The sequence below is a fragment of the Eretmochelys imbricata genome, chromosome 21, assembly GCF_965152235.1.
Source record: "Eretmochelys imbricata isolate rEreImb1 chromosome 21, rEreImb1.hap1, whole genome shotgun sequence".
NCBI classification, from domain to species: Eukaryota; Metazoa; Chordata; order Testudines; family Cheloniidae; genus Eretmochelys; species Eretmochelys imbricata.
This window is the reverse complement of record NC_135592.1, coordinates 1,205,398-1,267,457: the sequence shown is the minus strand read 5'-3', so window position 1 is coordinate 1,267,457 and position 62,060 is coordinate 1,205,398. Positions and strand designations below refer to the sequence as shown.

General features: G+C 48.8%; 2 protein-coding genes across 5 annotated transcripts; both read left to right on the top strand.

Moving 5' to 3' along the window:
- Positions 1-2,238: 2,238 nt before the first annotated feature.
- HIPK1 (homeodomain interacting protein kinase 1) lies at positions 2,239-40,447 on the top strand. 4 transcript variants are annotated; one of them, XM_077839015.1, is made up of 17 exons: positions 5,246-5,407; positions 8,583-8,718; positions 9,402-10,479; positions 17,615-17,738; positions 21,099-21,218; positions 22,285-22,371; positions 23,232-23,416; positions 23,880-24,042; positions 24,776-24,998; positions 27,306-27,427; positions 29,278-29,412; positions 32,299-32,441; positions 32,793-32,975; positions 33,506-33,718; positions 34,053-34,291; positions 34,701-34,837; positions 35,776-40,447. In XM_077839015.1, the coding sequence occupies exons 3-17, from the start codon at positions 9,404-9,406 to the stop codon at positions 36,259-36,261; spliced, it is 3,636 nt and encodes a 1,211-aa protein (XP_077695141.1). In that variant the 5' UTR covers positions 5,246-5,407; positions 8,583-8,718; positions 9,402-9,403; the 3' UTR covers positions 36,262-40,447. The 4 variants fall into 4 exon arrangements, with proteins under 4 accessions (XP_077695140.1, XP_077695141.1, XP_077695139.1 ...); XM_077839014.1 differs by lacking the exons at positions 5,246-5,407; positions 8,583-8,718 and adding an exon at positions 2,239-2,256; XM_077839013.1 differs by lacking the exon at positions 8,583-8,718 and having other exon boundaries at positions 32,302-32,441.
- Positions 40,448-46,155: 5,708 nt separating this feature from the next.
- OLFML3 (olfactomedin like 3) lies at positions 46,156-49,671 on the top strand. The gene is made up of 3 exons (XM_077839489.1): positions 46,156-46,263; positions 46,854-47,139; positions 48,887-49,671. Exons 1-3 carry the CDS (start codon positions 46,156-46,158, stop codon positions 49,669-49,671), a joined length of 1,179 nt encoding a protein of 392 aa, XP_077695615.1.
- Positions 49,672-62,060: the final 12,389 nt, after the last annotated feature.

The following is a 62,060-nucleotide window of genomic DNA, read 5'->3' as shown; positions in this document are numbered from 1 at the left end:
ATGTTGCTCATGCAAAGCAAGCAGGATGCTAATGTGGAGCTTGGACTCAGGTTGCACTGATGTGCCCAAAATATTGCTCTGTTCTTGGGGCAGATGAATTTGATTTCAAAACTGATGTTGGCCAAAAGAAGAGATGCATTCCCACTCCTCACATGGCTACGGAGCTGGGAATGGCCATTGGGCTGTATGCTGCCAGTGGATGTGACTCCATTTCATCTTTCAGTGGCATGGGGAAAAGATGGCTGAACACAGCAGCTGAGCACCCAGAGAAGTGATCAAAGAAGGAGTTTAGAGCTCTTCTCTCCACCCACCCACACACACACCCTGCAGGTGTACAGAGGAAAGGGAGATCCACAGTACCTCTCTCACACCCACAGACACCCCAACACCATACAAAACCAGCTGGGGGAAGGCGGCTGAATCCTGCTGTCTGCCCCCTATCCCAGTGATTAGGGTCCTGATGTGGGAGACCCTGGGTCACTTGCCCCATCTGCTTGATGAGCAGAAAGTATGTAACAGAGGGTCTGGCATCTCTCAAGTGAGTGCCTTAATTGCTGACCTAAAGGGTAGTCTGGTGTGGGCTGCTCCTATTGAAGCTGTTCCCCTTTAATTGTACGAATTGTGTGAAGCAACAGCAAAGCAAAAGAAGCCTGCTATGGAATGGTAGTTAGGATAGCACTGCTGGGCAGTTGGCCACCCTGGTTCAAATGCCACCTCTTCTTGCTGAGGAGAAGGGCTTTCAGCAGGGAGTGTCCAGCTTCTTGAAGCTGTTCCACTTTAATGAACTATGAATTGGGCCAGTAAAAGGCTCAGAATTGCTTGATAGGTTGCTGGTTTGGCTGCTGACCTCAAAAGTGCAAGAACCTACTCCAACACCTCTCTCAGCCTGTTAAGAATGTGTTTGAAGAGGGAGCTTCTCTTCTCTTGAAGCTGTTCCACTTTAATTAACACTTACTTAGGTCAAAGCAGTATTGCTCTGTAAGAAGCCTTCTTAGAGCCCCATGATTAGTGTACTCACATGTTAATTCCCCTCTTGCCTGCTGAGGAGAAGGGATTTGAGCTCTGAGCTCTTTCCCAGTATTCAAACCCCTGTACCATACAGAGCTTCTCAGGCTAAGCTTGGCCCAGTTAATAGTTAATTAAAACAATTTCAAGAGAAAAAGATCACTCAATTCCCTGCCCCAGACCAGGAGGAATTGACTCACACCCTCCAACAGCTCAGGTCAATACCCAAATCCCCCTATCATTGAGGGCTTCTTATACATGACTTCTGGTTCAGCTGTTACTAGTTAATTAAAGTGGAACGGCTTCCAGAGGCAAGACCAAGGCAACCCCCCATCAGAATAACTCATAGCCCTGTAGTTCGGACATCCTCTTGAGAGGTAGGCGATCACTGCTCAAATCCCTTCTCATCAAACAGAACGGGGACTGAACCAGACTGGCCCACAACCTAGCTGAGTACCCCAACCACTGCACTGTAGAATGATGCTCCTTGTCCCCCAATGGCCCATTCGGTTTTGGTAGCCTTCTTGATGATCAGGAGGTGGTCCCTCCTGACAGGTTCACAGTTTCAGAGCAAACTTTTATTACAGTTATAAAGCAAAAACTTAAATATTACCTTACAGCATGTGATAAAGATATTTAAGGGAGATTAATGCATACAGACACTTACAAGCATTTCATAAAGTCTACACACATTGTTATAAGTCCAATACCACACCTTACCTGTGCTAATCCACAGGTGAAACACACTGTCCAGCACGCAATTTGTCAGTGCTTGGCTGAGGCCTAAAGCCTTGGCAAGAGCTGACCCTTGGTTTGCCAGTGTCACATAGAGAATAAGCTACACTGGCAAAAGCATTCTTTTGTCAGTACAAGATGGGTGTACACTACGAGGAGAGAGAGCAGGAGATGGGGATAGTTATACTGTGATATTTAGACCAGCAAACTCTTTCTAGCATATTCAAGGCTTAAGGACCAGATTCATATGAAATCACACTGAAATCACAGTAAGAGTGAGAAGTTACCCCTTTTAACTTTAAGGCATGAGCATGATCCTGGCCAGGCTTTTAAGTGAATTTCTCCTCAAGAGATGCCCATCCGGAGACCCTGACAATCAGAACCCTTTTCTCTCTCCCTTCACTGTATTCTAGACAAAGACACAGAGAGTTCACACGGCAGCCCGGCACCCACAACTCACTGGAGAATTTCTCCCCAAATGACGCGTCTTTTGTCTTATGCGGACTCTGCACTGAGGTGACAGTTGGAAGAACCAAAGGGCCCGGGGGTGTGGTGGGTCTGTACTGACTGGGGGGGACGGACAAAGGGCTCAGGGGGGCTTCTGTACTGCCCAGGGGGGACAAAGGGCCTGGGGGGGGACAAAGGGCCCGGGGGGGTCTGTACTGCCTGGGGAGGGGGAAGGACCTGGGGGGAGGTCTGTACTGCCTGGGGGAGGGGGCAAAGGGCCCGGGAGGAGCACAAAGGATCCGGGGGGGGTCTGCACTGCCCGGTGCAGGGAAGGACCCGGGGGGATCTCTATTGCCTGGGGTGGGGAAGGACCCCGGGGGGGCAAAGGACCCGGGGGGGGGGGTCTGTACTGCGCAGGGGGGACAAAGGCCCTGGGGGAGGGCAAAGGATCCGGGGGGATCTGTACTGCCTGGGGGGGTCTGTACTGCCCAGGGGGGGGAAGGACCAGGGGGGTCTGTACTGCCTGGGGGGGAAGGACCCGGGGGGGATCTGTGCAGCCCAGGGGAGGAAGGACCCGGGGGGAGAAGGACCCAGGGGGGGTCTGTACCGCCTAGGGTGGGGCAAAGGACCGGAGGGGGATCTGTACTGCCCGGGGGGAGAGAAAGGACCCGGGGGGATTTGTACTGCCTGGGGGGGGGAAGGACCCGGGGGGATTTGTACTGCCTGGGGGGGGGAAGGACCCGGGGGGATTTGTACTGCCTGGGGGGGGGAAGGACCCAGGGGGATTTGTGCAGCCTGGGGGGGGGGAAGGGCCCAGGGGGGGTCTGTACTGCCTGGGGGGGGAAAGGACCCGGGGGGAGTCTGTACTGCCTGGGGGGGGGAAAGGACCCGGGGAGGATCTGTGCAGCCCGGGGGGGGGGGACAAAGGGCCCGGGGGGGGGATCTGTACTGCCCAGAGGGGGGAAAGTACCCAGGGGGAATCTGTGTGGCCCGGGGAGGGACAAAGGGCTTGGGGGGGGTCTGTTCTGCCCAGAGGGGGGAAAGGACCTGGGGGGGATCTGTGCAGCCCGGGGGGGGTACAAAGGGCCACGGGGGGGTCTGTACTGCCCAGAGGGGGGAAAGGACCCGGGGGGGGGGATCTGTGCGGCCTGGGGAGGAAAGGACCCGGGGGGGTCTGTACTGCCCGGGGGGGGGCTGTACGGCCCGGGGAGGGAAAGGACCCGGGGGGGTCTGTACTGCCCGGGGTGGGGGTCTGTACTGCCGGGGAGGGGGTCTGTACTGCCCGGGGGGGGGGAAGGACCCGGGGGGATCTGTGCGGCCCGGGGGGGGGGGAAGGGCCCGGGGGGTGGAAAGGACCCGGGGGGGGTTCTGTGCGGCCCGGGGGGGGGGTCTGTGCGGACCGGGGAGGGAAAGGACCGGGGGGGGGGGTCTGTGCGGCCCGGGGAGGGAAAGGACCGGGCGGGGGGGTCTGTGCGGCCCGGGGGAGGGAAAGGACCGGGCGGGGGGGGTCTGTGCGGCCCGGGGAGGGAAAGGACCGGGGGGGGGGGTCTGTGCGGCCCGGGGAGGGAAAGGACCGGGGGGGGGGGTCTGTGCGGCCCGGGGAGGGAAAGGACCGGGGGGGGGGTCCGTACGGCCCGGGGAGGGAAAGGACCGGGGGGGGGGGTCCGTATGGCCCGGGGGGGGGAAGGACCGGGGGGGGGGGTCCGTACGGCCCGGGGGGGGGAAGGACCGGGGGGGGGGTCCGTACGGCCCGGGGGGGGGAAGGGCCCGGGGGGGGGGGTCCGTACGGCCCGGGGGGGGGAAGGGCCCGGGGGGGGTCCGTACGGCCCGGGGGGGGGGAAGGGCCCGGGGGGGGGGTCCGTACGGCCCGGGGGGGGGGAAGGGCCCGGGGGGGGGAAGGGCCCGGGGGGGGGTCCGTACGGCCCGGGGGGGGGAAGGGCCCGGGGGGGGGTCCGTACGGCCCGGGGGGGGGAAGGGCCCGGGGGGGGTCCGTACGGCCCGGGGGGGGGAAGGGCCCGGGGGGGGGGTCTGTACGGCCCGGGGGGGAGGAAGGGCCCGGGGGGGGTCTGTACTGCCCGGGGGGAAGGAAGGGCCCGGGGGGGGGTCTGTACTGCCCGGGGGGAAGGAAGGGCCCGGGGGGGGTCCGTACGGCCCGGGGGGGGGGAAGGGCCCGGGGGGGGGAAGGGCCTGGGGAGGGTCTGTACTGCCCGGGGGGGGGAAGGGCCCGGGGGGGGTCTGTACTGCCCGGGGGGGGAAGGGCCCGGGGGGATCTGTGCGGCCCGGGGGGGACAAAGGGCCCGGGGGGTGGAAAGGACCCGGGGGGGGTTCTGTGCGGCCCGCGGGGGCAAAGGGCTGATCGCATGATCAGGGCAGGCCGGGCCGGGCGAAGGTCGGGGCTCTGGAAGGAGCCGGGGCGGTGGCTGCTGAGGCCCGGGAGGCCCCTGGAGACGGGCTGACCCGTGGCTGCGCCTCTCGCGGGCCCGGAGCGATCTGAGGTGCGGAAACACCAAGAACCCGCTGAGCTGAGGGAGCAGCGCAGCCCGGGGCCGGGCTCCGGCCGGGGTTACCTGGCCTTGCTCCGGGGCCCGCGGGAGCCGGAGAGCCGCGCAGGGGCCACGTTCCCATGGCAACACGGCCAGGCCGGGGGGCGGGGCTCCGGCCTCAGCCCCATGCTGTCAGGCCCAGCGCGGCTGGAGGAAGGGACGGAAGCCCGCAAGGGTCCGTCCTAGCGCCCTCGGCCAAAGCCGCTTGCGTCTCGGAGCGGGGACGTTTCCGCCCGCCCACTTCCCAGTAGCCAATCGGACCGCGACGGCGCCTCGCTTCCGCCTCGGTAACCGTGGTGGCGATGGGCCGAGCCGTCACGTGACCCTGGTTCAATGCCTCGGCGCTCGGCAGTTGCGGGGCTGGGCCGAGTTCGGGGCTCGGCTGGCTCAGTCTGGCGCAGGCAGCCGAGGGCCCGGAGCGCAGCAGCAGCCGGAGCGGGCCGACGGGAAGCGGGGTCCGGCGCGCGGCGGGGCCGCGGAGCGGGGGGAGCCGGGCCAGGCCGGGCCGTGGGGCGGGGCGGGGCCTGGCGGCGGCGGAGCGGCCTGGAGGCTCCCCCCGGGCGGGGCGGGCCTGGACTGGCGGCCGCTCCGGGGCTATGATGCGCCCGCTCCGGGGCCCCGCATCCCCTCGTGTCCCCCCGGCAGCTCCAGCCCGCGGCTGAGACCTCCCACCAGCGGTGAGTGCGGCCGGGCCTGCCCCGACGGGAGCCCTCCTCGCCCGGGCCGGGCCGCGGGCCGTCCCCGCCCTGGCGGGGGGAGGGGGGTGTCCCCGGCCCGGCGCTGGCGGGGGGAGGGGGGTGTCCCCGGCCCGGCCCGGCCCGGCGCTGGCGGGGGGAGGGGGGTGTCGCCGGCCCGGCCCGGCCCGGCGCTGGCGGGGGGAGGGGGGTGTCCCCGGCCCGGCCCGGCCCGGCGCTGGCGGGGGGAGGGGGGTGTCCCCGGCCCGGCCCGGCCCGGCGCTGGCGGGGGGAGGGGGGTGTCCCCGGCCCGGCCCGGCCCGGCGCTGGCGGGGGGAGGGGGGTGTCCCCGGCCCGGCCCGGCGCACCACCCAGGGCCTGAGACCGCCCCAAGCGATCGCTCCTTTGGAGAGACGCAAATCTGACCCTATTCCAGGGGCCCCATTCAGGTATTCCCCTGAATCAGTTACAAACCCCCCCCCCCCCCCGCCCCGGTAAGTCTGCCCCTGCGGAGTTGGCGATCTCTCCTTTGCCGTGTCAGGCCAAGAGCCGCCCGCGGCCGTGGCGTATCCGACCTATGCAGAAGGGTCGGTTTGCAGTTAATATTTTGCACCCGATGCTTCATTAACTTATAAATTCATGGCTTTGGTTTGTTGAGAAATTGACCCAGTGAGATTTTTTCTGGAGCAAAAGCACTTGGCTTCACCGTTTCCCAGACAGTAGGCCAAGAAGATACTTTTAGTGCCGTCAGAGGCACTTGGGGTAGGCAGCCAATCCGCTTGCTGGACTAAATATCTCAAAGCCTGTAATTTTGCCATTAAAGGCTGCCTCTGATTGGGAATAACTGGTCTTGGCTCATTCCATTTTAAGGTTAATAAGATGGGAGAAGTATCTGTAACTCTAAATCAAAGAAGCTGTTTTGTAGGATACATTTGACATTTTAAAATGGGGCTGGGGAGTTCCTAATTTAGAATTTGCTGGGATTAGAAATGCTTCAGAATAGGAGAATAAGGAAACTATGATAGTATTGCTCTGTAAACCCACTTTTCTTAAAATGAAATTTTGCACCAAAGCTCACAGCGCTCCCTGAAATAGGCCACTATAAATGTCTGCTGGCACAGCTGTGGGGTTCAGGCTGGTGAAGGAGTGACCCCTGACTGGCATAGCAGTGCCAGCAGAAGCCCCTAGAGTAGATGTGGTTTTACTGCTTTTGACCGGACTGGCTTATTTTGCTCTTGGAGATTGGTCCTATTCTATTGGTACAAAAGTCAGCTTTGCTGCTCTAGCTTCGTCTGTGCTCTGAGTGCTTTGCTGGTATAGTAGGCGGGGGTAAAGCACTCCCAGTGAGGATGTGGCCATGATTTCAGATTGTGAAAGCCCCACTCCATTTAAACTGTACACTCTGAATGTGTAAGCAACTGTTCTTTGCCAAGTGGCCCCTCACACAGTAATGCAGCAATCCGTATGCATAGTGCAGTTTCTTTGATGTGGGAGATTCTGGTTTGGTTCCCCCCTTTGCATTGTCTGTCCTAGGGCTACACTGATGGGGGTGGAGGGAAGGCTGCTGAAGCTGTTTCACTTCAATTAAATATTTCTATGGGCCAGCTACAGGATTAGACTCCCTCTATAGCCTAGTAAGGCCATCCCTGTTCAAACCCTTTCTTAGCCGGCAGGCACAGGACTTGAACCAGCATCTCCCACTTTCTAGGTGAGTACCCTGATCACTGCACTGGAGAGGAGTTCTCACGCTTGATTATGCATTGGCCCAATTAGTATTTGATTAAAATGGAACAGCATCGAGTGCCCGACAGCAGCCCAGCATTTAGGTATTTCACTTGGAGAGGCAGGAGATTACTGTTCAAGTCCCTTCCTACCAGGGGAATTGAACCAGAAGTGCCTATGAGATGAGCATCCAAACCACTAGGCTAGAGAGGGTGCCTTGTTTTTGCCAAATTAATATTTAATGAAAGTGGTACAGAGTTCTAGACTAGCACCTAAGTGAAATTCAGGAAAGGAAACTGGTTTTTGAAAAGACTGTGCCCATCATTCAAAGAAAATGACAATTTAGAGTAAGTCTTCCAGCTGCATCTTAGGGTCGCTGGTCTGGTCTGGGTCAGTAATGATTGGAAGGCATTACCATCTGGAATGAGTTGGTGATCCTGGTCCTGATCCTAGAAGACAGGGACTGGTCATAAGACACCTCTCATAGATATGTCATTCATAGAATCATAGAATATCAGGGTTGGAAGGGACCTCAGGAGATCATCTAGTCCAACCCCCTGCTCAAAGCAGGACCAATCCCCAATTTTTGCCCCAGATCCCAAATGGCCCCCTCAAGGATTGAACTCACAACCCTGGGTTTAGCAGGCCAGTGCTCAAACCACTGAGTTATCCCTCCGCCCCCCCCTTCATTCTATGTCAAGTAGGATTTTATTTTCTTTAAGTAGTAAGGTGGATTTACTCATCTCTTGCTACTGGTAATTGTTCCATGGTAGCAGGCAAACCTAGCTAATAGTTTGCACGCCTACTTGATTGTTTCTGTTAAATAGATTGCACCAGCACCTGAAATGCAAGTATAGACAAAATACCTTCCCCAGAACGGTTACATTATTGTCTGTCTAGGTCATTATACTGACAGTATTACCTTTCAGATTTCTGGGGAATCTTCTATAGAATATTGTATTGTGTCACCCCAAGCGACTCAGATTCAGTTATGAATTGCAGACTTTGTATCTATTTCCCCCCATTCTAATGTAGACCAATACTGAGAATTTGTGGTTAGGTTCTGACAGTAGAGAGACTGGTGGATGATGTTCTGACTTGTCAGGCAATAAAATGAGTGGCTTATTAAGCAGCTCTGAAGACCCAAACTTAGTATTTTCCTTGGAATGCAAAGAAAGGAGATTTGGCTTGTGTCTCTGCACAAAGCCTAACAACAGAGGATTTGAGAAAGGAGTGTTTTAGCTTTTTTCAGTTGTCAACTCTCCAGTAATGTAGAACAGAGGGAATCTGCATTTTGAGCGTAATGTGACATACAGGGTTTCCCATTTGCTAAGCACTGACTTTCCAGTTTGTAAACTGGATAGTCTCCCCATTCCCTGTCTATGGGTGAGTGGATGCACTCTTCTCAGGAATTGGTAAACAGCTGCTGTATTGTTGCCCTTCCTTATTTCCCCAGTCATCCTGCGCTGTGATTCTCTTTGGAGCTGATCCTGGACAGTGCTGAGTGCCCCGTTTCCAACTGAAGTTAGTGGGGATTGATGGTGCGGTGCTCTTGAAGGATGGCATCCTTTGACTAGCCCTAGGGCTCTTATGTATGTTTAATTAAATGCTCTTTAAACCTTCTGAGGCAAATAAACCAAGCTGATAGTTTGAGGGCCTTCATTTCTACTGGTGTTTTGTTACATTGTGGCACCTCAGGGTGTGGAGATACAGATAAGTCTGTATTACAAACATGTCAAGTTCCTGGCCAGCTTCATACACCAGACCTGCAAGAGTGCTCTCATTTGCAATCTTCTTTCCTTGTTGGTTTTAGATTTCCCCCCCATCCTATCTTAATGCTGTTCTGAAACCTGTGGGGAAAGTGTGGTTAAATACACAAGAGTAAGCTGAATTAGCTCTGCAGTTTCCCCTCCTCCCAGCCCGTAATCCTCTCTTTCAATAGGATCCCCTTAACCTCGGGCAAGGCAAGAGAGAAGCTGGTGCTTTTCTGCATTGCCCACAGCAAGGTAGTGTCGGTGCTTGGCAGGTGAGGCTGGTAAATGTTCACTCCTGTCCCCAGGAAGGCCTGGGTGGCAGCTGTGGGAGCAACTATTAGAAAAGAAACCTTGTTGCCTTCCATGCTGACATGGGTCATGTGGTGAAGGGTCTCTAGCTCAATAGGGTGCGTAGAAAAACTAATATGATCTTGGTTTGCTGTGCAAGCTGAGGATTTCCTTAATCCTTGGCCTGGTATTATGGGGCCATTGCTAATCAGATGTTTCTCTTCTCATTTCAGGTATGGCCTCACAGCTGCAGGTGTTCTCCCCTCCGTCAGTATCGTCGAGTGCCTTCTGCAGTGCCAAGAAACTGAAAGTGGAGCCCTCTGGCTGGGATGTTTCAGGACAGAGCAGTAGTGACAAGTATTATACCCGGAGCAAAACCCTCCCAGCTGCTCAAGGGCAAGCAAGCTCCTCTCGCCAGGTAGCGAATTTCAGCATCCCTGCTTACGATCAGAACCTCCTACTCCCTGCTCCTTCGGTTGAGCATATTGTGGTTACAGCTGCAGACAGTACAGGCAGCGGTGCAACAGCGTCCTTCCAGAACAGCCAGACCTTCACACACAGGAGTAACGTTTCTTTACTGGAACCATACCAGAAATGTGGATTGAAAAGGAAAAGTGAGGAGGTCGACAGCAACGGTAGCGTGCAGATAATTGAGGAACATCCACCTCTCATGCTGCAAAACAGACCTGCGGTGGGTGCTGCGGCCACTACCACCACTGTAACCACTAAAAGCAGCAGCGCCAGTGGTGAAGGGGATTACCAGCTGGTCCAGCATGAGATCCTGTGCTCCATGACAAATAGCTATGAGGTCTTGGAGTTCCTGGGCCGAGGGACGTTTGGGCAGGTGGCAAAGTGCTGGAAACGCAGCACAAAGGAGATTGTAGCTATCAAAATCCTAAAGAACCATCCCTCCTATGCTAGACAAGGCCAGATAGAAGTGAGCATCCTCTCTCGCCTGAGCAGCGAGAACGCTGACGAGTATAACTTTGTTCGCTCTTATGAGTGCTTTCAGCACAAGAACCACACATGCCTTGTGTTTGAGATGCTAGAACAGAACTTATACGACTTCTTAAAACAAAACAAGTTCAGCCCACTGCCCCTAAAATACATCCGGCCAATTCTGCAGCAGGTGGCCACTGCCTTGATGAAGCTAAAGAGCCTGGGTCTGATACATGCTGATTTGAAACCAGAAAACATCATGTTGGTGGATCCCATCCGCCAGCCCTACAGAGTGAAGGTCATAGACTTTGGCTCAGCCAGCCATGTATCTAAAGCGGTGTGCTCCACTTACTTGCAGTCGCGCTATTACAGGTAAGGATTTATACCTGAGGCGATCTCTGTACCCTTGCATCCGTAAAGTAGACTGGCACTGGAGGGGTGTCACTTAATGGGAGCAGATGAGCCCCACATCCTCAATCAATATGCAAGAACCAGATCAGGGAGGACAAACCTCATCTCTTGGAAGGATTGAATTATTGTCCAGAGGGCAAGGTGCAAATTTAGGAGTCACTCAGGCCAGAGCAGTGCATCCGCTGATAGCAGTGGGAAACTTACACAAAGATAAGGGTCAGAACGACCTTCATGCAGTACATAAACTTGGAGCCGTTACCATTTATGGCCAGTACTTTAGTCACTCAGTAGGAAAACAAGCTCCATTTTATATGTGTTTTTACATCTTCCCTTTATTTTCTTTCCTTCCCTGTCTGTCACCCTCCGTATCTCCTTCCTGGCAGGAATTCCCACTGCCCCCTGCACACCCTGTGTGCTGTGCTCCCATCTCTTTCCTGTCTCATCTATTAAAATGATTCCTGAAATGGTAATGCTGACATGTAGTGTGGTCAGGGTTAGTGCTAACACAGAAATAAATGGAGCTCAGCTGTTGTTTCAGCGTGTCTGCAGACCCAGGAAGACTATGTTGCATCAGTTAATCTCCCAAAAGGGAACTAAGCTTTTCTTTGCAACTATGAAGTCTAGAAACTTTTCAACTGAAAGTGAAGGGTTCACTGATCTGCTCAGGTTAGGTAGGAACCTCTGTAGCAGAATGTTCAGACTCTGACTAAACAGTTATTTTGGAACTGCCATTTTGGAGAGCTACCCCTTTAATAAAATGACCATAAGAGGCTATTGCAGGAGGCTGTATGCCTCTTCCAGCATTAATACAGAGATGCTGACTTGACCTGTGAGGTGGATGTTTAATCGAAGGCTGTATGGGCACCAGGGTTTGAAAAATATACCTGGCACCTCTGCTAGCCTGAGGGCTAAGTCTACTAGTCGTAATGAAAATGACTTTCCCACCTGCCAAGCCACACATTTCATCAAGAGAGTAGTTAGGAGAGGAAATTCATATGCAGGTGACCAGAGTTGCTACTTTGGCAGTGTGACCTCTCCTTTCCTCCTCACTCCACATGCCTGCAGCAAATTGCAACTAGCACATTCTGTGCATGTGAAATGGAGAATTAGCTGCTGCAGGGCACTACCGGTAGATGCAGCGGAAGACTTGAATTGTCTCCCCTTTCTGTAAAATGTCTCTTGACCAATTTAAAATGAATCCATCAACTTTAATTAGCCATAACAATTTAAATATGTCAGAAGTTCACAACTTGTCTAAGGCTTGTCAGTTACCTGTTGTCCAGTCACTCCCTGTATCTAGCATTATAAGTGAACTCCATTGCACTGAAATAAGCCCTGCCGTGCTTAACCATCCTTTGAAGGAAAGTGGGTTTGCAGACAGATAAGGAGATCTAATAGCGCTTTTTACAAAGGATTTCAGTGAGCCAGCTCTCTGCTCCCCCGCTTTATCCCCCTTGGGGAAGGTAGAAGCAGCTGTAGCCGATACCCCAGGTCCCTACTCACCAGTCCAGAATTACCATTACTCATTAAGCCCCGGTAGGCATCTTTGCCTGTATAGATAGAGATGCTGTACCTTTCCCTTCCAGTTCTTCCTGAAGGAAAGTCTCGTGTTCAGCTCTGTCTTCCTTCCTAGTTCATGGTGACTTTTCAATGTAAGTTACAGTACATTTTAAAGTGACCTCTTTTGCCAGGAACCTTTTATTTGCCTGTTTATTAAAGTAACTTTCACAAAGGTCCTTCTGTTCCTACATGTCTAGAGTTATGCTCAATGGAGCACTATTTTTTCTCATGGTCCTACAGCTACCCACTCAGTGGCTTGAAACAAAACAGTGTAACTACTCTGTGATCCTTCTCATCTGAGAGAACTACCAAATAAATATCAAGACATCGTCCCCTGGCGTGGAGGGAGCATGGGGCAAGAAGTGTCTCAAGGGGCCTCTGGAAAGGAAGCTGTTTGCCCTACTATGCATATCATACTAAACTAAAAGCCACTTCCATCTCCCCCCGAAGGTGGGGTGACTGACCTTGCTGGAGAGAGGAGTATTCAAATGCTGTCTAAGACTAGGCCTGTTTCACTGGAGTTGGGAAGAATCAGGCAATGTGGAAATCTATTTAATGTGGTGTGAAATTTACATCAATTTGAGGCTAAATAAAATCCGCCTTCTAGGTGTAGAAACTAGTTTCTCTTGGGGAGAGTTGTGTTTGAGGCTCCAGCATTGTTTGTTTTAAAACAGCCACTGAAGTAAAACACAAATTAGTCTCAGTCCTATCACAAACTAATTGGTTTCCTGTCCTGTCTTCACTTTGTATTGGTCTTATGTCAGTGTCTTGGCCACTCACTCAGCTAAAACTTTCAAATTTGGATACCTGAAGTGAGGCTGCTATAGGGACTTAAAGCAGTGGCTTTTTCCAGAAGTGCTGAGCACTCAGACATCCCCTGACTTTAATGGGATGTATGGGGACTTGGCTCTTCTGGGGAAAAAAGCAGTTTTGAAAGTCTGTCTGAATTTAGGAGCCAACACTTTGACTCCTAGCCAGCTGCTGTAGTGAGTGTAGCGTGGGCTTTAATTGTACAGTAACAGAATGGAAGATTTCAGAGTAGCAGCCGTGTTAGTCTGTATTCGCAAAAAGAACAGGAGGACTTGTGGCACCTTAGAGACTAACCAATTTATTTGAGCATAAGCTTTCATGAGCTACAGCTCACTTCATCGGATGCATTCAGTGGAAAATACAGGGGGGAGATTTTATATACACAGAGAACATGAAACAATGGGTGTTACAATACACACTGTGAGGAGACCGATCACTTAAGGTGAGCTGTTACCAGCGGGGAGGGACCTTTTGTAGTGATAATCAAGGTGGGCCATTTCCAGATGCTGTACTGTTCTGTGTCTAATTCTGTCACCCACTTGGATCTAAATTGTGGTGAGGGGGGTGAGCTGAATTGTCCCTCCAGTACTCATGGCTCTGAACTGCATGAATTTTTTCACAACAAGAGAAGCGTAGTTTCATAATAATGTGCTTCTTGTCATTGAATCTGGACTGGTTAAATCCACCCAGTGGGGTTTTGTGGGGGAGAGGGAGTCCACAATAGGTGCACTGTGGTGATTTTTGCACCATTCACTGTGGTATCAAGCGCTGGCAGCAGTTGGAGAGAGGCTAGCACCCTTGGGTTGCTGTTCCAGAACAGGATATGGCCATGGGAGGTGAAATGTGAGCAAGGGAAACAACCTCTGGATTCTGTTCTGCCTCATTGCATTCCTGGCTCATGGACAGCTTGCCTAGTTGGATGACGCTGCTGGAGCCATATTTCCAGCAGAGATTTGACGTGGACTTTGTCAGGCCAGGATTTAAAATGCACAGAATGTGCAATTGCTTTCCCTATACTGGTTGTGAGGTACCTGCTCCTAGGCAGAGGTGTGCTTGGGCTGGCTCATGCTCCGCTTTGGTATTACTGTCAGCTCTGCAGTGCTGGTCAGACTGAGGCAAATCCTGACGGAAGGGGGCATACGAATGTCGGGCCACACACAATGTTTTCAGATGTCATTGATGCCTAGTAGGGGAGTCACATTATCAGCAGATGAGTCAGACAATTTAAGCTGCTCGGATAAGACATGTTCACAGTGATCAACTCCAGGAGAAGGGACAGCTCTTTCCAGTTCTATGCATCTTATTGCCTATAACAGCTAGTGTGGTGAGTATGGGCCATTGCTACCTCGAGAGAGCGGGGGAGGGTATTTATACCACTATCCTCATTGTCAAGAGAAGACTCTTCTTACAGAGGCAGTCGTTTGGTGGAAATACAGGGCAACCGCAGTAGTGAGGAAGATTCAGTAGTCTTATCCCACCTGTTCAGCGATGCAGATGTGCTTAGGCCTGTCTTGTAACCTACCACTACTGTATTGTATGTTGATCAGAGGAGCCTCCGTTGTGCAGTACCATCTGTTCCTTAGCTCTACACTGGGCCCTGCCCTGCCACCAGAAGTCTGACTTTCTCCACCTCTTAAACTAACTCGGCTCCTGCGTGACTTTGTGGTATCGCTATTGCAATGGCATGAGCCGGAGATTAATGCTTGCTCTCTGCAAGTAAGAGGGACGTGATCAAGGGGAGGTGCCCTCTCCACAAAGACCACTCCTTTTGAAACGTGCTGGTGGTAGTGGAAGAATCTGAGTTTTGTGGTAACCTTCCCTAAGGCTGGCTGGGGGTACTTGCTGGCCCTGGAAATCAGAATGTAACAATCTGCTACTCAGAGGAGGAATTCTGTCAGTTGTCATTTTCTACCTCATAAAGAGTTTCCAAGAGTGCAGATTAATAATTTAATCCTAGAGAGATCAGGTGGGTGGTGCCTTTGGATCAATTTCTGTTAGTGAAAGAGACAAGCTTTTGAGCTACATGGACTCTTCTGGTCTGAAGAAGTTAGTCCAGTAAAATATATTACCTCACCCACCTTGTCTCTAATATCCTGGAACCGGTGTGGCTACAACACTGCAAATTTAATCCTAGACAGTCCAGCTGTAAAGGAGACATCTGGCTGCTGTTCTGTTTCAACACCACTTTCAGTGGTCACTAATAATAGTACTGCTAACTGCTGTCATTAGCAACCCCATTCTAAAAGCTGATGTGAAGGAGGCTGATGGCTGTTGCATACCAGCTGTGTCTTGAGCCAATGTGAAAACTGAGGCCTCATGAGAAGGTAATCTGTTTAGAGTATAAACTGCTCAGGGCTAGGAGCGTCTTTGACACTGCAAGACTGTCCCTGGATGTGCACACAGGACAAAGGAATAATTCCACTTCCACTATCCATAGCCATTTACAGTCCGTTCCATCTGAGTCAGGCCATACATGTTCATGCAGGTTTGAACAAGATTGCGCTGTGGTCTCTTCTACCCCAGGCCACTTCCATTGTGTCCTGTGAGCGGTTAGATCTGTTAAACTCCCATGGACTTGGCTGGGCGTTCCACACAGGAAGAGGCAGCAGACTTAGGTCCTGCCTGCTAACTGGCAACACCTGCTGAGCAAGGATGCCTTGACATGTTGGAATAATGGCACCTGGAGTTGGGAATCCTGATTAAATGACTAAGCAGGGCTCATTAACAGGTGTATCCAACTCTTCAGCAGTATCCTTTTGGGCTGCTAAACAAACCGACTTGTCTCAGTACAGTTCTTTCATATTCGTGTGCTGATTTTCTGGCTAAACATTTTCATTCCATTTTGGACATGTTTGCATAATGTTACATATGTTTGTAGGTAATAAATCCCTCCCAGACCTAGCTGAGAAAGTGAACTCTCACTCACATACTCTCTCAAGGATAGTGCGGGGGACTAAAATGAAGCAGCATAGTAACACTGAATGGGAGCAATTCCTGACAGATATCCCTGGCTCACTGTATTACTCTGATAGTCGGAATAAAAGCCTAATTGCCACCGTTTGATTTCTAGGGGGCTGGGCTAATTAAAAGGGTTCACCCGCGTAAGAGAACTGCTTGTATTAAAGCAGCAGCTACTGAATCAGTGCGACTGCCCTGCCACTGGAGTGCAGCGGGGAGGTTGGGGGGAACAGTTAGCTGAGGTAACATGTCAGGTGGCACTTGCCTCATTCCCTGATGACTTGCATGTCAGCTGTGAGAAGTCCATTGACTTTGGTAGATGTACGGCATCCGTGTTACAGTTACCTGGGAATCATTCCTTACCATGCACAGCCAGGTGAATGGTCAGATGGAAAAGGGGATTACGATGGGCTTTTCGGTGTCCTGCTGCCGAATGCCATGTGATGGAGAGATCTTATTCCTCATACCAGTACAGAGTCCAAAACTGTAAAGCAAGATAACCAGTTTCAGAGCTGCTTTAACTGGGATGATTATGCAATATATTTCTTTCTTGATGTGTGTTTGCCACATGAGAAATTACACACAAGTGTTAGGATCTACTGCCCAAGACCTGCCCAGAAAGCAGCATAGACCAGTGTTTGGGATGTTTCTCTCCTCCCCCCACATTGGGGTCACAATGGAATTGGTTATTCCTCGGAAAACGGAAGTTCCAGTGTTTCCTGTACTTTCTGGAGTGAATTCCTGTACCTGCTCCCATGAGCCCTTGTATTTACACCATATGTAAATACAAGGGTAGAATTCAATCTATGAGCAGGCAGAACTGCAGGTGTTTGTTTCACAGCTGTGTGTGTGAGGCAAAGGGATAGCTGTGCTAAAAGATCATCTCCTGCAACATTTCTGTCCAGATGGGTTATGCAGAAAAAATCCTCTCCGGGGTTTGAGATTTAAAAGCAGCACATTGTTTTGTTCATAATCTCTCTGAGAGAGGCTGGGCAGGGGTTTTTATGCTTGGTGAGGTTCTGTTGCCCCAAATCCCATAAAATAATGTGGCAAAACACTGACCATCACAGTGTCTGGCTATGTTCTCTTCATCCACCTTAAGCCTGAGATGTCCCAAATAAACCCTATATAAACACTAAGCAGTGTAAACAAAGTGGCACTCTTCTCTCTGCAAAGTGCCTTGGCTTGGGTCTGCAGACCACTCTCTTTTTCCAGGTGAACGCAGACAAAGCCCTTGTGAACCTTCTGAACCTATCTAGACTCCTTTGCTGCTGATTAGCTGAGCTGAGGGAGCATCACCCGATAGGATTTACCCACACAATGCCAGGCTGCTGTCTGACATGCCTGTGGGGACATGCTAGGGGTGGGTTGTGTGATGGCTACGGGTCACCCCAAGCTCTGTATGCCCTGTCATGTGACTAAATCAGCTAGCAACATACTTGCCATTTACAGGGGGGCTGTAGTATAGGGTATTTTGCATTGGTATGAAATGTCTCTGGACTGTTGAGTCCTTTCCTCTTGGGCTAGAAGACTGCACTGTTGATTTACTGTGGCTGAAAAGGAAAAATAATCAGTGCTCCTAAATGAGGATGACACAGACACTATTAGGCTAGCGAGAAATGCTGCACCTTTACGGGCAGCCACTTTTAACGTTACAGGGAAGCATCTCTGGGGAGCTCTGCTGTGCTGTACAAGGTGCTTGAATAATATGTAAATAGGCACCATTTGCTTTCTGTGCCAGGCTGAACGTTTTAATCTTGTTTTGCAGAGCTCCTGAAATCATCCTGGGTTTACCATTCTGTGAAGCTATTGACATGTGGTCCCTAGGCTGTGTGATAGCTGAGCTGTTCCTGGGTTGGCCTCTGTACCCAGGAGCTTCAGAATACGATCAGGTAAGAGCATATCGTGCGTACGGGGTGGTGCTTGTACAGTCAGAAGGAGCTTTTTTTTTTTTTTTTATAAACCCTGTGAAACTGAAGTACTCATTCAAATTCTGCTCTGATTTGGTCTTCAACTCCTTTCCTGCTTTGATCCAATTCTCTTTCTATCTGTGATAACTGAGGCTGCTTCCCATTTGTGCCCTGCCTCCCACTTTGCCTTTGAATAGAGAACGCAGAGGTCCTGTGTGTGTCTCACTACTGTTTAATATACAACTTGCAGTTCCCATTCTGGCACAACTGAAATGCAGTGTCTCAGTCCTGGCTGTGCACAGCACCCTGCGGTTCAAGAGGGACAAATTAGCTACAGGAGTAGTGGTCCCAGGGTGGCCTGCCATGCATTTCCTGTCATGTTAATTCCTACAGAAGCTCTGGTCTCCAACACCGAGCATGTCCCAAATGCAGTCTCTGCAGGCTGTGAAGTACAGTGCGCATATGTGGAGGGTAGCAGTATTACCTGGCTGTTAGCCTGTCCATAGAAGAGCAACAAACCTAAATAGAACAATGCTTTTCCAAGTACAGCTTTTCCATCACATGGTTTGTTTTGTGGTATTACCATTTAACAGTGTCTGGTATATTTTTCTCTGTGAAAAGACCCTCTCAAATTAGCTTGTAGTGTCTCTTTGTCACCGTAAATTTCCAGAGGAAATGCAGTGGTACATTAGTGAGCAGGCTGAGTTAGAAATAACTAAAGTATGGCATGGTGGTTTCCTTCTACGGTAAGGTTCATGTACTTCTGCGAATCTTATCTCAGTGTGTAGGTGGGTGGGGACGAAGGTCGGGTTCTCATTGCTTAGTATAGAGTTCTGTAATCCTCCAGAAACTTGGGGTAGCCCGTACTCTGACTTCATGTGGTTGAGTTTGATGTCTGTAGTGAAGATGTTTGTTTTTACCTGAACTGCAGCAGTAAATGCAGGCCCAGTCAAGATTTGGAGGAGGCATCTCTGGAAATGAGCACCTGGCTTGGCCTTGTTAAGCAACCTTGGCCTTGCAGGAGGCAATCTGCTGTACAATAATGAGGCCATTGTAACTAATTTGGACTCCAGTTTTTATTGCTCAGCATCTAGTGGATGATGTTTGTTGGAAGTTATTTCTTAATTGTACTACTGAAAATTTTGTTGCTTAAGTATGAAGAATATAAACACTGGTCAGTTTGAACCCAGATTGCTAGAAATGAAAAGCTAGGCCACAAATTCATCTTGGTTCACAAGCAACACCAATTTAGTAACCTATCTAGTGCCCTGTGAATGTTCATGTCAAGGTTCCTCCCTCACTCTGAACTCTAGGGTACAGATGTGGGGACCTGCATGAAAAACCTCCCAAGCTTATCTTTACCAGCTTAGGTCAAAACTTCCAAGGTACAAAATATTCCACCCGTTGTCCTTGGATTGGCTGCTACCACCACCAAACTAATACTGGTTACTGGGGAAGAGCTGTTTGGACGCGTCTTTCCCCCCAAAATACTTCCCAAAATCTTGCACCCCACTTCCTGGACAAGGTTTGGTAAAAAGCCTCACCAATTTGCCTAGGTGACTACGGACCCAGACCCTTGGATCTTAAGAACAATGAACAATCCTCCCAACACTTGCACCCCCCGTTTCCTGGGAAATGTTGGATAAAAAGCCTCACCAATTTGCATAGGTGACCACAGACCCAAACCCTTGGATCTGAGAACAATGAAAAAGCATTCAGTTTTCTTACAAGAAGACTTTTAATAAAAATAGAAGTAAATAGAAATAAAGAAATCCCCCCTGTAAAATCAGGATGGTAGATATCTTACAGGGTAATTAGATTCAAAAACATAGAGAACCCCTCTAGGCAAAACCTTAAGTTACAAAAAAGATACACAGACAGAAATAGTTATTCTATTCAGCACAATTCTTTTCTCAGCCATTTAAAGAAATCATAATCTAACACATACCTAGCTAGATTACTTACTAAAAGTTCTAAGACTCCATTCCTGGTCTATCCCCGGCAGAAACCAGCATATAGACAGACACACAGACCCTTTGTTTCTCTCCCTCCTCCCAGCTTTTGAAAGTATCTTGTCTCCTCATTGGTCATTTTGGTCAGGTGCCAGCGAGGTTACCTTTAGCTTCTTAACCCTTTACAGGTGAGAGGAGCTTTCCCCTGGCCAGGAGGGATTTCAAAGGGGTTTACCCTTCCCTTTATATTTATGACAGTTCAGCTGCTCAGGAAGCGCCTAATACTGGAATAGCCAGTGTGCTGGCAGAACTACATACAGTAATTTGGGCTACAGACTATGGTATCAGTATCTACAGTGCCTAACTGCCTTCAGCCCGTGTTTCCAGTCCTGCACTTCCACAAGTGGGTTACATGTTCACTGGTTTCTTTCTTTTTTTTTTTTTTTAAAGATACTTTCAAGAAACTGATCTTTTTTCTTGTCCTAACAAATTGTATCGTTTCTCACACTGAAACTTGCGGAGCAGATAGTATTAGCAATTTAGACCACAAAACTTGGGGGAAGATTTGAGAAAATGTGTTGATATGTAAAATTATTCCTCTGCTTTATAAGGGCGTGTCTTTTTTCTTTTAAGGACAGTTTTGTACTTTGTAGTGTAGCATATTGCTGTGTTACTGATACTGTAGTCAGTGTTTTTTAAACATGTTCTATACATTTTTCTGGGGGGAGGGTTATTTATTTGGTTTTTTTACTCCAAATATTGATGCCTTAAAGGATACAGGGGATCTACATGCTTTATGAATCTAAACTCGCACTTTTGAAGTCAGTGGTGCTTTGCCACTGGACCCTTCGTGAGCAACACATTCAAGGATGGATATGCCCACACCCAACTGCATCACTCAGATACCTATATCTTTTCTGATAATTATATATTTAAATAATACATATTTGGTAACATTTTTAAAACCCTTCACTCCTCTTTAAAAATGTTTAGTGATTACATTGGGGAGTGCTGCATTTCCCCCATACTTTCCCTTCTTATAAATAGCTTATTCTCAGTCTGCTAAAACAGCTTTGGGCCAAGAAAATTTCAGTAAAAAAGGCAGAGAGGCACATTAGCATTTACCAATACCTAAAATCTCTGCAGAAAATTAGATAGAACCAGTTAAATGTGTTTGTAAATACTTGAGAATTGCATCTTTTGTTTTGTATTATGACGTTTCAGTTATTCAGACAGCCTATATTTTAAAAAAATGGAACTTTTAGAATTGTATTTAGAGCCTATTTCCTATTCATTATTAACAAAGTTGGTAGAACCTCAGTATTTTGCTGTACTAGATTTAGTTATCAGTCCAGTTTGTTGGCGTCTTTAATTTTTTTTTTCTTTACAGATTCGTTATATTTCACAAACCCAAGGCCTTCCAGCAGAGTATCTTCTGAGTGCAGGAACGAAAACAAGCAGGTTTTTTAACAGAGATCCAAACTTGGGATACCCACTATGGAGGCTAAAGGTTTGTCTCTCTCTTTAACTTCAAAATCTGTTTTGTCCGTCACGGACCTGATCCAGATCTCATTGTTACGTGATTTTAATATGCCGTGAAGTACCCTGGGTAAAGATTAGGTTGTAAATATCATTCAGATGTAGTTGATTTGTACATTTCCTTTTAGAAACTGGACAAAACCCTAGCGGGTGTCTACCAATAGCAAGCGAGAGTGATATTGACCGCAAAACGTGTGTGATAATGGCCATTTATTATGACTGCTCAGTCTGCTTATCAGAGATGACCTACTTCAGCTGCTGAGCAGTGTTAGGAGTGAACTGAAGTGTATTTCATGGTAGTTTGTTTTTGTTAAAAGCCTTCAGTAGCCTAACTTAAGAAACTCCTGGCGAGCTCTTGGGAGAAACAGGCTTTCTTTGTGAAAGATTCAGAACAGACACGCACTTGGTGAGAGTTTGGAAAATCTACTCTAGTTCTAGAGTCCTCCCCAGAGTTCCCCCAACAGAACTGAAGGAGAATACGTGATATTATTGATGTTTCTAAATAAACAAGCAAAACACAAAAGGGCAAAAACCCACACCCTGGTTCTGGGGAATAAACTCCCAGGCCTCCTTTAGATCATAGAAGCAAAGGAGGTGAGAGGGCCATCTCTTCCCCCTTAGAGTTCACTTTAAAATGTCTCAGTTTGGCTTTTGCCTATATCCTAAATACTCCTGCTTCCACTGCTCTCAAATACCGTCTCAGAATCTGGCGTTCGCTTTGGTAGAACTCTTCATGGTGGAACATGAGGCAGCGTTGGAGTCTGTCCTTGACCAATAGTCGGCTCAGGTTTGGCCCCATTCTCCTCCAAGCCAGTATTTCAGTTTTGCAGTGAGTTGCTCCCAAAGGGTCACGGAGCAGGGAGCTGGTGACTGTTTACTCCTGACCTACTTGCAAATGGTTTATTGTGTTTGCCCTCTAAAATAGGCAGAATGATTATACGGCCCGAAGTTTTGGTCATTGGCTTTCCTTTGTTTTTATTTCAATCAAATATGAACACCAGGCTCCAGCTGCTCTGAACAAATGTTTTATTTTATAGACCCCAGAAGAACATGAGTTGGAGACAGGAATAAAATCAAAAGAAGCTCGGAAATATATATTCAACTGTTTGGATGACATGGCGCAGGTGAGCAGAGGAGGCTGTTGGAAAATGAATGATGACTAGAGGCTGTGCTAGGCCATTGGGGGCACTAAGCAGGGATATTCTCTCTTCCCCCACCCCCCGACACATACTAATAAAACTTCAGCTGCTTGGGGCCCTACACGATTGTTTACTCTGCTTACGCCCAGTGCCAGCTCTGACGATGATGCCATTTGAGAAACTCACATGTACAATATAAAGGGGATTATCGGGAAGAGACTGCTGTGGCTCACAAGTCCCGACTCTGCTTGTCGTCTCCCGCCCATTGTGAGGGCTGGTCCCACTCTGCCAGTGGCAGCGATGGTGAGAGTACGGTGCTGGCAAAGCACCGATGGTGCTTCTCCCGGCTCGAGAAGGGGCTTAGAAGGTTAAAATGCTGATGCCTTGTCCACACAAGTGGAACCGCCCTGTTCGAGATGGTAGTAAAGCCTTCAGGAGAAGGCTAGTGGAGACGCACAGAGGTGTAACAGCTCACAATTTTCTGCCAAAAAAGTCCCTGAGTGCACATTCAAAGCTGTCTGAATCTTAATTAGGGAAACTGTTAAAGGCTACCTTTAGCATTCCCTTTGCATAGGATGACACATCTGCAAGGCAGTGGAGAATCAAGCCCAGTTGATTTTCACCTCAGCACACCAACTAAATATTGACAAAAAATTCTGTGCATAAGTTAGATTCAGATTTCTCTGGATTAGTGAATGTAGACTGGGGAAGGAGAGACCCTAAAGTGAAGGCTTTTAAGGACCAGCATTGGTTATTGGCACTTTCATAGGCTATGGAATTACTGATTTGTATAGCCGTGATTAATTTTCCATTGGCACTAACTGTTCTCATTTCTTTTTTCCAAGGTGAATATGTCTACGGACTTGGAAGGGACAGACATGTTGGCAGAGAAGGCTGACCGAAGGGAGTACATTGATTTGTTAAAGAAAATGTTGACGATTGATGCAGATAAGAGAATTACTCCGCTGAAGACTTTAAACCATTCATTTGTTACAATGACCCATCTACTGGATTTCCCACATAGCAACCAGTGAGTTGGTGCCACTTTGGTTTTTGCATTGTTCTAGATTGATTTCTCAGCATGACATAGAACAGCATACCTCTGTTGTCCTGGCATGTCTGTCTAATCTGCTAATTAAAAAGGAATATTTTCGGGGGCTTCTTTTTTTTTTCCAATTTAGTTACTTAGACTGAATTTGTGTTCTCCCAATTCATGAGACACAGCAGGAAGCTTATCCAGGTGACTTTTTTTTTTTTTTTTTTGGTTCACATAAATATTTTTCTCTACTGGTTAGAGGCTGTATTATTTAGTTTTGCCAGATCTTTGACGTTTTGTTGCTGTAAAGTTAAAGGCATATACATGCACATGTAAAACAGTATTCTAAGAGCTATGTAAATCCCTTCCTTCTCTTGAATCCACTGCTTACAATGGAGCATATACTGTATATACTGGTATTGTATGTCTAATGCTTCCCCCACTCATTCTATTTCAGTGTGAAGTCCTGTTTTCAGAATATGGAGATCTGCAAGCGAAGAGTTAATATGTATGATACAATTAACCAAATAAAGAGCCCATTCACAACACATGTAGCTCCTAACACAAGCACAAACCTAACAATGAGCTTCAACAACCAGCTCAATACAGTGCACAATCAGGTATGTGAGTCTTTAGGTTTGGGAAATGTTTTTGATGCTGTGGGCCAAATCCTGCTCTGCAAAGTAACTCCACTGAAATCAGATATTTTTCATTTCCACGTAATGTAGCTAAGCAGAACTTGCCCCTAAATGAATAGAACGGTGTTGCTGTCATATGAGAACAAGTTCTGAGTTTTAGTGTTCAAGTGTTGTTGCTACGTATGAATTTAGACACGTTCTACACAAATGGTATTTTCAGTGATGTGTTAAAATTCCTTAGATAACATCTCAATTCAGAATTTTTTCCTCCGCTCATAAGGCTATAGAAATTAGAGATGGGGCAGACCTATTAAGACATACACCCAAGCTAGGGGGTAGTGCAGACTAGTTCAACAACAGCTGACTCATCGCCTCCCCACCTAGCAGAGTTGCTTATTTTTGAAGATACTTTTCAGAATGTGTAGGCTGCCTTTGCAATTTCATTTTCCATATAGTTGGCATGGCCAAACTGACACAAAGTTTCTCTGCTCTGTTACTTTGATTTTATTGGCCTGTCAGTCCAGAGGCATGAAATGCAAAAAATAGAAAGCAGGTTCGAATACAACTTTTCTCAGGTCTATTTTCTCCATTACCTTTATTTTAATTCTTTAGCTGATGTCACTTCATGCCAGGGCTCTGCTACCTGCAGTAGTTTGTTCCTGGGATATAGGGTACATAACACAAATATGCCCATTTGTAATGTTTTGTTTTCTAGGCCAGTGTCTTGGCTTCTAACTCTACTGCCGCTGCTACTCTTTCCCTGGCAAACTCGGATGTCTCGCTGCTAAACTATCAGTCTGCCCTGTACCCATCATCTGCAGCCCCAGTTGCGGGCGTAGCACAACAGAGTGTTTCCTTACAGCCTGGAACCACCCAGATCTGCACGCAGACTGATCCATTCCAGCAAACATTCATTGTTTGTCCCCCTGCTTTTCAAAGTAAGTGGAAAAACCTGTTGCATTCTACTGGAGTTTCAGCCAAATTAAAATAAAACCTTGTGATTTGGGCCAAGTAGAGAAACTCCAGGAGATCACTCTGTGCTCTCACATGTGACTCTGAAACCATTGAAATCAGCCCAGGTGTATATGTATGTCCGGTTCTCCTCTCCCAGGACACGCTTGGACAGGCGAGGAGAACATACCTGCCTACGAGGCAATCTTCGCTCACTTTATTGCTCAGCCATTTTTTTCCCCCGAATGTAACACAACAACATTCCTCAGGACTATAGGAGAAGTTTGACCCATGTGAGACTTAAGAAAGCCTCTGAAATGTTTCTCATTCCCTGAACAGCACCTCAACGCTCATAATGTTCTGCTTGACCTTTGAGTGGTCAGGCTTGCACATGAGCACAGTGTACTTCCCATTAAGAACCAGAATGAGAGAGTTTTGATGAAAAGGGGATTTTTCTAGAGGTTTAAGTGTCTGAAAGTCAGGCCTAGAATAGAAATCCCTCCTGAATCTTGTCTGTGAATCTGTTATTGCGGGGGCTATAACCAGGTTAATTTTCATAGTGGAGCAAAAATTTACTTCTAGGCTTTGGTTTCTTGGCACCAAGAGCATTTGGAGAGACACTCAAGGATTAGAAAAAGCTTGGAATATACACAGGTGCTATCGCAACTAAAATTTTCATCCTGACCAGTGATTCCCTTAAATTTCTAGACTGAATATGGACTCTTGGAATCTCAGTTCACAAGTGTTAATACAAAGTTGTGCAGCTTGGTGGCAAGAAGTAAAAGAATGCTAATTGCAAATAGATAAAGCTACACAGAGTAAGAAATGCAGCTGCTGACTGTGAAAGCTTCTCCATTTGTATCTGGCTTGTGCTAATATGGTAGGTTATGAATGAAGCAAAAAATCTTGATAGAACAAGTGCAGGGCGCAATGGCTGCAGTATGCGGGTTGTACTTGTTTTTAGGTAGCATGGTAATGTTAGAAGTGTTTGACTGTGTTCCCCTCCAGATGTGATTTGAGGGGAGTGCATTTGGCTGGCTTGTATGCAAATGACAAGCTTGAATGGACCTAAGCTTTAACAAATTCTCCAGTGCTATCTTGAGAATTTTAGGGGCTTGCAGAGACCGTAATTGTTCATTAGCCAGGGCTTTATTGGTGGGTTCTGTCTGATAACTCCAGCTACACGCCTGCCATCTCTGAAAGGCCCATCTAGTGCCAAATGCTTCCGAAGGCTAGGAAGTCCACAGACAGTGAAGCCAAACCAAGGTCTTTTGAGGGAGAATGTAGGTGCCAAACTGATCTGAAACATTCCATTTAAGTACTACTTGTAAAGTTAAGCTTTGTTTAGACTGTCGAAAATGAGAGTTGTAATGGTGGAGGAGTACCAGTGGGGCTGAATTATAGGTCCCACTTTTGCAGGAGTAGATGAACCTTTCAAAGAGCAGACAGGGAACAAAACTCAGTGTGGACAAGGTATTTTCATTCACACAAGGATTTCAGTTACTGTAAAAAGGAAATAGAAGGGCAGGGCATCATGACCCAGTGACACTGGATCATTTCCCCATGTGCCCCAGAAAAGAATTTCTCTTCTCCTGGAGGGGGCAGCACCTTGCAGACACTAGTAGATGTATGGTTTGGCTTAGTTGTGACTGTAATTGTTCAGAAAGTGTTTCCGGTAGTGTTTCCTGTATGTTGGGAGTGATTGATAATTTTTTAATGGGTGGCTGGAGGGGGTGTGTTCCCAAGTACAGTACATAAAGACTTCAGAACTCCAGAAACTATTCTTGTTTGTCTGTTTCCATTTAAATATGGCCTTAAACTGGGTGGTGGTTGGATTCAAGTTCTGCCCTCGCCAGCAGAGTCTGAAAGTGTTCCTATCTCATGGCTTTTCAGTGACCTAAATTAAATAGGTAGCAATAGTCTCAGACCAGTTCTCACTGAACAGGTGTCCGTGTTGCAAAAATCAAGACAGAAAGTACAACACTGTTACCAGCACTAATTTCCAGCAATGCCTTACAGGAGGCGCAAGTGGCCATGTGTGGGTACGAATACCCTGATCTTGTCTTTCGCAGTGGGGAGCAGGTTGCTGCTGGACAAAGGGAACCCCACTCTCTAGCGTAAGGTGCACCATTTCTGTGCCCCTGTGGGAAGGGCTCCCCTTTCCCTGATGGCTGAGGCTGTAACCGTGACGGTGTCTTCTGTTCATCTTGATTTGGTTGGCAGGAATTAGTCTGAAAAAACATTTGAATAATAAAGAAATGGGCTTAATGATGGCTTCTTCCTTTTCCGAACAGCCGGACTTCAGGCTACTGCAAAGCATTCTGGGTTCCCAGTACGGATGGAGAATGCCGTTCCGATTGTACCACAAGCACCAACAGCACAGCCGCTGCAGATCCAGTCGGGAGTTCTCACACAGGTAAGAACAGGGGTAACTGGAATTCCACCTAGTGCAAAGGACAGTCCAGCTTTGTTCTCGCGTTGCAATGGGAGCCATGTCTTGTTGAGGGAGGGGGGGATCGTCTTTGTTATTAACAGAAATCTCAGAATGAAACAGGAGTCGGGGACCTGGATCCCAGTGATATATAGGTTCATATCAAGCTCAAGTCTACCTGGTTCTACTGAGATATTGTAAGTCTGAACCTTATTTTTTACTTTGACACTTCACAATTCTCCTCTGCCAAGTGCCAGCCAGGACGAACTGTTATGGACTCCACTAAGTCCCTTTAGAATCTGATATTTGCATAAAAATATTGACGTGCCCTACGAATCTGCAGGCAGAGGACAATTACAAAACCAGGAGAGTAGTTTTGTATTTCTTTATGATCACTGACTGTGGGGTTTGGCCTTCCATAATGGGGTAAATATTTAGTGTCCTGAGACTTCCGTCTTTCTCTGGATGGAACTGCTGTTCAAAACATTCAGTTCTTGTCTGGACAGAGGTACCTTCCTACATAAGGCAGGTATCTGCTTAAAAGCCAGACAGCAAATTCCATAGGAAATTAATTGGTTTCTATGCATTATTTACCATGTGAAAAATGAGATCCCAGAAAACAAAAGTAAAGATTTGAATTATTGATGTTGTAGATTCCCATCTTTAATTCAATGAAATTACTTTTTTTTTTTTTTTTTTAATAATTGCATCCTTGACATGCGTGGATGTGTTTCACTATTGTATTTATTTCCAAATGTGTTATCAGAATTTGATTAACTTTGAAATGTATAGTCTGTCATTTTACAAAAACTTTAAACTCTTATTTGTCTTCTGCCATAAAAATAAAACTATTTCTGTTTCCAACAAAGCAGTGTTTTATTTAAATAGACAATGGATACACAGTAGAAAGCACCTTTATCGTACAACATTTTTGAACACTGAAGAATCCGTCATCTTTATGGATAATACTATAATTTTAGTTTGCATAGTTTCACAGTTTCTGCTGACAGTTACATAGGGAAATAATGTGCATACTCTTAACTGTAACCTCCCAAGAAATCTGGGGGAAGTATATCACAGTGACTGGTCTAGTCTTACAGAAGCGGTTTTAGGAGATAAGTTGCAATTTATTTGTTCAATTCAAACAATTGAGGTAGCATTTGATGATGCATGCATTTGGCTTAGTATAATTGCACAGGTCACAGTATTCAATGAACAGAATAATCTTAAAGGAAGTCATCATGAAGCAGACCATTCCTGCTTCTCTTCATGATAAAGTACCAAACTCCAGTTAAAAAAACACTTCAGATAAAACGATTTTATGGATTAGGTTTGTTTCTTGGCAATCTCGCCATGATTGATGTTAATTTTTAATAATCTAAAGACCCTGGTGACTTTAAGATTATTAAAGTTCCTTAGTTCATCCTTTCCCAAGAATACTGAACATGAAATAGCCTGTGTATGATTATACATGATGTATTACATCAGTGGTGCAGCATATATCATTATGGCCCAATACAGTATATACAAGAGATGGCTTGGAATACACACATCTAGGATCCACCCAGAATAAGGTACTATAAAGTTTGAACCAGTTTTGTGAAGCTGGTTCCTGTGTCCCTCGCGTTCCCCTCAGGAACGTTTGCCAGTTGTTCACACTAGCCCACCTGGAGGATCAGAGAGAGTAGTGGTTTGAATACATACATTTGATTGCTGTGAGACATTGAAGAGCGTTGTTAGTACCAATAGGTTGAGAGCCTTTCTGGCCCCATTGCTGAACCCAGTTAACCTGTCTCAGGACGTGTGTTTCACTCACTGCCTAATCTGCGTTTCAGGGAAGCTGTACACCACTAATGGTAGCAACTCTTCATCCTCAAGTAGCCACCATCACGCCGCAGTATGCGGTGCCCTTTACTCTGAACTGCGCAGCCGGCCGGCCAGCGCTAGTAGAACAGACGGCTGCAGTACTGGTAATTGCCTCCCTTGATTGTGTTCACTAACGGAGTTTTTGTTTTAACTTAGACTTGCAGAGGGCATGGAAGCATGTGCCATCTTGTGGCTGTGTTCTTGCTACATCTTAATGTCTTTTTGTTTTCCTCCCCAACATTGCTGACGCACTGTCTGACTCTGATGTTTAGTGTGGCTCTAAAGAATCCAGATCCATTGACTGTTGCTCTTTACTAGTCTAGTATTATAAAGCTCTTCTCCTAAGCTCAGAAGAGCGATAATCCTATTTGTCTTTTGCTTACTGTCCTATCTTTACCTTTTAATTGTTGAAAACAAAGAAAAAGGCCTTTTAGGCTGACTCTGCTACAGGTACCTGGATGGCCAGAGTTTGAACCAGTTGGCAAGTTAGCTGCATTTTTTTGTTTTAAAGCTTCTTTGCATGTAGAACTGTTTCAGGTGCTTAAGATCAGGTTAAAACCTCTAATAATAGCAAGTGCTTTTTAATTTATTGCTTTAGCAATCAAGAAACCTTAACCTTCATTGAATATTGACAATAATTCTCTGACCTTTCATTATCTATAACCAATCACTGGCAGCTTGCATCATCCAAAGAAAGATGTTGCTCCCCACAGATGCTTTTTGTTCTTACTACATTTTGTGGTTGAAATTAAAGGTGAGCTCTATATTTTTAGATGGCAGCAGTTTCTCAGGCTAGTTCTGATTAAGCTAAATGTCCAATTGACGGGGGCTGTGAGAGGGGGTGCACCTGGTTTTAAAATCTGTGCTTTCAAAATTGTTGCCCTCTGAATTTGTCTGGTATCTGCATCAGAATTGACCCTGCAGATGCCACAAGCCAGTCATTTTAAAACCCCAGAATCAGATCAGTGAAGCATATGGAAACATTACAATGCACTTTAAGTCCTTCTGTCTTCACATGTCTTTCAAAGCGCACTCCATTTCTTACATAAACCATTTTGTCTTTTTGTGGCAATAACTTATTAGCATTTTTTTCACCCAAGCTGGAGACTCGTTTTGGGGTGGCTTTTGCTCAAGCCGGAGCTCTGGCCTTACTGTGACTAGTGACTTAAGCTTGGCCATTTGAGTGTCTGCTACTAGCCACAACATTAAATGCTCCCCTTTTTGGAGGATGAAAAGGCAGGCAAGTGGGTTCTGGTGGATCTCAGTGGTTTGTTCAGAAAGGACCCAAAGGATCGTCTCTCTTCCACCTCTTCTCCAGTTCTGCTTGCTGAAGGGTTGCCATTGAAAATGGCAGGGGTGGATGTAGCAGAGCATGGGCACCATTAAGTGACTGGTGACACTTTCAAAGTGCATTTGGGTTTCTGAGTTAACAGGCCAATTAGATCTGCTCTTCTATGTGTGTGCAGTGGACTTGGGCACTTCACTCCCCTGACCTCAGGAGGAGACCAGAGCCATCTGTCTTCAAACTAATAGCCTGGATTCTAAATTTTCTCCAGAGAATTTGATATTTCCATTTGGTTTCCCGGAGCCTTTAGCCCAAATTGCTCACCTTTAGTGCTTCCGACGCTTTTCTCTCTTTGCTTCTTAACTTACGTTTGCAATAGCCATTTGCTAAGCTTTGCCTATTTTTGTCCTTCCTCTGTCAAAACAGTTCGTCGCTTGGAAGGCCTGATTTCTGCCTCCCCTTGGGAAGTTAGATTTCGCTCTATATTAAACTCTCTGCTTTGTCTTGTGCAGGTGTTGGCTTTTGGAAAGACGCATGGCGTGACTTTTAACATATTTCTCTTTTTTTTATTATTCTGCTTATGTTGGCAGAGGTGTTGGCAGTTATCTGCTTGAAGGCTTCTTGTTGGAACCAGTATTTGTAATAAGTGGATCTGTTACTTGCAGAAATATTTTGTTTAAAACAGCATGTGTTTGTGGTTTTGCAGTTTAAACGGCAAGAAATAGAACCATGTGTGCTCTACATCATAGAGCTACTGTACTGCAGAAGCATGTTACCAATCTATCCAGTATCCTCATGAGCTGAAAGTGGGTGGAGTTTGAGCATCTCACCTGTGACAAACACAGCAAGAGATGCATTTTTTTTTCCTTTTTTAATATCTTGACTGTTTTATTTCCTTCAGCAACTCAATCCAAGTGGTAGAAAGTCCATATTTGTAACTAGATTTTTATTTCTGGGTCATGTGAGCAAGATGAACTCATTTGCAAAAAGCCAGTGTTGGACTCCACTTATCTAGGCTACTGAAACCTGCATTTTGCTCCATTTCCTCAATCAGTTTGAATCTTTTTGTAAACTATGAAAACGTATTGAAAATGCAGCCCAGACACTTCAGTAACAGTGCTTGAATCAGGGATTTGGCATTTCTGCCATTACCCCACTTCCTCTCTCCACTGCTGGAGAAGAGATTGCGGAGGAGCAGAGAGGTTTCTGCTGCCTTTGCTTCTCCTCAGTTTGAGCACTATAAACAAGGTGTTCTGTGAAACAGCTGCTGAATGGGCTAAATGGCTCCCAAATTGAACTACTTCATTGAAGAGTCTTTCATTTTATTGTCCTCAGAACCATCCCAGATGCACTTGTTCTCCAGTAATGGTCTCTTAGGTGGTCAGCAGAAATGGCCCCTAGTATCCCAGTGGATGTAGTCTACCCGCTTTCTGGCATTCTTTCTGCAGTACAGTCTAAACACTATCCTCTTCCCCAGGTGACGGTTTGTGATAGAAAAGGTGGACAAACTGGCTGAGGAAGTTTGTTTCTCTGGTTTTCTTGTTCTCTTCCTGTAGTGAGGCCATGGGAGGAAGTGCAACTGTATACCTTTATCTCTGCAAGTTAACAATCTGCACAGCTGATTCTGTTGTTTGGAAGAGTTTTTGTCCCAATTCTTGGAAGCTGAAGCTTAGCCGAGTCCCTCTTTCTGTTTGTTGTTTTGCAGCAGGCCTGGCCTGGAGGGACCCAACAGATCCTGCTACCTTCCACCTGGCAGCAACTTCCAGGGGTTGCACTGCACAATTCTGTTCAGCCCACAGCTGTGATTCCAGAGACAATTGGAAGCAACCAGCAGTTAGCTGACTGGAGGTAAGGGTCTGTGTTAACGCAGAGGTGCTTCTGAGCCCGGTGACACGATGGCATAATTTGTAGCAGGTAAGTGTTTCCGGCATTAACAGCTTCCATGTCACCTATGCCAGTGCCACCATTGTCAGGACTAGGGCTAGTACCATTGAAATGTGCAGCCTACATCTGAAACGTCACAGTGCTTGAACCAGTGTGTTAGAGAGCCACTTCCGGCCTTGACGATCCAGTGGGAATGTGAGCCAGTGCAAACCCACAGAGCTGCCTGAGGGTGCCGCTCCCCACGTTCCTGCCCTGCACTGTGCATGCCTGTGGTGCCTGCAGCCCAGTCAGCGTTTGGGTCTCTCTCTCCCTTAGGAACGCACATGCCCATGGAAACCAGTACAGCAGCATCATGCAGCAGCCCTCCTTACTGACCAACCACGTGGCTCTAGCTACTGCACAGCCTCTGAACGTTGGAGTTGCTCACGTTGTCAGGCAGCAGCAGAGCAGCGGCCTCGCAGCAAAGAAGAACAAACAGCCAGCACAGAGCACAGCAAAGTAAGGAGTCCTCCCTGCTGACCCTTCGACACGCTGGGGGGAGATGCGCAGATCCCAGGGTGCTAGCATCTTGCTCACATAGGGGCCCTGTCTGTAACTGTTTTTAGTGAGCTGCCAGCTAAGGGCTGAATGCTGAACTCCTTCCTCAGGCAATCTTCACTGCAATTGGAGAGCAGGGACTGTCTCCGGGTGTGTGCATTGCCAGCAGAATGGGGCCCTGCCCTTGTCAGGGCCTCGAGGTATTACGTAGTACGCAGTCTGGGCTCTGAACAATGGAGGACCAGAGGAGATCCTCCTGCACTGAGGGGAATTCCACCCATTTAACCCTGCGTCATTGTGTGCTGGGACTTTTCCTGGCTCTCTCCTGACCTGATGGGTGTTGAGTTCTATCAGGATGTCCACTCTGGGGCTTTTCTTTTCCTGCTGGCCCCAGGCCATGATGAGCTCTGGCACAGTCTGTCTGTCTCTGGGTGGGCAGCGTGGTTTGGCCACTGAACAATCTCCTTGTCTTGCCCTGTTGCTTCCTGCAGGCCCACCGCTGCACTTGAGGCCATGCCTTCCCAAGTCTACTCGTTGATCGGGAGCAGCCCCCTTCGTGCGGCCTCCTCCTCCAATGCTCTCATTCCAGTGCAGGAGCAGCACCAGCCCATCGTAATCCCAGACACGCCTAGCCCACCCGTCAGCGTCATCACCATCCGCAGCGATACCGACGAAGAGGAGGACAGCAAATACAAGCCTGCAAGGTAGAGAGTCTGGCTTTAGAGCTAATAGCATTTCGCCCTGCGCACTCCCACGTCCAGCCTTGCCCCCAAGAGGATGCTGATGGGAGGAAAAGAGTACCAGGCTAGAAAAGAAACACTCATGCAGAGAGGTTTGTCAGGCTGGGCTAAGAAATCTGTGCGGAGAAATCTCTGATGTGAGGCACGGAACATCCCATCAAGCTGCTGTGCAATTTGGCTTTTCCACTAACTTGAATTACCATAAAGCTCTGGATAAGGGGAGAGTGCCATGGTAGGGCCGAGGGTGCTTCCTGTGGGCACTCCAGGGTAAATGAGTACGGTGTGTTTTCTCCCCTAGCTTGGGCATGAAGCAGAGATCCAATGTCATCAGCTATGTTACTGTGAATGACTCCCCAGACTCAGACTCCTCCCTCAATAGCCCCTACACCAGCGATCCGCTCTCTGCTGTCCGGAGTGCTGGAGGAGCGCTGGAGCTGCCTGCCAGGGGAGCGGCCGACAGCTCCAGCTCCCGCACCATCATCGTCCCACCTCTGAAGACACAACTGGCCGACTGCATTGTCACCACGCAAGCCTCAGGTAGGTGCCCACTCTGACAAAGACAGGACCTTCCAGCCCACTCCTTGTATCTATCCTTGGTTCTGACAGCACTGTCTCCTTTGTCAGAATAGCCAGGACTAGGTGTGGGCAGCTAGTGTTCTGTGCTGGCTTGTAGCTGCTGCCCTCAAATTCTAGAAATCTGGGTCTGTATTAAGTTTCACTGAGTATAAAAGGATTTCCATTGGGTTATTAGTGGCAGCAGCTGATTGCAGCATGTTACTCAGATCTCTGGGAAATGCTGGCATGTTATTGATTCATCCAAGTATGACACTGTAACTAGAGAAATGACCCTGTGAGGGAAGGACCCCCTCATTGCTGATGGTACACAAGCTGGTGAGGTCCTGGAATGAGCTGGAGAAGAATGGACTAACCTGCTCATATTTTTCAGGCATTCTGAGTAGCGTCAGCAAGACCAAACCAGTGGCATCGGTGAGTGGGCAGTCGTCGGGATGCTGTATAACACCAACAGGCTACCGGCCACCTCGCATGGTGACTGGTGGCGTGCAGCCACTCAACCTTAGCCAGGTAAGCAAGGATGTGGCTCTTGCTTTGTCTTCTACTGGCTTCGGAATGTCCCTGAGGCTTGTTAATACCAAACGGGACATTGTCATACTGGACCCTGTGTTATGGGGAGGGGAAGAGGGCTGGTTACCAGTGTCAGAAGGGCCATAGCTGCTTCCTCATTGTTGGCATTAAGTAGCTGGTTCTGGTTCAGTGCTTGATGGTTGAATATGGCATAAAACCTGTGCTCTCTCCTGTGTCAGGGAAGGGGGCCAAGCAGTGCACAGATCCTACCCTTGCCATGCTGGGGGTACTAGGGCCAGTACGAGGGGGTACTAAGGCTTAGCCTCTGGAGGGAGGACTCCTCTGTGCCTCCCACCCCACCCCCCACAGATCTCATCAGGTGCCAGCCCAGAGATGGCCCTGATGAACTATATGCACATTCCCTTCTGGGCCTGAGCCTGGCCTTGCTTCAGCTGGTGCCCCTAGCTCTCGTGTTTGATTTAAGCTCAGATCTTCTGAACACAACAGAGCAGTGCCAGGCACCTCCAGCCAGGCTTCTCTGGTCCCATGCACACATAGCCTCCACTCTGCCTTCGTCAGCTGCACCGAAGATGGCTGCTGTGCAACCAGCCCGGCCTGCTGGATCCAGAACAGCCTCCCTGCGGTGTGCTCAGCGCCTGCCCAGGCACGGCCAGATGGGAGCCTTGGCCATGGCACCAGAAGGGCTGCGGTTCCACCTCTGCCCCCGGGAACTGTCCCACTTATCTCCGTAATCAGTGAGAACTGCCCTTCCTCAGGCTGCCAGTCTCCTGGCACCTGCAGCAGAGCGTTATGAGCCCTGCTTCATGAGTGCTTGAACGGCCCCAGTGCAGGGCCCGCCAATAGCTGGCTTTCCTCCCCCCACAGCAGGCGTCACATAGGGGGTGCCCACTCACTTCACTGATTTTTCTCCTTTGCAGAACCAGCCGACACCAGTGTTGGCCTCGCAGGAGAGAAGTGGAAATCCAGCTCCACGCAGGCAGCAAGCATATGTGGCTCCCCTCCCATCAGCTATTTCTCAGGCTCCCTACACATTCCAGCATGGCAGCCCAGCTCATCCCCACCTGGCAGCAGCTACAGCGAGCACACATCTTCCCAGCCAGCCCCACATGTACACCTATGCTCCGAGCACCGCTACAACACTGGGCTCCACAAATTCTCTCGCTCATCTCTTCTCCCCTCAGGGCTCTTCCAGGCACACCACCTATGCTGCCCACCCTAGCACACTTGTCCACCAGGTACCAGTGAGTGTTGGGCCCAGCTTGCTGACTTCTGCAAATGTCCCACCTGCCCAGTACCAACATCAGTTTGCTACTCAGTCCTATATTGGTGCTTCCCGAGGATCTGCTATTTATGCTGGATACCCGCTGAGCCCAACGAAGATCAACCAGTACTCATACTTGTAGTTCGGGGGCTGCCCTTGATGGGTAGGGTTTGCAGTAATTGCAGCCCACTTTGGGGAGAGCTGGGTTCTGCTACAGGCCTGGAGAGTCAAAGGAGGTTTTCAGGTGTTGACTCTACTCTCGTAGTCTCCTCTAAGTCTGGATGTACCATGTTTGACAATGTCTCTGCTTGGGGAATTCAGTCGCTAACTGGGCAGCATCTGTTGGTACCAGTACAAGCGTCATTGATTAAGATTTTAAACTTTTACTTAATTTTTATAGATGCTTTTAAAAAGGTCACAGTCCAATTTATTTAAAGCTATTCTGATGTTATGGTAATTGGAGGAGAAAAGACAAATGACAAAGACTTTAAAGACAAATGCTGATTTTTTTAACTCATAATTTAAACAGATTAGCAGATTATATTTTAGCAGCTTGCACAAATCCGAATTGCCACTAAAAATATAATGCACATTTATTTCAGTAAGTTGCTAGAGCAGATTTCAAACTTCAACTTAATATTTTAAAGTTTGTTCTATAATTCATTTTCTCACTAGTAGATTACTGTTTCTGCAAAAGCAATTACATCTCTATTTGTCACTGTCAACATTTTTTGTTTACTTTCCTGCTTTGTTTAAGGGTATGATAGAGGCAGCTATCTTGTACTAGCAACCTAATATTCAGAAATCCATTTAAACCATGAAATATTCATTTTATTGTCTTGTAAAGTCTGAATAGCCATAATGCAGCTGGATTTTTATCATTGCAGAAGCTATTAAATTAAGTTTTTCAGTTATATGCAAAATCTCCCTGTATAACAAAATGACTGCTTTGCCAAAATGCTGTATTCTTCCGCTGAAAATTGATAGTGCTGCGTTGCTCTTTTGAGTTTGGTTTCTTTGGAGTATTAGACACTGGCCCTACAATGGAGCTGGATTCCTTTCACAGCAGCACAGGGCTTTTCTTTATTTTATTTTCTTTATCTTTTTCCTTGCATGATTTATTTAGGAGGGAGCTGAACAATCTGAAATACAGTGAAATAATGACATGTACAGCTTTTTATACTCCGGTGAGCCTCTCCTCCTGGGTATGCTAGCGACCAGCTTTAAAGCGCTCTTATTAAGACTTGCATACAGTAAGTGCATGTAGGAATTGGGGGTGGGGGGTGGGAATCCAGATTTTAAAATTTATTACTGAATTTAAAACTATTTTAGAAGTTTTGTAATGGTGGTGTTTTAATATTTTACATAAAATGAAATATGTACATATTGATTAGAGGGAAAAAAATATAACAAGCAAAACTTCCTGCTAACCCCAAATGTTCTGTCTTTGTAATCAAAATGTGTAGTGATTATACTTGAACTCTGTACTTAGTGTTTGTCTAAATCTTAAACGTTCCTGGGGATGAAATTGATGTATCCTTTGTATTTAAACCAAAATGATACGTCAGAATGTATGTGAATTAATGCAATCATTAGAGCTCATCACTGTAGCACTGAGAGAGAGAAAGTAGAACCTCATGAGAGAAAAGGATACCTTCTGATTTGTTTTGCACAGGTATGTGTGATGAAGAGTTGTTTGATGTGTCCCCTTATTGTAGTGCCTTAAATGATGTAGTGTGAATAGAGTTTACAGTGAGCTTGCCTTATGAGGGACCAGCAAGCCCCCATCGAATTGAAGCAATTCACTAAGCTTATCATAGCAAGAATAGCAGGATGTTGCATAGATGCATTGTTCTCAGTTTTAATGCTAACATAAAAGGCTACATTTTTGTTTGGAGTGAAGCGATGTTTCCTTAAGCTTTCCTTGAAATGGCACATATACTGTTAGATGTCTGTCGGTGCATTTCGAATAGGGTAGTGCTGGGAATGCATTGGAATATTTAGTCTGATATTGCAGAAGTGATGAAGTATGTTTAATCACTTTATTAGATTAGAGTGTGACGTTACCTTCCCCTGTGTTACTAGCAGACGTTTCTTGTAAGATATTGCTAGCTTGGTGACAGAATATTTATACCAAAGAGAGCCTGCTGTAAAGCACATAACATAATACCATTAAAAAAATTTATATTTCACCTGCTAATGTGGAACTGTTGGGAAGGTTTATTAGCTATAGCACTAGTGTTATGAGGAATACTCCATTTGGGTAACCCACGTGGTTTTGAAACTACACTTTGTTTCCTTGGGCCTGTCGAACTAGGAATTATTGCGTGACTTTCGGTACCGAGATAAGCATCTTGGCCCAGTGGATAACGAACTGGCTTGAGTAGCGGTTTACTGCAGCAATAAGAGGTTTTTGCAGCCTTGACCCCAGTTCTGTCCAAGTTGAAAATAGTCTAGTTCTACGACTGGTGCATGACATGACAGTGTCCAGAGGGGCAGAAATTCAGTTCTGAAGTTCCACATTACTGGGATAGGAAGGTCTAGGCTGGTCTGAAATTGATCAGCTGTAAGAGGTTTGGTGTCGCTTTCATAGTAAGGACTTTGGAACTGGATGGGAGCAATTAGTAACATCACTAACCAGAAGTGATCACCTAGTGTACTTTCCATCACAGCACTCCTCAAAATGTGGGGATAACTGAGCAATCCCTACACTTCCCATCACTGGTGGTGCCGATGCTCTGTGTTGCTGTAACATTGTCCAACTGTTTCTCACTTAGTGCCAATCACTTCCTTATTTTGTCCACATTGTGGCTTGTGTTTAGTACTTCCCCTCGAGACAGATACCTCTTGGATACAGAGTTGTGCCTTTCCTTCACAAGGCAAACAAACTCCACCATCCGCATTACATGAAAACTTTTCACCCAATTTCAGAGAGTAAAGTGTTTCCTGGCAAGTTCTTAAGAAGAGAACAATAACCAAGGCCTCTAACAAAATGAACTAATCAACTGGGGAAAACCCTTTGTTTAAAAAGAAACTAAACAAACCAGCACCTCTTACATAGTTTAAACAAAAAAAAAACTGCCAAATTTATCTACTAAGAACATTCTCATCTCCTCCACTGATTCAGACATCCCTCAGCACTGGAAAAAGGAGGATCAGATGGGACCTGCATAAACGAGATGTCACATACTAACAGCTAGGGTACATCCAACTTAAATTGTGATACGCACCATTTAAAACCCCCACAGGGCAAGATTCTGATCTCATTGCTGGATTTACAGTGGTGTAACATCAAAATGTGGCCCACAGTGTGTGTTGCCCCATCAAGTGTACACTAAAGAGTCAATTCTGAGGAGGTGCAGCCTTTATCCCAGTGCATTCCAGCCCATGCGGCCCCAGTGAAGCATTAACAACTGTCACAGCTGGTTTGCATAGTGTGTAACCAGACATGCTGTTTATGAACATACATTTGTCCTTTCCTTAAACTATGAGCAATTAGCTGGAATTTGGGATTCACCTTTTGAATTCTAGATAACTCCTCCCATCTAGATTCATTCTTGTGATTCATAAGCTGTGTTTAATGTGAGTTGTTTCTTTTCTCTGACTTGCATTCACAGCTGTGATACCCTACTGCAGAAGTAACTTCAGAGCTTTTCTGCTTAGCACCTAGTTGACTGATGCAGTAATTTACCTCTGATTCAGCAATTTTTTTTTTTTTTAAAAAGTATGTGGAACTAAATTGCTTCTAAATGACAGGATTGGCACAGCCCTGCTTTCTCTTTTTATTTAAACTTATGAATGGTGCCGCATGTCTACATGGTTGTTTGTTTGTTGCTAAACTTTATTATAATGTGTGATTTCAGATTCAGCTTGAAATATATCTATCTCACTACATGTAGCAGTACATTATATGTAATGTTAGTATTTCTGCTTGAATCCTTGATATTGCAATGGAATTCCTACTTTATTAAATGTATTTGATATGCTAGTTACTGTGTGAAATTTAACTTTCTTTTATGGTTGTGCTCTTCCTTTTTAAAGCCGCTAGATACAGGTAGTTTCTGACATTTACTGATCTATGTTTGTATTGCCGATGTACTTAGGGGGTATGTAAAAATCATTTTAACAAAAGAAATATAGATATTTAAAAATTTAATACTAACTATATGGGAAAAGGGTCCATTGTGAAAACACAGTTTATCTTTGGATTCAGTGTTTGTCTTTGGTTTTACAAAGTAGCTTGTATTTTAAGTATTTTCTACATAATATGGTAAAAAATGTAGAACAATTGCAATGCATCAATAAAAGGGTTAATTTTCTGTTCTCTATTCACTTGGCCGTTTCTGAGACTATCTAGGATAAATGCAGAGCCCTGCCCCTTTTCAGACAGCTGTAGCTGCCAGCTGCACCCTCTATCTGACCAAGCAAGGCTCATTGCTCAGTTCTGTGTTCTACATGTCCAGCAGTGAGCAGCAAAACACCCTCGCTAGTAAGCACAGCTGGGGCCTCTCCCAAACTGCTTACAGGATTAGATGTTAAAAAATGAGCTCTTGCTAGCTCAGAGCTGATGGTATGGGTCCAAGCCCAGGGTGTTGTGTAACTCTTTGGAAGTGCTCTGGTATCCTTGGCCAAAATTTTCACAGCTAGGGTGCTGTGCTAGGATGCAAGTTGGGTGGCTGGCTGGCTGCATCCCAGGCATGCTACATATGTAACTATGTGTGAAGGCTTTGGGCTCCCTTGGCACGGAGGCACCTTGGGCTTGATTTTCAGAGTTCCTGAGCAGCTGCACTTCCAGCTGCAGTCCATGGGGGCTGCAGGTGCTTGGCACCTCTGAAAAATCTAGCACTCTGAGTATGAGTGAACAGCCGCGGGAGAAGGGAGAAGCCAGCATTTCCCTTGAGCTGAGACATTCCGGTTGCTGCTGCCATGGACCACAGCAGTGACTAACCTGATATCCTGCAAGCTCACTGAAGTCAATGGTGCTGCTTTGGTGGCATAGCCCACAATAAGCTGAAGTCACTGGGAAAGCCTTTATTTTAAACCCAGAAGAGGATTCCTTAGTAGGTCTGTGTAACAAAGCCCCTGGTGGGTCATCTGAGGACTAAACCCAGGACCTCTTGATGTAGACAGCTGAGTGCTCCCCAGAGAGCTGCCTGCATAGTGCAGCAAAAGAGGAGAGACTGAGGAATAAATCATCAGAGAGCACATGACAAGACTCCACTTTGATTATTGGGCTTCCAAGGTGAGTATTTTGGGGACATCATTCTGCTATTGCAAAAGCTTTTAAAGGAACAGCTGTTTTCAAATTGTTCAATAGAACAGTGGCAATTATGAAACATACCTCCCTTCTCGTCCCCCAAGTCCTCTGGCTGTTCCTACCACCTTGATCCTGGCTTTTCCCAGAGGAGCAAAGTGTGCACACTCATGTTAGTCCACATTTTACCATGTAATTTGCAGCCTGACTGGGGTGATAACAGTTCTGGGCAGGTTGTGTGTTTTATAAGTGCCTCACATGGTCTCTCACTGACCTGTCTGTCCATCATTCACACAGGGTTACATTTTCATATGCTGTTTGCTCTGAGGAATATTTTCTAGTTAGAATCATAGAAATGTTGGGCTGGAAGGGCCCGTGAGTGGTTATCACATCATCCAGCTCCTGCACTGTGGCAGCAGCAAGTCAGAGAGAGAGACGCGCACGCACACACCCCGGACAGGTGTGTGTCCAACCTGTTCTTAAACACCCCCAATGACGGTGATTCGACAGCTTCCCTTAGGAACTTATTCCTGTGCTTAACCACCCGTGCAGTTAGAAGTATTTCCTAATATCGAACCTAAATCTTCCTTGCTGCAGATTAAGCCTATTACTACTTCTCCCATCTTCAGTGATATGGAGAACAATTGATCACCGTTCTCTTTATCATAGCCCTTAACATATTTGAAGACTTATCAGACTTCTTTTCTGAAGACTAAACATACTCAGGTTTTTAGCCTTTCCTCATAGGTCAGGTTTTTAAACTTTATCACTTTTTTTGCTCTCCTCTGGACTCTCCCAGTTTGTCCACATCTTTCTTAAAGCATGGCATCCAGTCCTCCAGCTAAGGCCCCACAAGAATGAGTGGAGACGGACAATTAACTCCCATGTCTTATATGTGACACTCCTGTTAACACACCCCAGAATATTAGCCTTTTACACAACTACATCACCTTGACTACTCATATTTGTGATCCACTCTAACCCCCAGAGCTGTACCACCTAGCCAGTTATTCCCCATTTTGTAGTTAGGAAGGAAAACTCAAATGCATAAGTGAAGTACTTTGCACTTGTCTCTATTGAAGTCAGACCAATTCTCTGATTTGTCAGGATCATTTTGAATTCTAATCCTGTCCTCCAGAGTGCTTGTAACCCCTCTTGACTTGGTGTCATCTGCAAATTTTATAAGCACTCTCTCCATTCCATCATTCACGTCATAATGAAAATATTGAATAGTGGGAGACCCAGGACTGACCCCTGCCAGACCCCGCTCGCTATGCTGTCCCATTGATAACTACTCTGGCTTTTCAACCAGTTGTGCACCCACCTTATAGACATTTCATCTAGATCACATTTCCCTAGTTTGCCTATCAGGATATATCACAACTGCTGCTTTCCCCCCATCCACTACGCCAGGAACCCTGTCAAAGCAGGAAATTGGGTTGGTTGGTTCTTGACAAATCCCTGCTGACTGTTCCTTATAACCCCCATAATCCTCCAGGTGCTGACAAACCGATTGTTTAATCATTTGTTCCAGTAGCTTTCTGGGTATCAAAGTTTGGCTGTCTGGGCTATAATTCCCTGGTTGTCTTTGTTCTCCTTTTTAAAGATAGTGCTATGTTTGCCCTTAGCCAGTCCTCTGGAACCTTACTTGTCCTCCAGGAGTTCTTGAAGGTATTTACTAGATAATGAAAGGTGATCTGTGTGCATTCATGAATACACAGAGTGTGGGTACAAAAATTAGAAACAGCAGCAAGTCTCCAGGGCCGTGCACCTTGTGCCATCGTTTACACAGTCCCAAGTGAGTGGCATTTGGCTGTAAAATATCCAGTCGGCTTGTTGCATGCCCACGTTGCCCAGGAGTGAGGCACTGGACTCAGAATCCAACCCAAAGAAGGGGGAGAGCAAATGCTGGATTCAGGCACCCTCTTGCTACAAATGTTTTGCCCTGGACGTTTCAAAATACGGCTAACTGTAGGCCTCCACACATTCTGGAGTCTGATTTGTGTCTTGGGTGAGGCTCTGGGTAGAGACACTAGATGGTGCAATAAACCTTTGGATACAGAGCGAGCTAAGAGCCCAAGCTGCAGAAAATGGGGCTGTATTGTTGACACAGATGAGACCTGGGTCTAATTCCGGTGCTTTAACTAGAAGCAGAGCCCTGGGAAGACATAGATTTTCTGCACTGGGTGAGCTTGCCACTGCACCTGGGGTCTGTTAACCGGAGGCAGTTTTATGTTACAAACCTTATTATAATCATCCCCCTCCCCACCCCATACAGGGTTTTTGATAGGGAGTAAAAACAAACTAATGGATGCAAAGGACACCAGAGTGGTTGTGCAACACCACAGGGCTACTTCTGTCACCCTGGCCAATCCTAGTACAGCCCAGAGCGTGTCTCAGGTGTGACTTTTCCATCCCACCCCTGCCTGGACAGGGGATCACACTCCAGAGGGAGAGACAGTACTTTCCATTACAGCAGCTCTCCTGGTGTCCACATGTAGACAGCATGGACCTTAAGGCCTTCAGGGCAGGGATGGTAAGAAGCAGATGGCTGGGGGAGAAGCCAGGATGCCACTGTAAGCAGAGTTGAGTAAAATCTTTTTGGTGGACAGTAAATTCACCCAAAAAATCCATTTTTGGGAGCACTGAAACTGTGGCACTTGGGTCAAATTAGGGATTAGTTTAAGCTAGAACCCTGCCCTGAGCCCAGTGTGGAAATGGCCATGCAGTTTGTGGGTCCCCAATGGCTGGGTTTGTTTTTCATTTCAATGAGAAGAAAGGTCAAGGCTGGTTTGAAATTAACCATTTTTTTTTCCTCTTTGGTCACCAAACCAAACAATTGGTGCCTCAGTTCCAGCTGCCAGTGGGCAGATGTGGGTCCGAGGGGGGCTCGGCCGGAGAGGGCAGCGATCAGTTCAGCGACAGCATGAGCAGCAAGCCAAGCGGGGTGCTGCAGGCTGGTGCAGTTGGCAGAGCAGGGAAGTGGGGTGGTCAGCCTGGCTTTGACTCCAACAGAACGGCTAAAGGCCAAGGTTGTGCACCAGAGGAGCTTAGCTTCTCTTGTCTTGCAGTGCAATGGGGCCAGGACAGGCATGTGGCTCTGTCCTGGGGCTGGGTGTCTGCTCACTCTGTGTCACAGGCTGCATGGGGCCCAGCAGCATGGCTGCACATAGATTAATCAGCCAGGGGCACCTTGCCACAGCAATGCCCTAAGCTCTGTTTTTCTCTGTGAATCTCACCCTACCCCAGCCCCGCTCCTCTTCCCTCAGCTATGGAGTACAGCACACAGCATCCTCATGCTCTTCATTCACTAGTTGTGCTCAGGCAGGCCCCGGTGGGACTCCTGGCCCCTTTCGTGGCCCATGCTAAGGCCACTGGGCACTGAGTGTGGGGAAAGCCAGAAAGCTCCAAGGCTCCATCTGCCAGGTATCCCAGCGGGAGCAGAGCAGTGTGGGGCTGAGTCCTGGAGCTCTGCAGAAGGCTCCCACCATTTGTTCTTTGCCAAGTGCCAATATTATAATCACTGTCAATAGCCCCTGGCTGTGACGGTAACCAGCACGCCCCGCCGGCGCAGTATGTCTTGGGGAACCACCACACCCCATCCTAGCGCTGAGGCTTGGCTCTAGATCAGATACTCTTAGTGTTCCCCTTGGGCCAATGTTCAGTGTGCTGGCGGCAGGCTCAGGCTGGGATGTTGCAGAGATGGGGTCGCTGGCTGCGGTGCCCTGTGGCTGTCATCCCTGCGAAGCTGACACTCTGGTGCCAAGGGCTGGTCAGTAACAAGCCAGCTTTTCCCTGCAAGCAGCATCTTAGCAGGCCTGGCTCTGTTTCCTTTGGAGTAGGTCCTGCACAGCCCCCTGCCTGCCACTGACACACCTGATTTTGCTTAACTCCCCTCAGAGCGCAGGGGCCAGGAATTCCAGTGACAGAGGTTAGCCCCTGAAAGGAAACATCCCACCCCTCCTGCAAAGACTATGCGAGTGTTTCATCCATCGCTAGCTGTTGTGGACCCTCTAGCTGTGCTGAGGGGCAGGGAGGGGGCTGGGGTCACAGCTTCACACAGAACACTGTCCCCAGCTTACAAGAGAAGTACCTGGCCCTGTGCCCAGCTCTGCTGCTGACCTGCTCTACAATCTTGGAAAAGTCACGTCTCCGCTGCGTCCCTCGGTTTCCCCTCCCACCCTTTGTCTATCCAGACTTTGTCTATCCAGGAGTTAGTGACTCAGCCAAGGCCCCCCAGCAAGGCTCTGTGGTAAGGATTGCGCTCCATCTTAAGGCACACAGGTGTGGAACCAGGCACGCATGTGCCATGCCTAGACAGACTGAGCCCCATCCCAGCATAGCAAGTGGAGACCAACAAGAGCCCTGGGAGATGGGAAGAGCTAAAATCAGCAGCTAACCTGCACGTTGCATAAACTAAGCAATGACTGTAACTTGGGCTGAGCCCTCTGGAGCCTGCCTCCCACCCTCCTGAGAAGCCAGACAGCACCAATGCTTGGGAAAACCAAATGGGACAGGGGTGTAGTCTTTTGTTTCTATCCCTGGCTCCCAGACCACGAAGGGGTTAAGGCGCTTGGAGCTGTTTTCCTTTGGCACCAAGCAGCCCCTCTTCTGAGCCATCTGGATTTAATAAAGGCCAGCGAATGAAGCAGCGTTCCGCCCCCAGGAACCGTCCAAACATTCCAAAGCCGTGAGCTGGAGCCCATTTCTGAGCGTGGCACCGAGCGCGCCGGCTCTCATCCACCCTGCTAGGCAGAGCAGCGCTGCCTTCCCAGGCCAGCCATGGCCCCAAGGCTCGGCCTCCTCCTTGCCCTGCTCCTGGCGGGGACCATCAGTGCTCAGCAGCAGCAGTTCATGGAGTACATGGAGAGGAGATTTGGCGCCTTGGAGGTAAGCGCAAGTCTCTGCATCTCCCCTCCTTGCTGTAGGGGAGCAGGGCCAGGCCTGGCTCAGGCATTTCCCCAACCTGCGGCGTTCGCAGCGTGGTTCTCTGCTCAGTCAATGCTGTTTTACCTGAACTTAAAGCAAAGCTAACACTGGCTGTGGGGGAGGCTGGGTGAAAGGGCCCCATCCCACGGTGCTGTGAGCAAAGAGGGGGCGGGTGGGAGAGAGGAGCCGGAAGGACACGTGCTGAGTGTGCAGGCGCCAAGGGCTGAGATGAGTGCAGGAGCAGGAGCCGGCTAGGGGACTGCAGGAGAGCTGGGGCCAGAGGGTGTCTCCAAACTGCCCTCCAGCCATTACTGTTCAGAGCAGGATGGGGGCTGTTGTTCCAGGGTGTCGTGGACAGGGCTGAGGGTAACGCGAAGCCAGGCACGCGCCATCAGGCATGCGAGCAATGCTGCCAGTCACTGCATGACCCATGAGAATGGCAGTCACAGGCCCAGACGGCCAGGGTAAGGGAGAGGGCTGCCCCCTGTACACTCTGCACTAGCCCCCTCCAGGCAATAGGGGCTCCAGCACCTCGCCCTTCCACCCCCCAGGAAAGGATCTCCCAGTGGCATGATCAGAGCAGCCGCTACTCCACCGAGCTACGCGAATTCAAGAACCAGGTGATCACAATGCTGGAGAACATGGAGAAGGAGCAGGACAGGCTGCGCACAGAGGTGGAGAACACGGCAGTGCGGGTGGACCGGCTGGAGCGCGAGGTGGACTACCTAGAGACGCAGAACCCCGCTCCTCCCTGTGTGGAGGTGGATGAGAAGCTGATGGAGAACCAGGTCTCCACAGCCAAGAAGAGGAAGAACGAGAAGTATGATAAGCTGACAGGTGAGGGCAGGCGTCTCCCCAGCCAGCAACATGCCCCTCAGGCAGTGCCTAGACGCTCCCACAGGGAGCTGCTGAGGAGTGTTTGTGTAGGTACAGAGCCACTGGCTGGAGTACTGTCCTGCCCACCCCTCCCCAGGCAAAATTTTCCCCCGGACGGGTCTGTTGGCCCACTGGCTCTGTGGATAGTCCCTGGGCTGAGATCTGTGTGCAGGTCGGACTCTGCTGTGTGTCACATCATGTCTCGGTGCCTCAGCTCCCCATCTGCGCAATGAGGTCACTAGACCCCCTGTAGACTGTCCACATGCGGGGCAGGGGTTGTCTCCTAGGATCCACACTGCCTAGCACAATGGGGTCTTGAGCTCAGCTGTCACTGAATGCAAGATTAGCCTAAGCCTGCTCCATGCTCTCCTTGTGCTCTCCATTGACTCCTGCCACGTGCTAGTGAGGGGCTCGCCCAGTCCTGCGGCCAGTTCTGCGGCAGCTCCCTTCATCTCCTGACACACTCATGCTCCGTGGTCTTCCCCTGCCCTCCATCCCTGGGCATGCAGCACTCTAGGGACCATGGAGCTGCCCTGCCCCCAGGAGTCCTGCACTGCTGCATGCAGGGACTGAAAGGGATCTATAGAGATTTACAACATGAGTCCAAACAGTTCCCTGAGCATCAGAATTGAGGTGCCTGCCAGAGCAGGGAAAGCACACCCAGCTGCCCGAACAAATCAGTGCCTGCTTCCCGGCAGCACTGGAATGGCTAAAGGGATGGGGAAGTTTGGTTCAGGCTCCTTCATAAACAAAGAGGCTTGGGCCACAGTTTTCAAAAATGGTCTGTTTTGATGCTTTGCTTGAGCCTCTTGGAGATTGCTGGTAGCATAGCTCTTGGGAGGCAGGCTGGGTGCTGAGTCCCTGGCAAAGCCAGCCCCAGGGGGAGCAGCAGGCTGAGCACTTCAGACAATTTGGCCTGGTTAGGGACCTACGAAGTGGCCGATGCTGCTTGGTGACTCCAGCCAGGCTCCAAATACAAGGCAGGAAAAAACAGCAGGTTTGACTCTGGAAGTTGTGGCCATAGTAAGGTCGCTGCTGTCCCTCAGGATCCAGCAGCTTGGCGCAGATCTGCCTGAGGTAGACAGCTCGAGGGACTCAGTACATTACCCACAGGGCCCTACCTGCTGAGTTCCCTCCCTTGGTTCTCATGGCCTGGGGGAAGCTGGGAAACCAACTTCCAAAGGCAAATCCAGAGTCTGGGAAATGCAGGAAAACCTTCCTGTTTGACAAACACCTTTTTCCCTCACTCCTGAGACCCCCTAAAACCAAGCCCTCCCCGATCCTGAGCGGAGCGCTACCCCCAAGCAGAGAAAGAGCCAGGAGCTCCAGGGAGACCACTGCACAACTGCTGTGGATTTTCTGTGGAAGGTGCCCACATACAACTGTGCTAGGCAAAAGTACCAAACCCTGAGGCAGCAAGCTAGGAAATGAAGAGTAATTTGTATTTGCAGGGCTCAGGTCAGGGGCTGACCTCAGTGCACCTGTAGGTGTCACTGAGGAGGACTCAGATTTCCTGCCATAAGGACTCAGAAGTAAAGCCTCCCTAAATATTCTCTGCTAAAGACCCCCCTTTCTTCTCCCAAGTGCTTCTCCCTCTGGGGGGGTCCCCAGCCCCTGTGCTGAGGTGCCCAGGGAGGGTGTGAAGGCACTTGGGGCTCTGGCTGGCTGCTGGGGGCTGGTTCTCACAGGCTCTCCTGCCCCCTCACAGATTGCAGTGACACCATCTCCCAGGTGAAAGCCATGAAGATCCTGAAGAAATTTGGCAGCAGTGCTGGGCTGTGGACCAAGGACCCCGTGGGGAGCTCGGAGAAGATCTATATCTTTGATGGCTCCAGCAATGATACGGTCTATGTGTTCCCCAGGATGAGGGAGTTTACGCTGTTTTCTGCCACGCGGAAGGCAGCCCGCATCAAGCTGCCCTACCCCTGGGTGGGCACCGGGCACCTAGTGTATGGGGGGCATCTCTACTACATCCGGCAGCAGGGCACCTTCCAGGTCATCAAGTTCAGCTTGGCCAATAAGACCATTGTGGACAGTTCCGTGTTCCCAGTCGAGGAGCAGGTACCTGTCTTTGGTCTCTCCGCCTTCAACTACATCGACATAGCAGCTGATGAGGAAGGGCTATGGGCCATCTATGCCACCAGGGAGAATGAGAAGAACATCTGCCTGGCCAAGCTGGACCCTGTCTCCCTGGACACAGAGCAGATGTGGGATACGCCATGCCCCCGAGAGAACGCTGAGAGTGCCTTTGTCATCTGCGGGGCACTCTATGTGGTGTATAACACGAGGCTGCCCAGCCGCTCCCGCGTGCAGTGCGTCTTTGATGTCAGTGGCACCATGACACCTGAGGATGCTGCCTTGGTGTACTTCCCCAAGCGCTATGGGTCTCACTCCAGCATGAAGTACAACCCCAAGGAGCGGCAGATCTACGCCTGGGACGATGGCTACCAGATCATCTACAGGATGGAGATGAAGAAGAAACTGGAGATCTGAGAGGGACCGACCTGGCCCTGCACCTCGCTCTGCCACCCTGACTCACGCTGAGCGGTGCCTGGCCTGTGCAGTCCACAAGTGCCCAGCCTGCCTCAGGGTGGCAGAGCCAGCTCCTCAGAGCTAACGCAAGGGCCACACGCCCACCACTGCTCCTGTCTCTCCGTGACTGTGAATGGTGCTGCAGCTCCCCGGCCAGCCCTGCCTCTTGACTGACACTCCCCAGCTCACTGCAGCAGGGCCCCATGGCACCAGCCATGGGATCCCCTGGGCTGCTCACCGGGCAGTAAGGGGGCAGCCACAGGCCGGCAGCATGAGCTCCAGGGATATCGGGAGCCGTTACTTCTTTGAGCATCAACTCACAGCATCAGGAAGTTTGGGGTTATTTAACAGGGTCTAAAATAAAAAGCTTCAAGGAGCCGTCACCAGCAGGTGGGGTTGGCTGGAGCCCTCAGAGAGGGAGCTGTGTGGGGGGCCTCCCTGAGTGAAGCAGCTCCCGCTTGGCCTGCCGTGGTGCACTCCTCGTGCAGAAGGGCCTTTCTCTCTGTTGGGGGTGGCTTCAGCAGCCTGAACATCACGCTGAAGTTTTTCTGGAGCTCTCACAGCTATCAGTGATGTGTGACCTAGGGCGGTGCTTGCCATGCTCTGCCCCCGACTCCGTGTGAACAGCCACCTCCTGTTTGATTTTAGATAAATTCATCCAGCTACAGGCTGCTGACCTAGATCCACCTCGGTGTGCCTAAAGACTTTGCACTGAGCATGCTGTGGCTCGATTCCTGCTAAGATACTGTTGTGCCCCCTTGAAACACACGTCAACCTACTTTCTTCCCCTTTTGTATTGACTAGCTTGTCTCCCACCAACGCTGTTGCTGCACTTTGAGTACACTAATATCCACCCGCACATCCCCCACCCCTGAGAAAGGTTTTGTAATGGGAATGCGGTGCGGGGAATGCTGTTAGAGCCAAAGCACAAACCACAGCTCCTCAGGATGAAGGCAGCCAAAGAAACTCTATGTAATAAAGGATTTTCCACTCTCTTATTCTTGCCCTGGTCTCTTCCCTCCCCACCCACCTGTGACATTCCAGCCCACCCTGGCCTTGATCCATGACTGATCTTTAGCAAAGTTAATCGTTGCTCACACACATGGTGGGCTAAAGCAAAGGCCCAGACGTGTCAGGACATGCTGGCAGGGGGGATCTCTTGTGTGGCTGCACAGCTGGTCCAGAAATGGAGAATTAATTTATTCCTTCTGCAGCTTGCCTGGCTCCTATAGCTGCTGGTGTGGAGCAGGTTACAAAGTGAGGCTGCCATGCATCCCAACACTGTCTTAGCTTTATCATTACTATTACTACTAGGGAGAAGCACAAAAGAACAGCACATGCATGTAGGAACAAAAATCAGACAGGCTAGGCATAAAATGAGTGACACCCAGCAAGGGACATAAAAGGCAATAGGAAGAGGTTCTATAAATACATGAGGCACAAGAGGAAGATGAAGGCAAGTGTACATCGACCACTTAGCACTAATAACAGATGACATCAAGAAAGCTGAGGTGTTTAATTCCTGTTTTGCTTCAGTCCTCCCTAAATAGGTCAATTGTAACCAGAGACTTAACACCATTAATGTAACAGCCAGGGGCAAGGAGTGCTAGAGAAGACAGGGAAAGAACAGCTCAAAGAACAGATACATTACTTGTATTCAAGTTGGCAGGCAGGTAGTCAAGGGGCTAGGAGGGTCTGACATTCCCACCCTGAGGGCCTGTGCTGGACGTGCGAGAACACTGCCACCCATGGGTCCCTCGCCCCCTCTCTCAGCCTTAGATCCTGCTGCCAGGCCAGGAGGCTGGGGCAGATGCCCACTTCCGGCTGTCTGTGTTACTGTGGGCCCTGGCTGGTGCCCTCCAACGCCTGCAGAGTCACAACGCACCCCAGCCGGCTCCAGGATGGGACTAGGGTTCGGCGACTCAGTCACACAGCTACACACAGCCCATGGTGTCACCTGGCAGAGCATGGCCCATAGGGAATAGGGCTGCCCATGGGGTACAGCTACCATTCCTTGTCTTCCCTGATGCGTTAGTCACCCCAAGGTAACACAGACCTCGCCAGAAGTGAAGACAAAGCGAAGCCTTTGTCACAGGAGGTTGAGACCACATGGCTGATCTGCGGTGCCATTCCCCTAGGGCCATCATCCTTGAAGAGTCCTACACTGTACAAACCCGCCCCTCTAAAATGCCACCACCTCAGTGTGGAGGGCAGCAGCCAGAGCGCCAACAACACCCAGCATGGGGGTGAGGGGGAATTAAGCCAAGGCCATGGGGCAGAGCCCTAAGGATGCTAGAAGAAGTCAGGGGATCTGTGATGTCCATGCCTCTCTTTGACCAGGGCTCATTCAGCAAAGCACCTCCCCTAGGAAATTGGACCTTGGTCTCCGGGAAGGGGAAGGGCTGTGGCTTTCGGTGCCTAAGGACTGCAGCCAACGAGGCATCCTGAGCACATTCAGGAGCAGCCAGGCTCTTACATCTTCTGGCTGGGTTCCTGCCAGCCCCGCAAGCCAGTAACAACCTACTCTGGCCATATTGCAGTGCGAGAAACAAACTCCCCGCGAAGACCAGAGCAGAGACTCAAAAAGCAACATGGTCTTAATCTTAATTGGGCTGCTGGCTGGAGCAACAGCTTCAAAGCAAGGCCATGAAGAACATCTTGTTTTTGAAAGACATCTCCTTGGTGGGCCCAGAGCCAAACTGCCTGTACGGGGGGGAGGGAGGGAGGTTCAGCTAATGGCCGGTGAACTGTACGTGGGGAAGAGGCAAATAGCTGCCTGCAGCTGAAGGAGGCAGGAGGGTTCCTGGTCAGTATTCCAGCCAGGGAATCACAGGAGTGATGGGGGTGTGATCAGAGCGAGAATTACATCACTCTGATGAAAAACAGATCTTCTGAAAAACATTGGTAGACTTAGCACAAATGTGCCACAACACATTCATGCCCCATCCCCCTTTCTTTTACTGGCAATAACTAACTATAAGGCATCTCAGGAGCTGGCTGTGCAGTGTTTGGGCAAACGGCCATGGGTGCCACGTGGGACAACAGGGGATTTTGGATAGGATGGGGAGGACACCAGACTTTTCTGGACTGGATGCTAGCTTCTATTTTTGAAGCTTCACAGTGGTCAGACCACTACTGTTGTGTAACTCCAAAATGACCATGAAATCATTGATTGAGTCCCACTCCGAGTAAAGAAACCTTTGCAGCTGAGATTCAAGGGCCATGGAGGGAGCCTGCCTGCAGCAAGCGAAGGGGGCAGTCCCGAGAGGGCTTGAGCAGCAGCCAGCTCGGCACCGTGGGCACTGTACAGGCAGAGCAACTCTCTGCTCTGAGAAGCTTACAATCCCTGTTAGATTCAGGCAAGCACAGGAGCAGCCAGCCACAGATGGGAGGGAGGGGTTGGGTGCAGTGCTCAACAGGTTCTTAGCTCATGAGTGCTTCAGGCCAGGGGGTGTCTTCACCACCCAGCACCATGGGGCCCTGACCCTATTGGGGACTTTGGGTGCAAGTGTCACACAAACGACACCCTAGCATGGAGCGGCCTGCAGTGAGTTGCCCAGAGTGTGCACAAGGAGAGGGCATCTGACAACACCAGGGCCTCGACCCGTAACAGCTGAGAGTTCAGAAATTACGGCTTCAGCGCTGGGCCTTCTCCAGCAACTAGTGACCAGCTGGGGGAACCAAGGGAAAGGAAGGTTTGCTGCACTGGGTGGCTTCATTGCACCAGGACGCACAAACGTATCAAGCAGCCATGTAGCAGCCTGGCTTGCATGCTGGGGTGGAAAGGACGCACTGAGCGTTGCAGGGTCCTGATGTTCCCTTCACTATCCTGGTCTCTCCTGAATGGAAAAGCAGGACATCACTACCTTATAGGGCAGAGCCAGAATGGCGACACAGCCAAGCAGCTTGGCAGACGGGAGAGGACAAGCGGATAGTTGTGGGCAGAATGGGGGTGTTGCGCACAGGGGATGCTGCATGTTGAGCTGGCATCTGAAGGGGTATGGGAAGAGTGGTACCGGGGGGGAGGGGGAACTACATGGTGTGGGGGGCACTGTGGCCTAGCAGTTGTTGGAGCAGGAGACTGAGTCGAACCTGGCTTCTCTCTGGGCTCTGCTGCCCACTTGCTGTGTGATGTTTGGCTATTCAGTCACTTTTACTTTCTCTACTGGGTATTTCTCTCCTCTCCAGCCTTCAGGGGAGACCTCACCAAGACAACCCAGCTAACAGGTTTTGCCTAATTAGCCATGTGCACTAGTTCCTCCAGTCAGCGGCTGAGAAACAGAATTAACTTGAGCAAATCCATTTAGCTGGGGTTCCTCTAATAGCAGAACTTAACATAAAAGGATTTACAAAAAGGTTAGGGATTTTGCAAACTGAGCAAGTTACTTCCTGGGTTCTCAGCCAGGGGATGTGACCCTCCCTTTCTTCATGGCTAGATGGGGTAGGCTCCCACAACTGCTTGCTGTACCATGGGGCCACGATATGGCAAATGTGAACCCCCCTGCGCATTTAGCCATTCAAGCCATTCACCTGCTCCTTTATCCCTTCAAGAGACCTCACCAGCAATTCAACAGCCACCTTAACACTTGTCCACTTTATACATTAAATATTGGTTGGTTGTATAAAGTAGGGTTAAAATACATGTTGTGAAAAGTTCAACTCATGTTGTGACTCAAGCAGAGAAATTATCCAAGTGTGAAGGGCTGTGTGAACTGTCAATTTAATTTACTGGCCCCTTTTCCAGATCAGTAGCTTTACAGTAACAGGAATAACAAGGAGTCCGGTGGCACCTTAAAGATTGATAGATTTATTTGGGCATAACCTTTTGTGGGTAAAAAAACACTTCTTCAGATGCATGGAGTGAATAAATATATTGGCGTTTGAAGCCAATGTATGTGCCAATATATTTATGCCTGTATCTGTAATTTTCACTCCATGCATCTGAAGAAGTGGGTTTTTTTCCCCATGAAAACTTATGCCCAAAGAAATCTGTTAGTCTTTAAGGTGCCACCAAGACTCCTTGTTGTTTTTGTGGATACAGACTAACACGGCTATCCCTCTGCTACTTAGTAACAGGAATGTAATTTTTAAGAAACTGCATAGTTGTAAATAATTAGGAGGATTGATTTCTCCAGCTGGAACTAAATAGGTGGATTTAGTATAGTTCTACACCAACAAACATTATCTCACCCCAAATCTAGAAATGGCCAGGGCACACCAGCTCCCATTTTTATAAACTAGGTGAACAAAATGTCTCTCATCTAGGGTGAATGTAACCTGTGCAGAGGCCTGCACAGTACTTAAGCACCACTTATCTCCCACCTGTACCTGTTTGACGTTTGCTTTATTTGAGCAGTAATTTTGCAGGGAGAAGCCACGTTCTCCTCAGCAAACCATGGATGGATTAATTGGAAAGTCTGTGAATGTCACCATGGTGTAGGTGTTGTGGCTTCCCCTAGTGGTGAACTGGACAGACAAGTTATCAGAATAAAAGGTGCAGGGGGACCCTTTTATTCTGTCAAGCCTGTTCCGGAATGCCAGGCTGGACACCAGAGAGGCCATCAGCAGGAAGTGACATGTGCAAAGGTAGGAAAAGGCTGAGGGCAGGAGCCTGCTAGAGCCCGTGTGTCTCTGGGGCTGGTACAGGAAGAGTTGTCTCAGCAGTCTCATCAGCAATGTTCAAAGGTTCCTTTTCTCCATGAGCTCCTGACGCTGGGTACCACAGGGTTCTGTGATTCAGCAGAGAAAGGACGCAAGAGCCAATGGCTGCCTTTCTGCATGATGCTTTGCCCAGACATGAATTATTGGTCTCCATACAGGGTAAGCGGGTGAAACTGAGGAGCCCGTGGAATACAGTAGGTCAGACTAGGTGATGGGTGGGACTTGTGATCTAGTGGCTCCTTCTGGCCTTAAACTCTCTGACTCCACAAACTGCCTCCTCACAGGTGAGCTGGACCCTTACTGTAGAAAGTTCCATGGGCCTGAGGAGCAGAGCTCTCATCTCTTGCAGCTTGCCTCTCTGCCAGGGGAACACGGAAACCCAGGGGGATTTTCCGCCTGTCCTGTTCTTTGCTGGGGCTTAGAGATCTCGGACAGATTTGTTTATATTTCAGCTCTGTTAGAGAGCAGCAGCAGGATGGGAAAGAAAATAAAACTGTCATGTCCCTAGCCCAAGCAGAACTTCCTGTAGCAGAGACGAGTCCAAGGATATGTCTCCACTGCAGCTGGGCATGAGCCTCCGCACCCAGACAGACAGACTTGGATTAGTGGGGCGTGCCCTAGAAACAGCAGGGAGGACACTGGCAGAGGCTCCGGCTTGCCACCCGAGTTCGGACCCCCAGGGCAGGATGGCTCTGAGCTTGGGTGGCGAGCCCCTGCCTCCGCTCCAGCTCAGTGTCCACACAGCTATTTTCAGCACGTCTGCCCGGAATAACTCCCAGCTTTAGTATGGACGTACCCCAAGAGCCTCACGAAATTTACTAGAATTCTTACCATGCAAGTCTGAATTTTCCTGGGGAGCACCTAGATGCTGATGATGGTGAAGATCCATCCATCCATTGAAGGGTTCTCCAGCACTCATCTCCAGTTTCTTTGAGAGTGTGGCTTTAACAAGGGACATGTTCCTACAACGCTCACTCCCTGTTCCCACTGGGCTGCTGTATGGAGCCTCTACACCTCCTCTCCCTTCCCATTCTCACACTTCCACAGGCAGCTAGCGAGCTCCCTGCCCCATGGCCCTGCAGCTCCTTCTATCCACCCCTGGTGCCTCACAGCATTTTGCAGTTTCATTCAAGGAAAGAAATATTTTGCAAACAATGCACTGCTGGAAGGGTTCTGTCTGTGCAAAGCCCTATTGAGGTTACAATCCACTATGGCCATATGCACAGAGATATCAGAGGTGATAAACAAGTGATGTTCTCCTGTCTTCAAGCATCGGCTTAGCATGTGTGGTAACTCAATGTAGCTACTTAAAAACCTGAGCGATGTCCTTGTTCCCAAGGCCCCTGCCAGTTGCAGTCCGTGCAATCTGTCCTCGATGGTGGGGGAAGGCTCCTGCACATCCCTATGTGCAATTTTAAAATGGGCAGAAGGTACAAAGAATAAAACGCATCATTGTAATATGCCTGAAATCTCTCCAGGTACCGTACCCGTCCCATTGCCAACCGAGCAGAACAGGTACCCTAAATAGCTGCATGGTGCTGTGAAACTGCAGAAAATGTGTTGGGGAAATTGCTGAAACCCACCGGTTTCTAAAAGAAAAATCTGTTTAAAACAAGCATCTGACAAAAGCACAGGGTGAGGCGTGGAAGCCAGGGCTGTGGTTGGCTTTCTCTCACGTGCACCAACTCTCTGCTCTCAGAAAGTAACTTCCCTCCACAAAGGAAAGAAGCCTGGGCTTTTCTGGCCATGTCCCCTCTGAAATTAACCAGGCCAAAGGACCCCCCTAAAGCCCGTTCCATGCCAGCCAATCGGTGCCTCCCGGCTCCATGGCTGCCATGGGTTTGAGAAGCCAGCAGAATAAATGGGAGGGGCTGCTCACTAGAGCCCTCCCAATGTGCAGACATATCCTGCCACTTTTTACTGGTGCCTGTTTTCTCCCGAGAGCAGCTCCACTGACCTTGAGGCACTTGCCCCACGTCCCCCTTCCTGTTTGGCAGGGGGTTTGATCAGGGTTAGACTAAGCTTGGCACAAGTCTGGGGAGTGCTGCTCAGCTACATCATGAGAGGAATTGTTATAATTTGGTTAACAACACTGAAATAAGGCCAGGAAAAGTGCAAATCTTTCATAGGTCAGGATAGAGGCAAGAGTCTCATGAAGAGCATCTGAACCCTTCCCAGGCTAAGAAAGGGGCTGCTCTCATTTCCATGATACAAAACCCAAATCAAACCCCTTAGCACCAGAAAGCGTGTATGTCCCCTTAACTCTCCAGGGGGCACACTGCCAAGGAACTTGTGAAATTCTTGCTGGTTTCAAAGTGAAGCGATGAGAGAGTTGTGCCGCTGGACTGCACTGGGAGCCTACAGGAGCAACCTTTGGTCTCCCAGTCCTAGTCTTCTAATCCCAAAGGAACCCGTGGTGGTGGTGGTGGTGAGATCACTCAGAGACACCCACCAGAACTCCAGGGGCAGGTGGTCTCTCTATCCTGCCACAGCACCTACAGGCCCAACCTGAGAGCAGGGCTCCCTAGTGCTGGGTGCTGCGCACACACAGTGGAAAGCCAAGGCAGACAAAGGTTAGGACAAGGGAAGTATTATCATCATCTCCATTTGACAGCTGGAGACCTGAGACCCAGAGAGATCAAGTGACTAGCCCAGGGCCACGCAGGAAGTTTGTGACAGAGCCAGGAACTGAATCCATATCTCCTAGTCCAGCCCCTCCACCACCCAATCACCCTTCTTCCTGACACAGAGCAGTTTCTGATGCAGCGGGGTCCACAGCCCTAAACACTGTAACTCATACTGATGCTGCATGGTTCTCTGCACAGATGAATTGCATGTCTGCATTCCCTTCCCACACCAAAGGCTGGTAGATGACCTGAGCCAATTTCATATGTTACTTGTACTCTGTGTGAGCTCCACTCCTGGTATCTTTTGAGAAAGGGGTCAGTAATAATGGCTAATGTAGGCTTGGCTCGACAAGAGTAACTGGACATGGGTGAAGCCTTATTTTTTGGATTAAAGAGGTGAATGGATCAGCAGGGAACAGATTGTCTGTACTAGCTAAGAGAAGGGGGAACACTCAGGGAACAACTTACAATAGACAAGATAACAATGCATAAAACAAGCCTAAAACATAAAATAAGGTAAAAAGCATGTTGTGCATAAACAGTGAGTACACAGAGCATGCCATGCAGAAATTGCTTCCTACAAAGTAACCAAGCCAATTCCAGAATGTGCAATGCAATGTATAGTTAATGTAATGTGTAAATGTACATAAAATAAGGTTTGCTGTGTAACTTTGGATGTGTGGTATGAGCTATACCCACTCCCAACGCTTGAGTGTAATCAGCACTGCATACCTTCGCTGTCTCCCAAATAAAATCATCTGAGTGACAGAACCAAAGTCAAACAAAGTTCTTAAAAAAACAAAGTAAAAAAAGGTTTCACCCTCCCATCCCCCACATAGTGGTTCCATGATGGGATCGGATCCATTCGTACGGAACAGGGAACGCACAATTTATCATCCATGTAGCTCTCATAGACTCATAGACTTTAAGGTCAGAAGGGACCATTATGATCATCTAGTCTGACCTCCTGCACAATGCAGGCCATGGAATCTCACCCACCAACTCTTGTAACAAACCCCTAACTTATGTCTGAACTATTGAAGTCCCCAAATCATGGTTTAAAGACTTCAAGGTGCAGAGAATCCTCCAGCAAGTGACCCGTGCCCCACACTGCAGAGGAAGGCGAAAAACCCCCAGGGCCTCTGCCATTCTGCCCTGGGGGAAAATTCCTTCCCAACTCCAAATATGGCGATCAGCTAAACGCTGAGCATGTGGGCAAGCTCTGTACTGTCAGGAATCGCAACCCAGCAGTTTAGCAATGGAACTGAAAGGGTTTGTCGGAGGAAGTTTCCAGGGCACTGGAGCAGTGGGTTAAATCCAAAGGGGGCCCCTATGAACTTCTCAGAGATGGATAGGGGGAGACTGGGACTGCATGGGAAAAAACTTCCAACGAATAGTGCTGGAAAAAAATGCAGAAAAAAAAAAGCAAAACAATTTTTACTGCAGGAACTAATCCTAAAAGGGGGCTGGATGTAAAACAGTTCACCATTCTGTGGAAAATCTCGGGGGGAAATGGCTGGAAGAGCAAAAAGAAATCTATAAGGTACATCCCAAAAATTACAAGGGCAGCCATAAATCTGTCCGTGACTGGATTAGCATGAGGCACTGAGACCCTCACTGCATGTCACCCCCAAGTCTAAGTAGACTCTTTAAATGATTAGTTAGCAGTGACTGTTTCCAGGGAATTTTGGAGAAGAAAACACTGAGGAACTATGTCAAGTAAAGGAGTCCCTTGTCCAGCATCCTCTGCTATTGTTTAGAGTGGCCTCTGTTGTTCCCAAATACTTAGGGAGAATTTATTTTGCACAAACACTTAGGGGCAGCAGAAGTAAAGTGGAAAATCAGCTGCAATTCCTGAGCAGCTTATGAAAAGTAGCACTCAGCCAGGACTTCACATCTTCCAAGTTCTTTACAAACATCAACCAATTAATCCTCACAATAACCCTCTATGCATCACCTCTGCTGAAAAGCACTTCTACAAAAATCGCATCTGGTCTATGACAGCGTTTTCATTCCAGCAAGCGAGACTGGTTCTGGGGTTACATGGAACAAACCTGCCTTTGATAATTCAGTTTTGGAAAAATTCATTACTGTCTTAGAGTGAAAAGAGACACCATTCAAGGGATAACAATAAATGGGACAGATGATGTCAGGTCACACCACTCAGGTTGCCTTGGACTGGACACATCGCTTAGGAAAGTTCATGTGGATTTCTGAGCCTGGCAGGGCTGAGAGGGCCTTCCTGCTGGGGCACCCCTGGGGTTTTATCATTCAGAGGAAGGGCTGTAAAGAACTTTAAAGGGCAAAGAAAGCAGAGTTCTCCTTTGGCTGGTTGAATGCACCCTCTGTGCTGCTCTGGGTTAAACCACTGCCATATTCCCATGTGCCGGATGGGAACCCTCCCACCTTCCATCATGTGACAGGGACCACAGGGCCAGGATATGGCCCCATGCTGCCTCCCTGCTGGGTGTGGGGGAGAAGGGCATGGGCCATGCCTGAGCCCTATGGGAGGCAATAGAAACATCCGGTTCCCTTTAGGGTGAACATTTCCCAACGGCTGTCGCTGAGACTTGCTCTCAGGAGCTGTACAATGGGGCGTAACAGGGCTTCTGGGCAGACAAAGATATTGCCCAGGCTAGCTGTTGCCCTGACAAATCAGACAGGTGCAGACGAAGAGGAAGGAGGCTGCAGGAGTGGAGGATGCTGGTGCCTGGTGAGTTTGGTAACATGTCCTTTGTGCACTCAAGGGGAGGCTGCCTGCCCTGCAGGAGCTGCTGCCAGGACCTGCAGACGCGCACTGTCCAGGACTGCACATGGGGAAGGATAGCAGACATGACACACTTGGAAATCACTGCAAGCAGAAATTCCCCATGGCCGCGGACAGAGCGGAGGAGTCTCTCTCTCTCTCTCTCTCTCTCCATTGGGGGAGTCATCTGGATTCACTTTGGCTGATTTCCCCTGTTGGATCACTGCCACGGTGTGACCCAGCTTTGTGCATTGTGCTGAGTCTGCCGCGGGGCACAAAGGCCAGTGAGCCGCTGCCCTCTTGTTTCTTCAAAGTGAGTGATGTTGCCCCAAGGCGCGTGGTTAGAATCTCTTGTTCACTGGGGCTGGCACAAGCAGATCCCATCCCAGCAGCCCAGATCTTAGTTCTCCTCGCCCCCCTGCCCAGCGTGCAGGCTGCAGCGAGAACACACCCTGGCCTTGAATTTCCATCCTCTCCGGGGCTGGGGCTGGGGCTGGGGCTGGGGCTTGGGCAGGCCTAAATCACACAGCAAACTATCTGGACTCAAAGGTGAGGCGATTCTTCCCTGTCAGTGCAAATCCACCCCCCGAGAGCAGCAAGACCACATCACACAACCCCTGTGCTGAGCGGTTCCAACAAGGCCCCATGCCGACAGCTGGCCAGACAAAAACCCTGCCATGATCAGGCGGGTGTTACTGTTAGCACTCACAATGGGCTGCCTGGCACGTTCAGAATCACAGCTCCACGGGCTCACTGGATCATTTCCTGCCTACAATTGCATGGGTGCTATTGGCATTCGTCAGGACAGGGCCCGTGCACAGCCAGGGAGAGGCTGTAAGACCACACTGGAGACATAGGTTTGTTCTACCCCCAGAGGGAGGACAAGGGTAAGAGTGAGAGTGGAGAGGAGTGGTGCTCATGCAGAACCCACAGTGGTGGTGGTGCAGTTAGCTGGGATCATAGGTCATTTGCTGCTCTCTAGACATTTGAGTGCAGCTCTCACAGCTCCTAGAAGCATCTCGGTTAACGGCCTTTGGATCCTGAGCAGCAGAGAGTTACAAGTTGCCTCATGTTCAGAGCAGGGGACTAGGAGTTAGGCCTTCTGTTCCTTCCAGAGTGGCTTTGGGCATGTCATGGCCCCTCTGTGCCTCAGTTTCCCCAGCTGAGAAGTGGTGAGGTGAGTCTGTGGCTGTCCAGGTTCATAAAGCCCCTGGACCCCTCAGATGGTTTAGACCTGACCAGGACAGAGAAGAGGATGGATATTCAAGGGGCTGTGAGTTTCAAACTATTACTACTAATAACCTTGTGGTCCCAAT

Bases quoted from the DNA above. Each gene is read 5' to 3' on its own strand.
- HIPK1 (XM_077839014.1), top strand. From the start codon at position 9,404: ATGGCCTCACAGCTGCAGGTGTTCTCCCCTCCGTCAGTATCGTCGAGT. The intron at 17,739-21,098 runs GTAAGAGCATAT...TTTTCTTTACAG, and splicing joins GAGCTTCAGAATACGATCAG to ATTCGTTATATTTCACAAAC. The intron at 27,428-29,277 runs GTAAGAACAGGG...TCTGCGTTTCAG, and splicing joins AGTCGGGAGTTCTCACACAG to GGAAGCTGTACACCACTAAT.
- OLFML3 (XM_077839489.1), top strand. From the start codon at position 46,156: ATGGCCCCAAGGCTCGGCCTCCTCCTTGCCCTGCTCCTGGCGGGGACC. The intron at 46,264-46,853 runs GTAAGCGCAAGT...TCCACCCCCCAG, and splicing joins GGAGATTTGGCGCCTTGGAG to GAAAGGATCTCCCAGTGGCA. The intron at 47,140-48,886 runs GTGAGGGCAGGC...GCCCCCTCACAG, and splicing joins GAAGTATGATAAGCTGACAG to ATTGCAGTGACACCATCTCC.